Raw genomic sequence first — 72,089 nt, forward strand, 5'->3', positions numbered from 1 at the left:
TGAAAATCATTTGAGGTAAGAGTAGATTCAGATTTTACCTTGTCTTCTTGTGCCATAAAGCACAAGTTGGTTACCTCTTGTAGTTCCTTGGAGCTAATATCATCATTGTTGCTCCTAACTTTTATTTTCTTGCTAGACTCTTTCTTGGTCAAGGCTCTCTTCCTTTTTACCTCTTTCTTCCTTGTCTTTAGGAAGCTGATTTGCCTCGGAGTCGACTCGGACCTTATTGGAGTCGACTCGGTGAACTTGAGAGTCGACTCTGAGATACTTGGAGTCGACTCGACTGAGGGAGATTCAACACCCTTTTCTGCAGTCTCATTGTTAGTATATAATTGAAGCACATGTGAGCTAGTCTGAGATTTATCATAAACATTTTCTAAAGTATTCCAGATCTCCTTAGCAGATAAGCATGCAGAAATTTCATTAAAATTTGTTTCTTTAATAGCACAGTATAATATGTTCATAGCATTAGCATTCAACTGTGCTAAGTCCTTTTCATTAAAAGTTTGAGAGAGTGTGTGAAGGTCATTTATTATGATTTTCCATAAGTAATAGTTTTGTGATTGAATAAAAACGCGCATGCGTATTTTCCAATGTGTATAGTTTATGCCATTAAATAGTGGAGGTGTATCAATTGATTGTCCTTCTCCTAGAAAACTATCTATTTGAGTTGTCATGATCTTTGGCTCTAGTCGGTTAAGACTACAAATAATATTTGAGCACCTGCTCTGATACCACTTGTTGCCCAGTAGATACAACCCAAGAGGGGGGGTGAATTGGGTCTTTTAAAACTTTTATGCTGCTTTTGAAACTTTTTGATTAATTATGCTAAGTTGTACAGATGCACAGTGAAAGTTAAACTTAGCAACAGTTTGATATATAGAACGTGACTTGATTGAATATGCTTGCAACTAAAGGATGCGCGGATAAGAGTTAAGCAAGCAATTTATCTAAGTAATTAAGTGTGTTAGTTAGACAATGACAAGAAGCATTACAAACACAACAAACATATAGTGGTTCGGTGCACCCCAGCACCTACATCCACTCCCCAAGACCTCTTGGGAATTTCACTATAATCCTCCAGATTACAGCCGGTTGTTTTACAAGCTCACAACCCAACTTGTTGTTTTACAAGATCACAACGAACTCGGTCGGTTTTCACAGGCTCACCGACTCGAACCAACCGATTGTTTTCACGGGCTCACAATCCAACCCGGTTGGTTTTCCCAAAGGCTCACCAACCACAACCTTACAACGTTGGTTTTTTCCTTTGGCTCACCAACAAACCTTAACCCTTTGATTCAATCCCTTGATTGAATCAAGTTACAAGATATTAGAATAAAGGTTTAAAACAAATCAAAGCTTCTTAAACAAGCAAATATAACAATATAAACAATAGAACCCGCAAGAACCCTTTTAGCCGTTGGAAGCGTGGGAGATGATGGTTCTTCCGATGTGGATCGCGTTGGCTTGAATGTGAGCTTTGAATGCCAAACGGGAGAGAGTAGTTGAGCACGAAATCTGTTGGAAAACTTGAAGGCGCTTGATTTCTTCACTTGAATGCACTAACTCCCTTGAACCTCTTTTTCTCTCTTCTCTCTTGAATGATCTTGTATTGGGTTGGTAAGAAGATGTTGAGAAGCACTTAAGAGGTCCCTTTTATAGCCCAAAAAGCAAATATAGCCGTTAGACACAAAAAAGAGACGTTTGAAATTCAAATCAAACCTGAAAAAGTTGTTAGTCGCGTCCCAGGCGCTCCGGGGACATCTCCGCGCTTTACGGGGACGTCTCCGCTTGTTTGCGCTTTTTGCATGGGGACGACTCCGCTTCTTCGGGGACGACTCCGCGCTTCGGGGACGTCTCCGCGCTTTACGGGGACGTCTCCGCCGTTATATCTCCGAAAAACAAGTCTTCTGGAATTCTCTGAGAGAGTCGACTCCGCTTTTTCAGGGGACGTCTCCGCGCTCCGGGGACGTCTCCGTGCTTTACGGGGACGTCTCCAGACGTGCCAGTTCTTCCTGTTTGTGCCAGAGACGTCTCGGAGACAACCCGGAGACGTCTCGACTGTCCCTGAACTTTTTCTTTCATCTCAAAAATTCTTCAATAAGTTCTTAAAAATCATGGGAACTTGCCTAGACATTTCTTAACAATATTCTTAATTAACCAACTGAAATCCTCAAATAAGTTGTTAAGATAAAGGGAATTATGCTCTAGTGTTTTGTATTCATCAAAATCCATTAGAGGGTCAACAATTTCAAAATCAAAATAAAATTCTGGATATTTTATATTATGTAATAGGTGTAGGTACCTTTCGGTTTGAATCTTCACTTAGTGACAATTGATTACGTTTGTGGAGCCAAGGTGGTCTTAACCTTGAACCTTGGTCCGTGGCTTAGATTAAATCAACAGCACACATAATATAGTCCGATCTGGGTTCTAAGCGGGTTGCACTAATATAGCCATGCGCAGGTATCTTTCATGTGCCTTTTAGAAAATCACCCATTTCTCATAATCGCGGCCTCACGATTGCACATATAGGTGAGTCCTAATAAGGAAACTTGCAAGGAAGCTCCTGCCTCTTGCTTTTATGAGCACTAGCGCCATAGGGATGAGGAAAACATAAAACAATGCTCCTCTTAGTCACACTCTGGTTTGTTTCTACCCATTGAATCTTTTAAGGTTGGATTCCTACCGTGGTGATCTATCTTTATGGGCTAAGCCCCATCCCCTTCGACGACTCTAGAACTACTATTCTAGACAAAACCTTTTGTAAGCTGATCAGCCAAATTATTTTCTGATTTTACAAAATTCAAAGCAATAACGTTATTTTTCAATTTATATCTTAATGATTTATAACATATTTTTAAATGTCTGTTCATCTTTACATTAGCATTTTCTTGGTTGCACTTATCTATTGCAGATTTACAGTCACAATGTAAAAAGACAGGTGGTAAAGGTGACTCATCTACAGAAAGGTCTATTTATAGATCTCTGAGCCACTCAGCCTCAGTGCTAGTGGTGTCTAAAGCTATCAGCTTATACTCCATGGTACTCCTAGATATCAAGGTTTGTTTGGTGAATTTCCAAGATACAGCAGCACCTTCTAGAAGAAAAATATATTCTGTGGTGGATTTAACATTTAAGGTATCGCTGATTTAGTTGGCATCACTATAACCTTCTAGAACAGCAGAAAATCCACTAAAATGCAAACTATAGGACTTGGTATCCTTAAGATACCTAAAAATTCTCTCTAATGCTGTCTAGTGATCTCTATTTGGATTAACAGTATATCTGCTAAGTCTATTCACAGCATATGCTATATCTGGCCTGGTGTAGTTTACTAGGAATCCTAATGAGCCTATAATTTAAGCGTATAGGTCGTGAAGGATAGGAGTTCCTAAATTCTTCTTAAGGTGTGTAGAGGGATCAAAAGGAGTAGAGACAGGCTGACAATCGGTATAATTAAATTTATTGAGAATCTTGTCAACATAATGACTTTGGAATAACTTAATACTATTTGCATTTCTAATTATTTTGGTATTTAAAATTAAGTCAACTTATCCCAAGTCTTTCATATCAAATTTATGACTTAAGAATTGTTTACTTCATCAACTATCTAAAGATCTGTCCCAAAGATCAGTATATCATCTACATAGAGGCACAAGATCACAAGTTTATTTCCAACTCTCTTATGGTATACACATTCGTCTGTACTATTGATTTCAAATCCAAATGCCAGTATGATTTCATCAAATTTTAAGCGCCATTGTTTGGGTGCTTGTTTAAGACCATAGAGAGATTTGATTAATCTACAAACTTTATTTTCTTGGCTTGGGATTATAAATCTCTCTGGCTGGTCCATATAAATTTCTTCATTTAAGTGTCACTATCTGATGAATTGACACTTAATCACTAATCTATGGATGGAGGCTAATGCTATTAGGACCCTAATAGTAGTAATCCTAGCTACATGTGCATAAACATAAAAAAAATCTACCCCATGTCTCTGAGTAAAATCTTTGGCAACTAATCTAGTCTTAAATTTATCTACAGACCCATCAGGCCTAAGTTTCTTTTTAAAGATCTATTTGCATCCTATAGTTTTACAATCAGAAGGAAGATCAGTCAGTTTCCAAGTATGATTTTGGATAATTGACTGCATCTCATTGTCCACAGCCTCTCTCCAAAAAGTGAATTCAAGGATTTCATTGCATCCTCAAAAGTAGTTGGAGAGTCCTCTATAAGAAAGGTATACAAGTCATCTCCAAATATTTTCTCTACCTTGGATCTCTTACTTCTTCTAGATTCTGCTTCTACTTCTATTTCACTTGTCCTTATTCTACTAGAGCTACTAGCTATACCACTATTTACTCTAGTCCTAAGTGAAAAGGTGTCTTCAAAATATGTTGCATCTCTGGCTTCTATGATAGTATTGTTACTGATATCACTTTCTTCTGAATTAATCACCAGAAATCTATTGGCTGTATATCCTATGAATATGACATCCATTGTTTTAGGCCCTATTTTCTTTCTCTTAAAATCAGGTATTTTCACTTTTGCCAAGCACCCCCATACTTTTAAATAGCTAAGATTAGGTTTTCTATGTTTCCAAACTTTATATGGGTTTTGATCATTATTTTTAGAGAAAATCCTATTGATGATATAACAAGCTGAAACTAGAGCTTCCCTCCACAAATTCTCTGGTACTCCTGAGCTTATAAGTATTGAGTTAACCATATCTATTAAAGTCCTATTCTTTCTTTCTGCTACTCCATTTGATTGGGAAGAATAGGAAGCAGTCACTTCATGAATGATTTCATGATTTTCACAAAATTGAGTTATATCATTAGATGTATATTCACCTCCTCGATCTGATCTAAGGATTTTATTTTTTTTTTTGTTGATTCTCAGCTTCGATATTAAAAATCTTAAATTTACTGAGTACCTCATCCTTGATTTTAATTATGTAGATATAACAAAACTTGGACAGATCATCTATGAAGGTCACAAAGTATCTGTTACCTCCCCTAGAAGTTCTACTAGAGCCACAAACATCACTATGGATCAACTCTAATAGATCTGATTCCCTATTAACAGATTTAAAAGGCTTCCTAGGGAGTTTGGCTTTTACACAAATTTCATATTTCTCATAGTTGTTAAGAATACTTTTTGGTATTAAATTTAGGTTAATTAGTTGCTTAATTGTATTATAATTTACATAACCTAATCTACCATGCCAAATAGAAGGATATTATATATTCATGATCAAAGGATTTTCATTTATTGAAGAAACTATTACATTCAACTTAAATAATCCTTCACTTAGGAATTCTTTTTCAATAAACATTACAACATGAAAAATTACAACTTTATTGGACTCAAAAACAAGACGATAGCATTGCTGGATAAGCAAGGAACCACTAATTAGATTTCTCCTAACGATCGGAATATATTGGACACTGTGCAGGGATAGAACTTTTCCAAAAGTAAACTTTAAGTCTACATGTTCCACTCCTAGCATACGCACCTCTGAGCTATTTGCCATGATCACAGCTCCTCCACTTGAGACCTGGTAAGAAAAAAAATCAGGAGTGATTCGAACAAATGTGAATACCAGCTCTGGTATCAATCCACCAATCAAGTGCTTGTAAAGTTATGCTAACATCAGGAGTGAAGGAAATAGACCTAAAAGCAGTCTCAGAGGAGCCAGCGCCGGAAGTCACCATGTTGACTTGAACATTAATTATGTGTGGACCTTTCTTCTTGGATTGAAAAGGTGCGGTCTTCTTATAGAAGCACTGGGGAGCTGAGGATGATAGTGTTATTTTGATGATTAACACAACCATTGAGAAAATATCTAATTAAGTACTACAAGTTAACGTGATACATCATTACTGAGTTCGACACTCTCGATACATTAGAAGAATGATATCAAGATATCTTTCAATGATTCATAATGAGATAAAATTTGTAATAGAAAAGGAATAGAGAATTCCAAATTCTAATTCAGCAAAGTTTCAAGTGAAATATATTCTTAAGGGCAAAATAGTAATTTTTATTATTAAGAGTATGTAGCACTACCATGGCATACATTCAAAATTGATTGAAATATATTTCATTGATTGTATGGATGAGTCAAACCTTAAGATGCAGCAAAGTGTGGAATGAGTCGACCCCAACACAGGTGGAGTCGACCCTGGCACATCATGGAATCGTCAGGCACACCTATGCAAAAATGGCACGGATGAACAGTAGTGGAGTCGACCCCAGGAGCGGAGCCGACCCCAAAGAAGCTTGAGTCGACCCCAGCTTCAAGTCTCAAGAAAACAAGTTTCTGGAATTTACTGAGAGGGCTGATCCCAACTTTCCTTGAGCCGACCCCAGATGGCGTCGACCCCAGAAATGCTTGAGTCGACCCCAATGGAGTCGACCCCAAGGTTATGACGTTCAAAACTGTCTCTGCATTCACTGAGAGGGTCGACCCCAAAAAGAGTTGAGTCGACCCCAGTGAAAAACAGCTGAAATACAAGGTTCTGTGATTCCTGAGAGGGCCGACCCCGCTGTAGTTGGAGTTGACCCCAGTGAAAGTTGGGTCGACCCTAGTGGAAATTGAGTCGATCCCAAGTATGATGAACAGTGGTTTGAGTCGACTCCAGAAAAGTTTGAGTCGACCCCAGCATGGGCAGAAGTATAACGGCTAGTTCTGCAGAAGTACTTTTTGACCTTCCAACAGCTAGTAACGGCTAGTTTTTGAAATCTAACCAATGGGGGGTAACCAATAGATGAGGGAAAGTATTTAAAGTGATACTATTCATCAGAGAAAGCATCCTTTTGCAAAATATCAAATCTTACTCAAGAAAGAAAAAACCATAAGTTTTTCTTCATCGAGGTGCTTCATTCAAGAGTCAAAAGGAAGTGGTTGAGCAGATCAAAAAGAGGCATTAAGAGCTCCACCAACCCTTGAAGAGTGAAGCATTCCTTGACAAAGAAGAGAAGAGCCTTATCAAAGCGATAACTATATTCAACTCTTCTTTGTAGCTTATAATTGTTATATCTGCTCATCTAGGAGTTTCAATCTTCTTCTTCTTCTTAACAATCTTGTAAGGTTTGTTGGTGAGCCCGTAAAACCAACGGTGTAGGTTTGTTGGTGAACCCGTAAAAGCAACGGTGAAGGTTTGTTGGTGAGCCTGTAAAACCAACATAGGTTTTTGGTGATCCCGGAAAACCAAGTGTAAAGGTTTTTGGATTGTAAGCCCGAAAAATAATCCAACTGTAATCCGCGGGATTATTGTGAATTCCCAAGGGGTCGCTTGGGGAGTGGACGTAGGTGCATAGGAGAGCACCGAACCACTATACTTTTTGTTGTTTATATTGTGTATTGTTCTAACTTTACTATTTGTACTTAATCTATATTAACTAAATTACTCACTCATCAATTAACATAATTAAGGAATCAAAAATCAAGAAAAACCAATTCACCCCCCCTCTTGGCTTGTCACCTTGGGCAACAGGAGCCAAATGGTTGGTCCGACCACACACATAACAGAAATAAACACTACCTTCCTCATTCTTCTTCTTCTGCTCCTGGGATTGGATTGGTTTTCCATTGTGGTGGTTCGGGTTTCTAGGATAGTAGGGTTTTTTTTTTGTAATGCTTATTTTTGAAGGGTCGGTTCTGATTTTTCCTAGGTGGGGCTTCTACATTATAAGCTTTATTCTTGTTCACAGTAGAGGTTTTACTCTAAAGCTGTGCTGCTCTTCAATCCTAATGGAGTTCAAAACTTAGGTTAGGGTGAAACCTCCTTGGGTATGGTTTAGAGTCTTATCAAAATCAGATTAGAAATTGAGTAATTTGTCTATCAGATAGGTTACCTGGAATGATTCATCCAAATTGGTTCCATTAGCCCTAAGCTGGTGGATCAAAATTTCAAAATTATGGATTTGGTTATTCATAGGCTTTGAGTCCACCATCCTAAAGTTATTAACGTCGGAGGCCTTGAACCTCTTTACCCCAGCATCATCAAGACCATATTTGCTATCTAGGCTGTCCCAGAGTTCTTTGGCACTCTTGGCTGTGTAATAAATGTCATACAACCTCTCAGAAAGGGCATGTAGAATTTTATAGATGCAATGATAGCCTATCTCATCCGGTGTGCTAGAGGGTGTGTTGGTGGAGGCAGAAGGTTTAGTGTGGGAGGAGGATGAACCCCAATTTGGGTTTGTGTTTTGGCGAGTAGCAGGTCGCAATGGGTTGGACCCGTTATCAACTTCAGTAGTGCTCTCACCTATGGTTGAGATCAACCCTAATGTGGTGAGTCAGAACCGCATTTGGTTCTGCCACCTCCTAAAGTTATGGCCATCAAATTTTTCAGGTTTGGTACTAAGGTGGTCACTAGTATTAGAAGCCATAGGTTCAAGGTTCTAGAGAAGGGGCAGAAACCTGATTGAAGGCAAAAAAAATTTGTCAAAAGATTGCACTAAAATTTGTATTTTATTTTGAATGTCTAGTTGATATATCCAAAAATAATAGCCAGATGAGCTCCAGATCAGTGGTGGAGCACTAGGCTCACTTAAGTACCAACCTTTCTTAGGCACGTATGCCTTTTTGACAAGCTTTTTTTTGATACTATTAGTTAGTGGATATAATCACGAGAAATCACACAAATTCAATTTTTACAAAAGCCTAAGTGCAAACTTAAATTTGTTAGTATGGATTAATCAATTTCTGAATTTTCTGTTTGAATTTTTTGAATTAATTTTAATTAATTATTAATTTAGTGCTAGCTAGACAATTATTGTAATTGAAATCTAATATGTCAATTCAATAAATTATATATTAGAATTGATTTATTGTCTTATTAGAATAATTAACTATTAATTTTGTGCCAGCAAATTAATTATTGTAATTGAGATCTAAAATGTCAATTCAATGAATTATATATTAGAATTGATTTATTGCCTTATTAGAACAATTGACTACTAATTTTGTGCCAAGAAATCAATTATTGTAATTAAGATCTAAAATGTCAATTCACTGAATTATAAAATTTATTAACTTATTAGAATAATTGATTACTAATTTTGTGGTAGCAAATCAATAATTGTAATTGAGATCTAAAATGTTAATTCAATAAATTATAAGATTTATTACCTTATTAGAATAATTGATTACTAATTTTGTAGTAGCAAATCAATTATTGTAATTGAGATATAAAATATCAATTCAATGAATTATATGATTTATTACCTTATAAGAATAATTGATTGAGATCTAATAAGTCAATTCAATGAATTAATTATTAAGTATTAACTAATTTTCGAATTTTTTATTTGAATGAGATCTGAAAATTACTTCTTGAGGAGTCTAAATGGAGGTATGGTAAACCTCTTGGAGGTTAAATAAATTATTACCCTTTTAGAATGATTTACTAAATTATATATTACTAACAAAAAAATAAACACTTCTTTGGATTGTTAGCAATATATCACCTAAATAAACAAATAATTCTAATGATTGCAATTAATGAAAAATCTTAAAAGAAATAATATGTATATATATTATTCAGTATCAAAATTATTCTATTTTAACACAAAATAAACCTATTTATTTAATATATTTAAATTATAAAATTGCAAATACTATAGATCTACTAATATTAAATTTAAAATAAAAGTTAGAGAAAATAGCCTGATTGAAGGCAGGTCGAAGCGCGTAGACGCTATCCCAAAAAAATGTTTGCCCCCACGTACGGGTCTTCTGGCAATCCTCCTTAGAGATACGATGATCCTAAACTTCTTCTTCGGTACGTCTCAGAAGAAGCCAAATCGAATCCGATCGGACTTGCAGATCCAGCGAAGAACGAAATAAAAAGAAAAAAATAAACTGAATAGAATTGCAAAAATAAAAATCAGAGTGGCTAAGAGGAAGAACTTTTCTCCAGAATTTTTCTGATATTTTTTTCTATTTTTTCGTGTCCTGAAATAGATGAAATCAAGAGGTATTTATGGGGTGTTTAGAGAGGCTGTCTTTTTGCGGACGCGTCCGCGCCTTCTACGGACGTGCCCGCGGTGATTTCGCAGAGGAAAACCGCAGCGGGCGCCACCCGCTGGTTATTGCGCATGCGGCTCGAGAATGTATGCATGCGCATTTAATTTTTTCAACAAAAATGACTTAAAAAAATAAAAAGTGGCAAGATTTATGTTCAACTCAATCCAAAAGAAAATGTATTTTGTTTGGTCTATCGTGACAAGCTCTAGGTCTAAATTAGGAGTTTGAAAATACTAAGTTAAATTCAACGGTACCAAAAGGCAAATTTAATTAAGATGCAACTGTCACTTTGTCCTTGGATAACCCACTTCTATGTCTTATATTTTCCAAAACTCGGAAACAATTGCAAATACAGTAGTCAACAAAATTATGGTACCTTGCAATAGAATATGCCAACTAAGATTAGCTTTAAAATTTGCCGAAATACAATAAAGATCATTACAGAAGAAAAGCCAAACTTTTTATCATAGCTACAACCTATCTAAGGCAATCTAAGCTTTGCATTCCTTTGGATTTTCTTTAGTGTCCTTCGATGCACTTTTCAAATATCAGATAGGTTTATCCAAACCTTAAAAAAAGAGAAAAAAAAACTACAATTCTATGCTCCAAGAATATCTCGAAAATTGAAAAATAAAACATATATTTGGAGCAATATGCATAAGAATGAATGCTAATTTAGGAACAAGATACCAATTTAACCTTTGATTCCCTTAAAAATGTGGTTTATGGTCATTTCTTGGTCTTTCGGGCGACACATTGCAATTTTTGAAAGAAAAATAAAATTCTCCAACTATTCTTAAGTTTAGTCCTAGCACTCCATCATCAATCAAGAGACAGATACGTCAACTTCTACAAGGGATGATCAATTATATTGTGACCTATGCCCTGGTGAGGTTGAGACTATAAATCAGTCAATTTTTTGTTGTCTCAATAATACTGGAATCTTTTGGCAGCCTCCCTCAATGGACTATGCCCTTGTTCTTTGTTGGTTTGGGATGGCATTATGTCTGATACTATGGTAGAAAACAAAATTCATATCATCCTAGCATATGCAGTATGGGTGTTATGGAAGGCTATAAATTATAGATTGTTTCAAGTCACTATTGCATCTCCACAACAATTGGTAAGACAATTAAAATGTTATTTATCAGTTCCAAACTCGAGTTATTCTCAAGTTGATTTTGTAACACAACTGTGGCATTGGGGTATTGCTTCTTCACTATCTTATTCTAATTCTACTTATGTTCATTGGATCCCCCCTCCCTGGTGTTCTAAAAATCAACTTTGATGGCTCGGTAGAGATGACAAAGCCGCTGCGCGCAGGATATATTATTCAGATCATTATCCTTGCTGATTATAGCATAAGGTAAACAACTACCAAAAATTTCAGTCCCGCATGCAGAACTAGTACTGGCATGGACTAGTCTTGCTAAAGCTATTCACAGTTACAAAGCATCACAAGCATGGGTAGAAGGTGATTCATCTACAGCCATATCCTGGATGAACTCTTATCCCACTTGCAGAGTTAATGCAAATCCATTGTTGAAGGATATCTTTTATTGGAAGCCTACTACAATCAGTCTTCAAGCATCCCATGTGTATAGAGAAGCTAATCAAGCTGCTAATTCGATTGCAGCCTAAGCACTTGATAGCTATGAAGTTTCTTATCAGGATCAACTCTCTCTTTCATCGGTTTTCAGTCAAATTTTGTTTGTAGATGTAATAGCTATATAGTATACAAGACACTACTTTTTCTTATTTGGGCCATGCTCTCTTTGAACGCCAAAAAAAAAAAAAAAAAAGGCCGGTTCAGTTAACGGACCGGTCCGGCTTACCCGGACCAACCGACCGGTCCTCTTCCGGCCATCCGTGACCCCCTCCCGCTTCCCGCTACACCGGTACGCGCCAAACCGTTTCATGCTAAACCCCTTGCGCGGGACATCCTACCGCCAACACCAAGGAATCGGGAAGGAAGAACCATCACGCTCCATGCCAAAGGCCGACCTTCTCTTCCGCCCACCCTCCTCCTCCCCTCCCCGCACCCCCCCCTCCCAACGGCAAAAAAACATCCCCCCTTTTCTATTAATTCTCTCCAAAGTTGCCGTTTTTGATTTTTTTCCCATTAATTCTCTTCTCTTTCCTTTGGCATTCCACCGATTCCGAGTGGTGAGCTGCCTTCCTGCTGGATTTCCGCGTCCGGAATGTAACTGATCGGGAAAGCCGTGTGAATCTTTCCCCTTTTGTTCCTCCATCTTAATCCAAAATTTCGGATAAACACCCAAAATTACTTCCAATTTTTGCAAATAATTCGATAAATGCGAGTTCTTTGGGTTTGATGCGCAGTAATTGGTCTGAAGGAGTGGAGTTTTTAGCCGGTGGGCGCATCGGAGGAGGGGAGGGCGGAGTCATGGCGGCGAAGGCAGCGGGGAATCAGATGGTGCCGCTGGCGGTGCTGCTAAAGAGGGAATTAACGAGCGAGAAGATCGAGAAGCCGGAAATCTTGCATGGGCAAGCGAGCCAGAGAAAGAAGGGAGAGGATTTCACCCTGATCAAGTCCGACTGCCAGCGCATTCCCGGTGACGGCGTCACCACCTTCTCGGTCTTCGCTGTATCGACCCCTCTCTCTCCTTTTGCATCCCTCGTTGTCTTTAAGTCATTCTTTTAATTTTTTCTTAATGTTTTTAGATTATCCTGTTCTTTTGATATTTTCGATTGCGTTCGGTTTTTTCAAAATTATTGATTATTTTCCTTGAGTAGTTGGTTTGTGGTGTTGACAATGGAAGATTGTGCTGGAATTTGTAGATGTGATTTTATTGTTGGAAAGGGAAATGTAAATGTCGTGTAATTTTATTAGGTTCTATGAATATTTGGTTGAATGGGAGCTTGTTTAAAGGGATTGAGATTTTTTCACAATAGGTCTCTTTTGGTCGTGAGGGTTCTGATGAGCTTTTGGTAGTCTGTAGCGGTGGTGCTGGAGGACTTAATGGTGGTGCTGGCAGATGCAGAAAATCCTGAGTCATCTACTTGGGGTTGCACAGTTAGAAATGCTTTTGGGTCCTCTTGTTTGTAGGAAAATAATTGTTGGTGGAGTCAGATATTTTGATTGGCTTTGGTTCTTCCCGTTTTGGCTGGATTAAAGGCCATCTCTAATGCTGAATCTTATGGTTAATGTAGGTGATTTTCTGTTAAAGCTTTACTCCGCTGTATCAAACGTATTAGTGATACTATTTTTGCTCTTTCCCCAACCAGATTTGCTCATACTCTGTGCTAAAGAGAGACTAGACCCTGTGGAAAGAAAGGCAACTAACAGAGGTGTTTTATCATCTAATGTGCTAAAATAAGCTAATGGTGCACCTGTTCACAAACTGCACTGTAGTGTAACCTCACAAGACTCTTTGAATTCAGATGACTAATAATAAAGTCAATAAGCACACATAGTAACAAATCATATGCTCAATTCAGCTTTAAAGTGCAATACATCATCCAAAAACATAAATGAGAAATCAAAAGTACTGGAACACTCTGAAGCTTAAATTCTCATGAGTCATGCTATCAAAAATTCCCGTTCTGAACCTAGAAAATAAAGATAATCTCTTTGTGTGTACCAGAAAAACAAAGATGTTCTCTTTGTTTCTGTTTGTATGTCATTTGGTATTTGCTATAATTAAACAAGATATTTTCTGGTCGATTCCTCTATTGATGTGGTTAGCCTCTTACCTGTTCGTTGATTTGCTATTGTCTATTGTATTAAACTCTCATTATGCTCGTAAGGCTTCTGAGTGTTTAGTTCTGGTCTTAATTTTATATATAGCTTATAGGTAATTCATTCTACAAAAAAAACAAGCTTTGCATCGTAGTAATCCTTTATAGACACTTTGACTTTCACTGGCTGCTGCATTGCAATCCTTTTTTGAAAATGATTAGCAAACAATTTCATTCATCATGTGGTACACTTTGTTTACAGGAGTAAACATGCAAGCATGATATGATTCTTTGATCCATTCCTGCTTGAATAAGAGAAGTGAAAAAAATAACTTCTTCAGATTTTCTTGCTCTCTCTCCCACTCTTTCGCGCACACACACAGAACCTGAATGTATTTCTTAGTAATAATGATACAATTAAGCAAGAACAAGTTTAAATGAGAGAATTCTTGATAGTATTTCCATTTTATAGAGTTTGTCTGTAAACATTTGCATATGTATTGAATTTCATTGCACTATTTCTGTTTGCTTTCCTCAGGCTTGTCTTCTGTGAATATATATTGAGGTCTTATGAAGTTGCATGAGCAGTGAGTGACACTTGCATGGCTTCTCAAGTGATGGAAGGATCCTGTATTTCCTGAAGTCACTTACCATTTTAGATGCCAACACACTCTCTTTGTTATTTCTTTTTAGTGTTTTCTTTGCTGTATGCTGTCAATATACATAGTTATGAAATTCTAAATCATTAGCTTTTGCAAATTTATGTAGCAAAATCATATAAAATTAAACTCTTCTTTTCTCCATATTATTCAATTTTGAAACAGTCAAAGATGATTCTCTGTGCAGTTTTCTTCTGCTCCTTAATATATGCTACTTAGAAAAAGTTTTTACTTATGTTCTTTTGGAAATCTCTCAAATGTAGAATTATACCTTTTACGATCTATTAACCAACTGATATTGTATATCTTATGAAACATTTGTATTATAATATGCCAATAACATTGGAATTACTGCAAGCTTTTTCTCTCTAATAATGCTTGCCTTCTTTGAACATGATTCCGATTTTGAACTATGTTAGTAACATGAATTTTGCTTATATCTTATTTTTTACACTGAACCATTGCATTTGTTTTTGCAGCTATTTGATGGGCACAATGGGTCTGCAGCTGCTATATATGCTAAGGAAAATCTCTTAAATAATATTTTATGTGCCATTCCATCAGATCTTAGTAGGGACGAGTGGCTGGCAGCTCTACCGAGAGCTTTGGTTGCAGGGTTTGTTAAAACAGATAAAGATTTTCAAACTAAAGGTATGCCCAAAGTATTAAGTGGACTTTACTTTTTGTCTTGATCTTGCTGGATCTTAAGCGATGTTGGCTTGCAAAATTTCTAAAACACCATTATCTTGGATCAAGTTCTGACTTTGACCATTGTTATATTGATTCAAAGTAATCCAATTTTTGTAAGTAGATGACCTATCAAGGGGCAGTTACTTTGAATAAGTTTTTGTTGTGCTTAATTAATGTGGTACTTGTATATCAGCAGTGCAAGGATGTAGTGTTCACAAAATTTAATTTAATGATCAGCTATATAAACTAGAGTTCATAGAGCTATATACCATGTTTTGGATTATATGTGGATTCAACATAATAAAGATGAACATTCTTAAACTTGAACATCTCATGTTACATATAGATTCAACATAATTGATCTTGACATTTCTGCAACAGAAATTTTATCTTATGGTTTATGTTTCACCTTCCATTGGCTGGTAAAATTGTTCAAACATTCATCTGTTTCTGAAATAGTCAAATTTTTTATTTATTTGTAATATTAAATTATTGATTTGGACCATTGCTGTATATAATTGAGGTGAAGAGTGGTAAATGCCAATCACAAGGTGCCCCTCCAAGGTTCCAACTTGTCCTCAACATAATACCTTGATGTTATATACTGCAACTGCCCTTATACTTTTTGAGTAGCAAAAGAATATATGACATCTAATGAAGTTTGAAAGTTAGTTCATCTTTCTGTCTGCTTTATGTTGACTTCTGCGTTACAATCGCTAGATTTACCTTTTGTACTTTCTGATGCTTGGTAAGCTTTTTTTGTTTCTTCCCCCATTATCATCACACAATTTATCTGCTATGCCTGAACTGTTTACTTGATTTCCGTTTCAGAACATACCTCAGGAACAACTGTGACATTTGTAATTATAGATGGGCGGGTTGTAACTGTGGCATCAGTTGGTGATTCACTTTGCATACTTGAATCTGCTGAAGGTTCAATTTATTATCTGTCTGCAGATCACAGGCTAGAAGTGAATGAAAAGGAGTAAGTTTCTTTCTCCTTTTCCAATAATAAATTCAGAGGATTCTGTTGCTTTCTGAAAATCATTTTTTTATGGTTTACTATTCTGCAGGGTGGAACGTGTAACAGCAAGTGGAGGTGAGGTTGGGAGACTAAATATTGTTGGTGGTGTAGAGGTTGTTTCCTTGTGCACTGTATTGGTTAAAGCAGTAAAGACAACTTACATATTTTAAGCAGTTGATTTTTTGTAATCAGGATAGTATCTTTATACTTCTCCAGCAGCTACTGTTCTCATCTTATCCATTATTATATATTCCAAATTTCAGTTTAACTGGGCTGATTGCTTTCTTGACAATATTCTTTATATGTGAAGGTAGCTGAGAGCCTATTCTGGTTGTAGACACCTGGTTGGCATGCATACAATTTTTATCCTAATGAAATTGAATATAACTGTCAATAATGTTTGGGAAATTTGTTTATACATTGTTTTAATCTTTTAAAAGGTCATATTAAATGAAATTATAGGAGCAATCTCGAGATTATATATATACATACCTCATTTTTCTTTTCTTTGCAAGTCTTGATTGACTTTATTAGGTTGTGAAAATAGTTACCACCAGATATGCTGGCTGTTGAATCCGTTTAAGTTATCTATCCATCAGGTGTTCAGTTTTGTGGAAGTGCAGGCCATTTTTGCCTTTGCCCAAACCAAATTATTTTACACGTCTATCTTCTTTTTCTGTGACATGTATAGTTATATACCTTCCTTATATGTACGTGCAAATAATTTTGTGCTTAAGCTGCTGACTACCTTTTGTTTGAAGTCACATGTAGACATAACAATCATACCTTCTTCAGTACCTTAAATAATATTTTACTACTTATGAGGCTAATTTAAGTTTAGCTGCCTGTAACTCCTTGCTGGCAACATGCTTCTTCACTTACTAGAAATTGATCGGATTCGTACTTTCTATGGTGATATAATCAAGGTTTGCTGCATTTTATTATTGCTTAGGGGTTAAGGTAAAGTCTGATTGCTCCATGAATAAGTTGAACGTTTTGAATCCTAGCAGACATCCCACTGGTTTACAGCTCTTGTCATTTTGTAGGACAGTTTTTTTATGGGAGCCTTTAATGATTATCTTTTTTTGGTGGTCTATGTTCATATTTATTTTTGTTTATTCGAGTCCCTTCTGACCATAGTTTGCTTTTCCTAGGGTTTCATGTAAGCGAATGAAGGGTCAATGTTCATGTATTAAACAAATTTGTGCTCAGATCAATATAGTTTACCCCTTCTGCAATTGTACCAATAGCTTATTCTTTCCTTTCCCCACATTTACTTTTAAGTGTGTTAGTTTATTTATTATGGTACAGTGTGTATATGGATGGGTCGCCAACTTTTGGGAAAATCTTACTAGAAAAGCAGCAGTCTGCTAACCTCAATTAATTAGATTGAGACATTTAATTGTTTGATGGCTTAAGAGAATGTAGTTTTCAAGTATTTAAAAATTGACTTTAAAAGATGAATGTGTTTCTCCCTAAGGATGAGTTACATGAAACTATTGGTTCAAAGGACTAATTTTGCATAATACACTGACTCATATTATCAGTATGATTAAAAGGCAGAAGACAGTGAATGATGCGATTCTCTTAAAATGTTGAAATTTTTGACAAACTTTGTTGGTAAGGTAATTAGCTATACAACTTCGTCATAGTCACCTCAAAAGCTACTCTGCATGTCCGAGGATACTATACTTTTAACATAACTTAATGTTCTATACATGCTTTTAGATACATGAAGGGACATTTTTGTACTCATGGGCAGTTCTGTTTAGACTTTCCTTGTCCTAATTATTCTTTTATGTTTTTATCTATATAGTATTAGTTATTGTTGTGCTATCTGACTTAATAGGAAACATTGGTTTTTTCAGATTGGTCCCCTCAGGTGTTGGCCAGGTGGCTTGTGTTTATCAAGATCAATTGGAGATATGGATGTGGGTGAATTTATTGTTCCTATTCCTCATGTGAAGCAAGTAAAGGTCTGCAAATCAATTCCATCGATAAGAGTGCAATTTGACTTTGCATAAAAAATAAAACTATGATGACCTATTCTTTTGCATGTTTGCCATGATGGACATAAATGCATATCATATTCATTTAATATTATACGCTAGATTGCTAATGTTATAAAACACTCTAAAAATGATTTTTTGAGAAATTTACCAGCATGACACATCTCCAGTGCTAGACAACGTAGTATATTTTGAATCTAATTTATTATTGTTGACATTTTATTTTTCTAAACCAAGGTTTTAAAAATTGTTGTATTGGATTGGTATGAGTGATAATGTACTATTCCAGCAGAAAACTGGCACAGGTACACAGTATGTTGGTACAGGGATGCAATCCCCAACCATGTGCTGGTACCTGGTACTATCCCGTTTTTTCAAAAAACCGGCAAGCCCTCGGGTATTGGATTTTAAAACCTTGTTCTGCTTCATTTTTAATAATTCTTAGTTTTAAGTAATGCTTTTCGAATGTGTTATAATTTTTGATCAAAACATGCCTGAATTAGAGCGAAAACATGTAAAGCTGTAAACAATCATGACCGAAACCCAATTGTTCTGGGTTGAAACTGAAACCAAACTCAAACCTGAGTTTTCAAATCTTGCTTTAGGGAAATTACTTTTCTTATTTAGATTTATTTCATTGAAGGGGTGATATAATTGTGAAGACAACTTAAGTGGATGAAGTGAATGAATACTCTAACATTGCTATATAATGTCATATTATTGGAACTTTAGTTTTGTTTGTTTGCATTCATATGCAATGCAAAGATTATCCTATACATCCATTTTAATTTTTTCTAAAGAGAATAAACTGTTGTTTGTAGTTTTGGTCTAAACAAATATGTTTCAGCCAAAGATTTGAAATTGTATAAATTCTAGTAACCTGTTCATATATGCTACTTTTAGCCTAGAGCAATCCGTTACAGTTACAATCTGGATATTTGTTAGTGATTTTGGCTATTTTTGGCCGAAATGATTGACACTGTATGTAGATGCTATATTTAATGAATGTTTTGGTCATTAAGTATCGTTGAAAAAGCCTTCTTGCTATTGGGCGGGCTTTCATCGGCCTTTGGGATATTTGATTGAATCAGAGAATCGGAAGGTTATCTTTCGACGTGTACTAATAAATCCTTCGGCGGTAAGGAAGAAAATGCTAGAGAATTCATTTCTAATAGATACTGTTATTAAAAAATTCGATACCAGAGTCCCAGTTATTACTCTTATTGGATCATTGTCTAAAGCTAAATTTTGTACCGTATTGTCTAGATCACGTTCTTCGTCTCCTTGAGTACTTCAGACTTGCTAGTTTTATTTTTGGGTCAGCTTTTTATCACTTTGGGAAAATAAAGGGGAAACTTACTCATTGGTGAGAAATCAAGCCTAGGAGAAGCATTTTGTTAAGATTAAACCTGAAATTGCAAATTTTAGGACATAGGATGCATTTTCTTAGCATCTTCCAAACCAATCTCGGTTAAGGAGTCTATTCAAATGTGAAAGAGTCACATGGGGGCATCTTGCCTCCCTTCCCCTCCCACAAAAGGAAAAGGAGAAAAGGAAAGAAAAACTGGGCAAGTGAATAATTGCAAAGATTAGATAGCTTTCTCATATTTGACTTCAAATGTTAAGAAATTCTCGGTTGCCATCAAACACTAATATATATTACACATTGAAATGTTAGAGTAGCTTTTTTATATTGTAATCTTCTGAATGATGTTTTAAAACTTTAGCTTGAAACCACCAAAAGGACATCAAAAGTGTAATATATTTTAAAACAATGTCTATTGTATTTCCTTGAGAAACTGGAGTTGAAATTGTTGAAACTAAATGAAACATGGTTAGCTAAATCTAACCCAAAATCATATCAAAACATCTCCGTCCTCTTGATGGCTGCCATCACTTTTGTCTCTCCGTCAGCCTATACCAATAACCATGGATTCAAAAACCATTGGAACAAGATGGTACCATCAGTAGCATATCATTCAAATGTGAAACCAGCACTAGTAGAGGTACTAGGATGTTGGAATCATCCATACCAGCAGATAAGACATCTTCGTTCATATCAACAATACCTTACTGATTGTAGCTATCTATTCTGATGGTTTTTCATTCATTCAGATGTCTTCAATTTTGATATGCACTATTAGTACTGGCACTGTATCAATACCATACCGTTTCGATGGAAAAACAGTATGCAGTTCAGAATCATATTTAAAAGCTTACCAATAACATGTTTAAGTGTTGGGTGTGGGGTTTTAAGGCTAAATTGAAGGATCTGGGTTACATAGCCATCTGCTGCTCCACTATCACCTTGCGGTAGTCTCCTCTTTTGGACTACTGGACATAATTGCATGGGTTTGAGTTGGATCTGGGCAAGGGGTGAGATCACTTGAGCCTGGTCCATTCCTTAGCCTCATATAGGTCTTCCTATGTATTCATTTTGCTACTATTGAACATGTACACAGTGTGTGGTGAGTTTACATAATGCAAGAATTACATATTCATGCTACAAAAATATAGGGATATGTGTGATTTTTAGTCAGAGATAAGATAGTTTTGTTGATCTATCTTGGATGAAAAGTTCTTATTTATGGCTAAGGAAAGCTATTTGTTCTTGCTCATTAATTCTTATTTATGGCTTAAGTCCTTCAATTCTTTCAGGACTTTCCTTAGTACTTCTGGCCAAATTGGTTTTTTGGTCAACTAGTGCTCTTTACAGCATCAGAAATTGAATTTATGACTCCTCAATAGGTTACATCTAATGTATAGGAAACACATCCATACCATCTTAAATGTAGTAGTCTATTTATTTTACTTTCTAAGCTTCCTTTGGCTTCTCATTTTGAACTTCTCATTTCAGACCCTGTGCTTTATTACTTAGTCATACACTGAGTTCACCATCCTGTAGTGGTCAAATTTATGATTATATTCCTTCTCATTGTATTATACACAAACTATACTTGTGACATTGAATTTTTTCCTTTAAAGTAACATGCCAGATAATTTCTGTGGTTGTCATCATTGCTAAGTAACTCTTGCATGCCCCTGGGAAGACATTGAAAAAATAGTAGATATGCTTTGGATGGGAACATTCTTTTGTTGGGTTAGAATGGTAACATCACTTCGAGGTTTTCCCCCAAAATGTCTATGTTCTTTAGTTCATTTTTTTTCACTGGATTAATTAGTTAGCAGAATTTCAGTTGAACTTGAATTACGTAGCCATAGCACATACTGCAAACTCATGTTCTTACAGTTTCTTCTTACTAAGATGTAATAAGCTGCATTTTCATACATTATAGTGTGATAATATGCCTTTATGATCTCTTCCTTCATGAAGGAACCAAGCACATCAATGCTGAAAACATTGTATTTGGGTCAAGGTTGAATATTAGGAAGTGGTCACTCTATCCATAACTTGAAAGATCAAATCATTGTTGAGTTCATATAGGCCTTTCGTAGGATACATAATTGGTTGTTCTTCCAATGCTTCAGATTGGGAGGAGTTCTGGAGACTCATTTCTCTAATGTAAATTCATTGTTTTCATAAATAACATGGTACCATGCATGTTTTTCTGTTTGTTACATTATTTGGTCAGTTCCAAACTTTTTTATGCAGGTTTGCACATTTATACCTGGTCACCCAAATAATATAATGTGGGCAGGAACTGAGCAAACTGGCATTAAGTCTATACAGTCTTTCTTTTAAACCCCTCTTAAACCAAACCCACCCATCTTCTCCCCTCAACTCTTAATTCACTGTCTCCTTCTTCTGTATTTATTCCTCAATTATTCTTTTGTTGTTTCTTTTTTCTATAATCTGAGGGATTTTTTTAAGCAAATAGTCTTTTGGGTAAAATTTTCTCTCATGTGCTCCTATGAAGTTTTTTCTGGAGCTGGCATAATAGATCTTGAGTATTTTTCCCAGCATATCGAAGATGAGGATTTTTTGAATACTTGGTTTCCCATAAACAAAAAATTGTTTTGTTTTAATTGGTCTCTCAAAAATTAGGTTACACACTAAATCTAAAAGAAAGTATTTTTCCTTGATTTCCTTCAGGGTATATTCTTTCGGGAACCCTTTCTTCTCTAAGTATTAAATCATTTTATACCAGAAGTCGGTAATTTATATTTTGCAGCTGTAATATTCACTTGTATTGCCTTACTGCACTGTGATTTAACCCCATGTTTCATGTTGCCAATTTTACATACTATATCGTGCAATATGCCGTGTGTCTGGACTTGCCAACATGACATAGATCATGATAGTTTCCAGGTTATTGTTTATATGCCAGAACATCATTTCTTATTGCCGTCTCATTAACTGATACTCTACCATGCTGACATATTCACAGGTTTGGTTATTATTTATTTGGCCCCGAACTTTTTTGAAAACTATGTTTGTGTAAAATTTGTTACATACATACTGGGGGGAAATGTTAGAGATCACAGATGCTGCTGATGTCCTCAAATTGTTGGGGCACAACAATTTCATATGGATAATGGTAAACATACACGGATGCAATTAGAAACATTACTCCAATTATATGATTGTATGGCTTCCTGCTCCTTATCATTTCAACATTCCAAGTGTACCTCATGTCCATAAATGAGATTTTCAATGGAGATAACAGCTGAGCCTCCAAGCATCCACACATACAACCTACAAAGCGTCTCAATCAGTATCACTGAGAAAAAAAGTTTCATTGGTATATGTTCATGGACTTTTTATAAGTATCATTTGACAAAATGAAATATCTTTTCCAGATCTATGTATGGAAAATGTCTGCGTTGTTGGCACATAATAAATTCCATGCTGACTCCAACAGACAACAGTACTTAAAATTGTTCACTTAACTGTGGTTTAAGTACGTCAGTAGAGACTGGTGCTAATTATTGTTGTCTCATGATATATTTCACTTCTTTCTTGGATCTGTCTTTTTCCCACTTATTTTCAGATGTAGTTACACTATATGCATGTTAATACCTATTGTTGTAATATCAACCTTTGTGTTCTTTAGTATGATGTATTATTGCCATTCTGAAACATAACCAAGATAATGGATTCTGATGATAACTACAGCTATCAAATGCTGGTGGTCGACTTATCATCTCAAGTGATGGCGTATGGGATGCTTTGACTTTTGAAATGACTCTTAATTGCTCACGTGGCCTGTCAGCAGATGTTGCAGCGAGTCAGATTGTTAAGGTACCGCATCCTAATGGTTTGCCTACATTTTGGCTGAGCCGCATCTAATGGTTTCTGCTAGTTATTTTATATATCTTCATTTGTAGGAAGCTGTACAAGTCAAAGGACTACGAGATGATACTACCTGCATTGTAGTTGATATATTACCTCTAGAAAAGGTAACTCCTACTGTTCCACTACCAAAGAGGCAAGGGATAGGGGTATTCAAACATATGTTTCACAGAAAGTCTTGTGAGTCAACATCTCATTCAGATGGAGACTATTCTGAGCCAGATGTGGTAGAAGAAATATATGAAGAGGGATCAGCAATGCTTGCCAAAAGGTCAGTATTTTGATTTAGAACTTGATAAGTAAATTTGTTTCGTCATTGAATCAATGGTTACTATTGATCAAGGCCCGCAATCTTGGTACTAAGTACCGTATCGGTACCTTATCAATTCGGTTTGGTATGGTACACCTCTGTATTGAAATAGCTTTCTAACAATTTTTTTCAATTTTTATCTCAATATAGGTCGGTATGCCTCGGTACTGGCTTGTATGTACCTCGGTACATCTTGCTATGAGATGGTATGGGGCTTGTACCGACTTGAAGTTTCGTATCAGTTTCTCTTGGTACGGTATGATACGCCTTGTACCGGGCAGTACGGGGCATTGATGCTTTTGCATTCTTTTTTTCTAGTATACTTCATCACCATCATCATAAAGCATCATCACAACAAAGCATTTCTTGGTTGAAATGCACATTGTAAATCATGAAGTTTTTATGAATTTTCAGTAGATTTTCGTGACTAGCAGTCAACCTGTCAAGTTTCTTAGAGTGATGCTGAATTCCTGACCTAGGTAACTTTAGGCAAAAGAGGAGCTTTCCAGGAATCCTGGAAAGCCATTTGGCATGCAAGAAATTTACTTTATTCATTGTAGTATAAGCTCACGCAACCAAGAAGTAACCCCTTGAATTTCCTTGTAACTTAAAAAGTGTCTAGCCAAAGAGGGAAGGTGGTAAGCATGGTTTCAAACCCCAGTGGGATGTCTTGTAGGATGCCAAGATGGGGTACCATTCCAAGTGTCAGGATGGAAAACTGCATTAGTCTCCAGTAAACCAGTTGTAAATTAAGAGTCAAATTGTAACTCAGTCCCATATATTTAATCTAATCTATCACTTTAGAATGAGAAAACAATATTTGGAGTATTAATTAGGGCTGTAAATATGCCCGGGACCAACTACTTTCAAGCTTTCAAGCTTGATCAGGTTGGCCCGGGCCTAAAATTAAGTCCGCAGAGGTCTTCGGTTCAGCTTCTGGCAGCCTTGGTTCACCTTGAGCTTGTTCTGGAGCCTTATTGAATAGTTATAACATGTTAAAGTATGAGCACATTTTATTTTATTTTGTCTTAGCTTTTTGTGAAAAGATCAGGCTGTGTCTAATCACTTTTCGAAGTATATGAAAGTAGAGCAAATACAAATGAGTTAAACGACATTAAGAAATACTATAAAAAGAGAAAAAACGAAAGACTGGAGATCAACTTTATCTCAACTATCAAGTAATTAGATGGATTATGAACAGCAGCAACCCAAAAAGGTCTAACAATCCTCTAGATCCCTAACTAACTAATAGACAGAAATATTTAATTTCAGCAAAACTGAACTTTGCTCTTGCTCAGCCAATCTTCAAGAGGAAAGGTAACTTTATCCCCACCTCAACAACATCATCAGACTGGTTTTCAAACAATCTTTTGTTTCTTTATATGCAAATAGATAAACAGATAGTGGCTGCAAGCATAATACCGGCCAACATCGCAGCTTTCCTGATCTTAGAGAAACAAAATTTGATGTTGAGAAACAGTGGAGTCAGTGAACCCCCTTTTAGATAAGAAATAAACCTAAACCTGACAAGACTAGCCACAATTGGCAAACAAAGGAGGAAGAGATTCTTCTTCTACATTGCACAAATCATATGCCAATGATGTAGGCCAATTATTTCTTCTCAAATTTTCAGCTGAAGCAATTTTCCTTTGCATGATAAGACTAGGAATACCTGAACTTCTCCAGAAAAGGGCGCTTCTTTATAAGGATATTTTATTAAAAACAAAACTTCTCCATTTATTTGTTTGATGGATGGCCCAAATCAAAACCTAATTCCTCTCCTCCTCTTCCATTCCCATCCTCCCCATTTCTTGCTTCTCTCCTCCTTTTATTTCCTTTCCTTCTATCTTCCTGTTCTCCTCCTGATCCCTCTCTTTTCTCCCTCCACTAGCCTCCCTCTCTTCTCTTCCATGGGAGTACCTGATGGTCCTGACCTCAACTGCACCAATTGATGGTCCCACACAACCCCAATGACCTTGTTGACGCACCCTCTAGCAACCTAAAACTTCCCATGCCCTTGGTCGTTGATGCTGACAGCCTTGGCAAGTCAGCACCGATCTCTCTCTCTCTCTCTCTTCTATCTCTAGCATGTTTTTGAAATGTTTCAGCCTGGTCCAAATCTTTGTTTGTGTTTGGGGCTACACCGCGTAGACATTTTTGTGCTGGATTAAGCCTATGCCTTGTGTTTAAAAATTTGGATTGGATCCATGCTTGGCTTGGAATCTGGCCCATTTCCATTCCTATATATAATATGAGTTGATGCATTAATATGCCATCAATAGTAAAGGTGTACGGCATACTGTTATCTTCAAAAAGCTATCTTGTTAGCACTTTCCCAAGTGAGAGACCTTGAGGATACTTGTGGTGCTTCAAGTGCTTCGCTTTTGAAACTAATGCATGTGAGTGAACATTTAAAAACAAAAACGTACAGCAATCTCTTGTATATAACCATAAGATAAAACTAGTTTTATGAACTTGGAGAAAAACAATTTGCAACAAATATCATTTGAGTTTGGGACAAACATTTAATGTGGGATATAAGCATTTCTGTGATAATTAATAATCAATGAACTTCTTGTGGGCTGCAGGTTAGAAGCAGAATATCCAATATGCAACTTGTTCAAGCTTTTCATATGTGCGGTTTGCCAGGTAGAGATGAAACCTGGTGAGGGCATTTCTGTACATGCTGGTTTATCGCAGCCTGGAAAATTGCATCCTTGGGATGGTCCATTCCTTTGCCAAGGCTGCCAAGAAAAAAAGGAAGCAATGGAAGGAAAAGGGCCTTCAAGAGGTATAACACATACAAAATCATTTAGAACTTGTTTATACTGCAGAATATTAATGTCTTATTTCTTTATTTTTTTTAAATATATCTAGATTACGCATCTCGAAGGAGTACTGGAAGTGAGTAGTGGTTGCTGTTGGTAGTTTTAGTGATAGTGCACTTGATCATGGCTCAAGCATTGGTGGCTGAACTGATGAAACAATGACATTTGAAGGTCTCCACTTCTTTTTTCTCCTGTTAAATGGTATGAGCATCAAGTTCTGGACTAACATGCAAATTCTGGAGTAGCAGGAAGCATTTCGTACGGATATTTTTATAGATGTCCAGTTTTGAGGTGAGGGGTCAAAATTAGCACTTGATGTAAAGCTGCTTTATCAGGCAAGCAATGTGTTGATCTTTCCTTTGGATAGATCTTGGCAGTGATACTTTCACCATTGCCCTTCCTGTCTAAAGAAGGGCCTGAATATCTCAATTCTTTTCTAGGTTCATTGCCATGTAAGTGAATCATTTTATAGAGGTAAACTTGATGACAGTCTACACTGTACTGCTGATAGGGATGGTGAAGTTATGATTTTTTCCAAGAAAACACTTGAGGGTCCATGCCTGACTTGCTAATTGGTTCACCTTATACATGAAGTTCCTGATTTACTTGTTACTAGATTTGAAGGATATTTTTTTAGCTTGCTTTTTGAGGGCATTGTACTTCAATTGTTTGCTAAAGTATCACCCAATGATTTGCTAAGAATGTTTTTTGTCCAAAGTTTCAGTTTCTAGCACAGAATTTCTTTTGCTTGTTAAATGACTTACATGGCATTCCTTGTTTTGCCTTCAACATTTTTCATGTTTTTTCGGATTACTAGAAATCATCATAACATATAATCTGCAGGAATCTCTCATATAATTATCATGTTATTGGTTCATGTGGGACATTGTTATCACCTTGCATATCTCTATTTGTTCATGTAATATGGTCCTGTAAATTTTCTTGTAGGATCGGTATGCCCCTTGGACCACTTTCAATGAGACATGGCTCCCTCATCTTAGATTTCTTTCTCTTTTGCAAGAATTAGGGTTTTTGAAAACCTAGGTTTTGGGGAAGAAGGGAAGATTATCCATGTCAAATTCCATCTTCTTAAAAAAAAATCTACATCACATAACCACCTTGATGTCAGCTGACAAGAAGGCACCTCTAGTGAGCCTCTAGTGACAAGAAGGCACCTCTAGGAAGGTGAACTACTTTATATATAACAATGTGCGAAATACAGGGTTGATATTGCAGCAATTTAAAAAGCAGAAGAGTATTTGCAATTCCATCCAAAATATAGGAGGGTATTATTTTTAGCCTATAAATAATGAAGATAAAATTACTATCCAGAGATAATACCAATGTACAAATAAATAAGCCATTTTTGTGGCTAGTGAAGAAATTTTCCTTTTAAAAATAGTTTACCATTTGTCCTTTCTTAGCCTTAGTGACTATGACCATGATTTATTTGCCTCCTAATAAGGCTCAAAAGAGATTAGCTCCTAAACAAGAAAATACCCTCGATCAGTATGTGCCAACAATCAGTCTCGATTGGCAAGGCCTAAAAGAATGCTAGCTCTGACTCATACCAACATGTCAACCATCAGCCTTGACAAGCTTTGCTCGAAAGAAACAACTTCCTCAAAACATAATATCACAGTGATCGATATATGCCAGCTATCAACACCAAAGGCTAGGCTCGTAAGGAGACTAGTTTTGAGTCACATCAACATGCCAAAAATCAACCTTGACCGGTAAGCCCTGAATCATAGTCAGACTAGAGGGTAAATATTATTTATATTCCAAACCAATTTTCCCATTCATATAGTGAAAATAATTCTTTCAATGCATTTCAAAACAAAGTGGACTTCTCTTTTCGAATATTTCCAATGTGCAATCAAATCGTCATGCTTATGATCATGTTCAAGTAATGTATTGCATGAGATATTAATTAACAAATTTCTTGAAGCATATTTTTATAATGAAAATCCACCTAGCATATGCAATGCTGTTTTCTATGCTTGATCTATGACTTTTACACTTATTTCTTTTCATTCATGGTAAATAATTTTTTTAATAATTATGTACTAAATATAGGTACAAAATATCTATATGCAGATCAAGGTATCAAATATAAAATAAATTTTATAAATAAAACATAAATGCATAAGAAAACTTCGAAAGTATAGAGATACATATGGATCAAGTTATAAAGCACAAAAATTCCTCCAACAATACTACGTATGACCTGAATAAAATATATCATCGATTAGGTTTCCCAAAATGATCTAAATTAACTATAGTTTCACTTTAAATCTAGGGCAAATGAAAGGTCTCCTAGTTGCGGGAACCACTCAAGGTCCCATAGCTCAAAAATCTACCAAATTAGGGGTTTTGACCCCAAATCTAATGACTGGTAGCCAAGATATGGGTGCACAAGCTAAATCCAATCCAATTGCTAAGATTTCTATTCCCTAATCTAAGAATAGAGGAGGGGTTTGTGATTACCTCGGGTATGGGTTTTGGACCCTAAGCCAAATGCGCCTCCAAGATCAGGTGTCCCTTGCACCTCTTGTTCTATGAGACTGACAAACTAGATTAGAGAGAAAAAGAGAGAAAGAGAGGGAGGGGGAAAGAGAGAGAGAGCTAGAGAGGAAACATGGGGATCCGTGGGTCATGGGACATGAAGAGAGAGATCAGAGGAGTGGGGGAGCTCAACTCTGACCTACCGACAAGTGGTGTGGGGTAGTTGTTCATGGCAGTAGCCACCAGATGGAGCATCCTAAGATAGGGAGGCATTTTAAGAGGCACAGAGAGGTGGGAGACTGGTGAGCGAGAGATCGCATGAGAAAGAGTGATTGTAAGTCTTGGTCTACCAATCAAGCCAAGCTCAGGTGAGCTCTGACTTTTCACTGATCTATCAAATCTTAGTGATCGAACATGACTGGGGTATGGAACGAAGCAATGATGCTGAGAGGTAGAGAGAGATGAAGTGAAAGAACCCCTTTCCCCAAATAGTGCACCAGGTGGATGGGAGAGGAGAGCCCAATTGCATGGCCTAGATTGATGAGGGGAGATCGGTGGCTGGTGGAGTACTAGTGCAATGAAAAGTTTCTTTGTTTATCGCTCTATTTCATATCGTTTCACATAAATCATGCAATAAAACTATACTCTTTACTTGAGTTGGGTAAAGCTTTGGCCTCTGCCCAATCCATTACACCCAACATTGAGTCAACTTGATAAAATTACAAAATCTAGCCAAACAGGATTAGGCTAGGTTGAGTTTTTGGCATGAAGTCTCTTTACTGTATAAAATCGACTGCAAATGCAAAATGTTAGAAATGTCTACAATTGGTAGTGAAAGCTTTTGAAGCAGAATATCTGGAGTCGTTTTTAGGTCATGCTACATGGAACTAAACAAGGAGGGGAAGAGGGGATCAGGGGGATCATGGACCTTCTGCAGTTCGGGGATTGCACTATAAAGAGCTATATTGAGCTCCATGGCCACCACCAGGAGATAGACAACTATTATATAGGGTGGCTTTACGTGCCATACAGGGCGCATTACTATTGATAGCCATCCATCTTCTGATGATGACCATTGAGCTCGATACAACAGTTTATGGTGCAATCCACGCACCGAGAATCTAAATCTTGGATTGGATCAGGGGATGCTCCATTCCTTTCGAATGGATAATACTATATCCACCGTGGTAGCCATGACAATGCATCGTACCTATAAAAGATGTATATTTTGTTTGTCCCCATAAGAGCGAGGGGCCAATTTGGTTTGCTGAAATCCTCTCTCTCTCTCTCTTTCTTTCTCCCAGCATCCAAAGCCTAGATCTTGTTGCCAGCAACAAGTGGTTTCAACGGAGGGAGGACCATCTCCAACCTTGTGATTGTTATTCATATGCCGCTACCAACGCCAAAAGTGTGGTGGGGTTGGGATCGAAAGTGCCATCCTACCATGTTAGCAAAGTCACGAGGGCCCTCGGAGTCTCTAGACTATTCTAACTTGGCTTCTCTGTCCTCCATATTATTTTGCTTTCTTTTCCTTCCCCTGAACCCCAACTAGCCACCAAATTATGCTCAATCATACTACATGACATGTACCACTGTTCATATCTTTCTGCAATAAAATGTCAAGCTAATCAAATGAATGATCTCCACTCTACGTGGTAGGTGCCATGCCATACATATACATGGGTGACCGTCAAAAACTGTTGAGAATTAGAACAAAGTTCATGTTTTATAGATTGTAAAAAAGAGCTATGTCAGCTCAGAAAAGTTTACCATCATAATTTTCTTCATTGAGCTTGATCAATTAAATTGAGGTAACTACAATTCCATTGCATTATGAGCTTGTAAGCAATATAGGCTGCCAATCATGATATTGACCATCCATTTTGTTTGAAGATGGGCGGGGATTTGATAATGTTGGGGGGGATTCTAATCAGCCTTTCGAATATAGAAAACATCAAGAATTTCTTTCACACAATTTAACCGGACGCAAACGTTAGATAAGCGGATTTCCTTCAAATATGTTTACAACTCCCTTTCAATCTGGTGGGTCCTACTAATCAACAATAGTTGATCGAACCAGGTGCAGTGTGACTCGAGAGGGACCCATCATTTGTTCAATTGCCGATTGTTTTAGGCCCTGTTTGGGGAGCTGTTGGCAGTAGAGCTGTTGGAAGTAGAGCTGTTAGAAGTAGAGCTGTTGGAAGTAGAGCTTTTATAAAAAGCTGTTTGCTGTTTGGTAACTAAATTTCTAAAGTGCTGTGGCACTTTAATATTTGTTTGGTAAACAAACTGAGAAAGTACTTTTGTACGACAAAATGACCATAAAGGACATTACTAGTATTATACAATAGTGCATAATAAAATATAATATATATTAATACATAAATATATGATATAGTATAATATTAATGTAATGTAACATAATATTATTATAATATAGTACTATAACATTGTATACTATAGGATAATAATTTAATATAATATTAAATTATTTAACATAACATAATATTATATTATATTATATTTATAGTATAATACAATAGTAAATGTATAAAATATTATAATTATTAGTATAAATTAATTTTTTACTCTTTTGATGACCATTTATTTCTCTAACAAATTTTCTAACTAGGTGAAAAAATTGGTTAAATAATTACTAATATTTTTATTTATTTATTTATTTATTATTTTATTCATTGAAATATATTTATTTATTATTTTATTTATTTATTTATTCGTTCATTTATATACATATTTATTTATTTATTTATTTTTCTTTTTTTTCTTTTTCTTTCCTTTTCTTTTTTTCTTCTCTTTTTTTTTCTTTCCTTTTCTTCTTTTTTTTTCTTTTCTTTTTTCTTCTCTTCTTCTCCTTCCTCTCTTTCCTTCTTCTCCTTTCTTCTTCTCCCGCGAAGCCGGCAGCGCCGGAAGGGGGGCTGGGATGGCGGGCCGCAGCGGCTGCGGGAGGAGGGGGGCTCGGGAGGGGGCCGGGACAGCGGGCCCCGACGGCCGCGGGGGGGGGGCTCGGGAGGGGGCCGAGACGGCGGGCCCCGACGACCGCGGGGGGAGGGGGACTCGAGAGGAGGCTGGGACGGCGTGCCGCGGCGACCGCGGGAGAGGAGGGGCTCGGAGGGGGCCGGGACGGCATGCCGCGGCGACCGCGGGGGAGGGGGGGCCTCGGGAGGGGGCCGAGACGGCGGGCCGGCCGGGGACGCAGCGGCCATGGCGGCCCCTTCCTCCCCTTCCTTTTTTAGTTTTTTTTTGCTGTGTGGTGGGTCGCAGCGGCGGGGGGGTGGGGGCTGGGGGGCGCGGCCACGGGTGGCCAGCGTGGTGGCTGCCTCCCAAAAAAAAAAAAAAAAGAGGAGGGCCGGCGGCATTGAGGAGAAGGAGATGGAGGGGGAGAGAGAGAGAGGGGGGATGGTGAGAGAGAAAGAGGCGGTGCGATTGAGATTTTTGGAAGGAAAAATAAACTTTTAAATGGGGGTATTTTGGTCAAAAATACAGCTTTCCGACAAAGCTGAAAACAGCGTTTTCGGAAAGCTCCAAAATTGGGCTTCTGCCAAAAAGCTATTTTCAGCTTCTCACAAAAGCTGAAACAGCTTCTTGGAAATTTTATCAAACACATTTTTTTACCTAAAAGTACTTTCGGAGGGCCAGAAAGTGCTTTTTGGCCCTCCAAAAGCTCCCCCAAACAGGACCTTAATCAATGTTATACATCTGAATTGACTAGGACTATTGATTAAAAGATCTTCATGTTCATATCTAATAATGTTTTTATGTGAATAGTCAATTGAACACAGCATAATGTATGACTCAAGGGGGACCCATTATTTTTTTCAATTACAAGCTGTTTTAATCCATGTTATGCATCTGAATTGACTAGGATTATTGATTGCACTAGAGGGCTAAATGAACACCAAATGAAAAGATTCTCATGTTCAAATTAGATGACTATTTTAGATGTGCTAAGTCTATTGCATGATGCTATGCTAGTTCAAATCCACTATCATTTTAGTTATAGCAATTTCTTGCAATTGGCATATGAGCCAGACTTTTTTATTGCCTTCTCAACTCTCAATCATAGTCCATACGCAAATGAGGTTGGTTACAAAGAGCCTTGTTGCTATTCTTTTGCATTCTATCAAGATCTGCCATGTACATAGATTGTGGTGATCTATTACTATTTGCTTTGTATTTAAACAGAAAATTAATAAACAAATAGATTATTAATACTTTATTAGCATTTAAACAGGACCTTAAGGAAAACTATCTACTTGTGTCTCTACCCCACAAATATGAAAACAATAATCATTGAATACTATCCTCTTAAAAAAAAACTACTGAATAGTCAAAGCCCAGCACGGTCAGAGTATCACCATGCCTGTTTCGACATTCTTCGCACTGAGAATATCATTCCAACTGTCCAGAAAATAGAGGCGAAGAAAGAAAGTAGCATTGGACTATCAGCAACCCAGGGGCGGTAAACTATGGTCCACATTTCGACCGCTACTTGGACCGGTAGTTCTAAGAATACTTTCTTGACTTGACTCAACCCCTTGCTTTTTTATCTCCCCACCCCCCGTTCTCTCTTTGCATCTGCATGACTACAAGCTTCTTTGTCTCCTTATCATTGCCCAAATAACTCATTAGACTTATAAATGCTTCACAATTGGATGAAAAAATAAGTCCACCTGCCCTTATACGTAACAACTCAAATTTTATCCAAAAGACTAGCCATAAGATATTATTTAGATTTCTTGACTCTGTATAAATACCTAAGACTAACCTTATATACTCTCTCCGTTTAAGCTCTCAGATTCTCGCCACAAAAAAAATCTAAATCTATTCACGAATATCATAAATCCAATCATAAATATCACGATAAGCTCGTGATCAATCCAAATGGGCCAGTTCTGCAGTATCTGCTAGTTTACATCAGCCATGACCGGATTTGCTCAAATTCCATTTATAGTAATTTAGGATCTTATCCAAAAAATCTAGCTAGAAGGTGTTATTTAAATTTTTTGATTCTATATAAATATTCAAGATTTATCTAATGCATCAACAATGCGGGACTAAACATATGTTTGCAGGTCCGCACACCTTATAAGTTCCTTCATAGCCTCCTTCACGTAGCACATATTGGGGCCATGGACGGGCAGAAGCCTCAAAGAGAAGAGAAAGAAGCCAATCTGGAATCAAATGATGACAACGGGATCATCCCACTGCCTTTACCTCCATCCTGCACCTCTTCCCCTTCCCATGAATTCTCCTTCACAATATCTCTCCACCCTTCTTTCATGCCATCACCAAAACTCATCAAATGCAACGAGGCCACACCATCCATCGCAGTCGACATGGCCCCGGCAGATGACGTCTTCTTCCATGACCACCTCCTTCCCTTCCATTTCCCCTCCCACCCCCCCATCTCACCCCGGGCTTCTGACATCTGCATAGAAAACCTTAGCCTTCCTCTTGAGAACCTCCGCAGCGATGGAAGCCTAAAATACCACAACCTCTATAACCACAACAATCCCGACACCAGCGAGACCAGGGAAAGAACGAAATTCGAGTCCTTCTCTTCCTTTTTCGGTCTTGGAAAGTGGAGGAAGGCGAGTGATATAGGAGAAAAAGAAGAGAACAAGAAGATGAAGAAGAAAGGATTCGACATGAGCCGTTTCCTGAAGAAGTATGCGAGAATGGTGAAACCTTTTTCATTCTTCAAGAGGGAGAGTAGCAAGCGTGACCTTCATCATAAACCTTATTCCTTCTCAGGCCGTCCAAACCCAAAGGAGAAGGTTGGATGGAGAAGAAGAAGAGGTGAATTCTCTGCACCAGACTCCATGAGAACATCTCCCACGAACAGCGGCCTCCTCTCAGCTACCTCGATGCCCTTCAATTCTTCGGATGAGAGCACGATGGAAGAGCTCCAGAGTGCAATCCAGGCAGCCATAGCGCACTGTAAGAATTCTACTGCAACGGAGGAGAAATGTAAGTCATGAGATTACAAGGAAAATAGAAAAAGGAGTTACCTTCTTGCTCCGTTTCATTATGTGTAAAAGCTTGAGTACATGAATTACGAGAGAAGACTTCTAGAAGTTGTAGAGAAAGAAATAGGCTTGAATTTATTAATTTGATAGAGCATCTACATCTAATTGTTTTGGAACTTCTTCATCCACATGAAGCAATGTGTCATATTTAATTTGTCTTCAGTTTCAAAGACCTTCAGGTAGGAACTCATTTCACCTTCTGGGGCAGGATGAAGGAGATATTTTACATTATTAGGAGTAGGATGCACGTTTTAATGGATACCAACGTAGATCCAAGCTATTGTGGTCCCAACCTTATCTAGATTTGGACCCAGCTCATGATTCCAATTACAAACACTTGACCCAAAATTTACGCAAGTAAATCAGGTATTGTTTGACGAGAACTGGAACCCAGTTAGTCTTAATAGCCTCGATATACCTAAGAATTTTCTGGTCCATGCAAATGCAAGACTGACCTTATAGAGCTTTGCAAGTTCAATGATGTACCCATAGTGCATCAAAGAGTTCAAATTCAGTAGCATCTGGAAGCCAAGCTCATGAATGGTAAATTGATTCATTTCTTGTCTCCAAAAGTGGAGGCCATAGGTTTGATTCCTCAAGTTGTGACCAGGGAATTTCCGAGCATCCTTGGCAATGTAGGTGGCATGATTTAACAGCATGGTCAAGCGCTTATACTGTTTAATTAGGCATAGTTCCTGGGCCAAGGTGATTTTAGGAGTTGCTGCCTTGCAATAGTCCAGGGAAGCTCAATTAGGAAAGAGAAAATATACTCTTTTTTATTATTATAGCAGTTCAGTTTTGCTGATTTGAAGTCTCTTTCCCCCTAGTGGTCATCTTCTCTTCTGGTTGATGTTTTTGAAGCTGAAAGGTTTCTTAAATTTGATTTACCTCAGCTTTCTTCTGCAGTAAAACTTGGTAAAAGCCCTCAAGCAAATGCGATTGCATGCATGACCCAAGCGGATAGAACTTTCTTCTTTCCATTCATTTTTTTGTTATGTTTGTTTTATATTTATTTTTGATGACAAAGTCTTGAAGGGGGCGTTTGGTATGGGGTGATCAGCCCAGGATCAAGGGTGATGGGGGTGGAGGTGATGAGATCACCGCGTTTGGTTGCACCACAGTGATCCTACGTGGCCGTGATCCTAAATCACCTCTACTCCTCAAATTACCCCCAACCCGGTGATGGGATACCCATCTTTGAGGTCGGAAATCCAAGATCACCCTATTGGGGTGATCCTAAGTTGAAAATTATAGACCAAAATACCCCTCAACCATTTTTTATCTTGAGTCATTACCTCTTCCTATCTTTGCTCCGATCTCTCCCATCTCTCTGCCCTCCTTTCCAGCGAGTGTCAAGGAGTCCAAAGGCATTCAACGGCGACTTCTGGTGGAGATCCGAGAAGCCTCAAAGATTCAGGTATGTACTCTCTACTCTCCATCGTGTTCTTGTTTCCTGGCCTGCAGAGGGGAGGAGGGGTGCGGAGGAGAGGGAGGCTTTCTAAGCTTGACCAAAAGGAAGCAAAGGCCCCATATAAAACAGGAACAGGAGTTGCCTACGGGTCTTCCCCCTTGATGGAAGGGAGGTGGAGAGTTTCCGGGCCTGCAGAGAGGGGGGGGGGGGGGGGGGAGGGGGGGGGGGGGGGGGGAGGGGGGGGGGGTGTGGAGGAGAGGGAGGCTTTCAAAGTGATGCCGGACTATTGCGGGAAAGGAGGAGAAGAAGGAAGAACAAGAGAGGAAGAAGGAAGAAGAGGTTCTAGGGACGCAGGAAGAAGAGAAGGGGAGGAGGAGGAGGAGGAGGAAGAAGAATAAGATGTGGGTGAAAAAAGAAATTCTTAATCATTCATTCATTAAAATCCTAATCATGAAAATAGTCCCCTATATATAGGGCCAAATAAACACAATTAACATAAAACCCCCTTATACAAAAATAACTCTTAATAAGCCCACAAATAACACAAATAAGCCCTAAAATGCAAACAAGCCAAGAAATAAAATAAATAAAATAAATATGCAAATAAACGGGTCTGACTCAATTCGGGGGCTCAAGATCATCTGGATGAAGGGATCTGATGTCCCCATCAACTCCTTCTGGATGAGAAAAACTCGATCCCGTCGAGTATAGGTCTGACCGGCTGTCGGACTGCTCCAAAAGATCGGAATCAAGGCGCTGCAACTGTGCTCTGAAAATCCACGTCACATCAGACTTTGGTCGACCTTTCCACCGAACAAGATAACGTTGGTAACCACCGTTCCCGGTTGAAATAACCTGCTCATCCAATATATATTCTATTTGTTCTCTGCATGCATGAAATTTGGGAGGTGGTGGCTCAACAACAGATAATAGGTCAGGGTGTCCAACATGGGCAGGTATATCAATAAAGGGGTTAGAAGACATGAATATTATCTTTTTGTATGGGACTAAATCTTCAATATTAAATGTCGCACTAATCCCATAGTCATCAGGAAGATCCACAACATATACATTCGAACTGATTTTCTTTAAAATTTTGAATGGTTCTGCACTACAAGTTTGCAACATCTTAAACGTATCAGAAGAAAATCATTCAAGCCTAATTCTTATCATGACGTAATCTTTTTCACTTAACTCTTTATAACGTCTGTGTAAATCAGCAAGGAATTTATATTTTAAGTTATTTAAGAGACTACAATTGCTGATTTCTTGATGCAATGAATATGGATGTGATGCAATTGATTGTGCAGACTCAACGACTCTATACTGATGAGACATGAAAAATAAGTCTATGGGTTGCCTAGGTTTGTAATCATGCACTACTTCGAATGGACTCATACCTATAGACTTGTTAACCGAACTATGATATGCAAACTCAACTGTCGATAATATTAAATCCTAGATCCTAGCATATGCATTTGGGTTGAGCCTATGATGTGGAAGGTTGGGCAGAAATACTCCGAGAACTAGATCAATTGCGTGTTGGATATCACACATCGGAAAAAGTGCATCCGGAAGATCATCAGGGACTACATCATTAAACTCCTCTAGAAGAGAAACTACTATAGAGAAATGTTCAAGATTGGACTCCATATGGGTATCTTTAGCTACAAGTGCCAATTCAGGTGACTGGTGTTCGTCCGATTCCTGTCCACCTAAAAATATGCTAGACAGATCGTTGTTAGAACCGATGGACAAAAGTTAAATTAAATTTCTACTCTTACCTGTTCTACTCGAAGAATAGCGGTTGTAAGAGGTCGATCCACAGGGAGGCGATTGGAGTTGCATAAAAATTAGAACATTCACTCGGATTCAAAATCGACTTTTGAATGATGAAAGAAAAACATTATTTTGAGGATGTTGATGGATTCTCTAGTCTACCGGAGAATGTTTTTTTTATTGAAATTAACTAAAAGACAGGTATTTAAATTCAAAAAGCATTTATTTAATTAATCAAAGAAGAGTTTTGGCATAAATTAAAATGGATAAAATAAGAAGATTGAAGCGAACACAAATTGCATGAAGGAAGATTTAATTGTATTGCATAACAAAGAAGAAAGATTACAGAATTTGGAGAACGGAAATTAAAAATAATAGAAATTAAAAACTTTAGCATAAATAGATCTCTCTATTAAACTAAAACTAAAAACTCCAAGACAACATGCTCTCAAAATAAAACTCTTACTAAAAACATTGCTCTTCAATCAAAATAAAAATAAATAAATAAGAACAACATGATACCCAAAACAGAACAATTAAACACCAATTAAAAATATAACCTTTAAAAGAAAAACAACTAAAACAATAAAAAAAAAACAAAAGAAATGTAATGCTCTGTTTTTATATCTGAAAATAGAGCACTACTGCCGATCCTTTCTTCTTCCTCTCGCTCGACTTCTCCTCCCTCCTCTGTTCTTTGGAACTGATCCCCAACCGAGCTCCTCTCCTTTGGACCCGCCGGCCACCAGCTTTGGACCCGCCGGCCACCAGCCTTGGATCCGCCGGCCACCACCCCGAGAGCCCTCGCCCTCCTCTACTTCTCCGTCGGCCTCTTCCTCTCCTTAAATAGGTCGCCCACCCCCTGATCTATAGCGACGAATCCCTTGATGGAGGGGTAACGGATGCAGGGGCTCTCGAATCCGGAAGAGGGGGATTTGGTGCGGGATCGTCGGGAAGCCGGAAGAGGAATCAATGGGCGGAAGAAATGGGACCTTGATCGATGGGAGGAAATCACGGAAGGGCTGCTGGGGGCTTGGACATGTGCTGAAACTCGGAAGCGGGATCATGGGAAGGCTGAGAGGTTGATTCGGGAAGGGAGGAGATGCGAAATTCCCATCTGGTTGGCCAAGGAATCGCTGGATTACGGGATGAGAAACGCGGACTTCCTTCTTCGGGCGCTGCTGGGACTGCTGGGAGCGTGATCGACGGGGTGCTGAAGAGGAAGGATGTTGATCGTGGCATGCTTGAAGATGGCGGCCTGATGCAGAAGGAAGGATCAGCTGGGAATCCGGAATGGGCGCACGTCTTGATGCATCGCGGGATCTTGGACACGGAAGGAGGGAGGAGCTGCAGACGGCGTGATTTGCTGGCACGGTGGCTGGCACGGATGAGGGACCGCCGGGGTCACGGAAAGGCAGGAGACGCGGGATCTCACTTGACTGAATATGGGTCATGTGCCAGTTTCTGCAATGGAATTGGATTTGGAAGAAGGTCCGGGTCCTTCTCTTCCCTTCTGAGAGGGGAGCTGGGAGACACCAAGTTCCGTCCAATTAGTCATATAGATAAAAAATAGTGTGATATGAAATTTGGGAAATTCGTCACAGGTCATCTGTTCTGACTGGAGGTCAATTGCAAGTCTTTCAAGTCATGGGTCAGCCAGCACCTCATAGTTATGATATGGTCAAATTAGATTTGTCCAAAATTCTCTCCCAAAAACACAAAGAAATTGGACTCGATTCGGACCCGAACCCGACTCGGACCCGAACCCGACTCGTACCCGAACCCGACTCGGACCCGAACCCGACTCGTACCCGAACCCGATCTTCAACCGGGTCGGATCTGGGAAGGGATCCTTCTTTAGTCAAATTTGTACTTAATGTGCATTTTATCTCTAATTTATTAAAATATGTGCCAAACCCATATATAATATTAATCCAGTGAATTTATCATTATCGGTTAGCAATAATACTAATTTAGGTGACATGTAGGTCGCACTTTTGTGCTCTCATCACACCCCCCAACTAGCTTATTGCTAGTCTCTAGCAATTTAGTGCGAAAATGATAAAATGAGAGTGCAAAAGTGTAATTTATTATTTAAAAATAGTAAGATAAATACTCATTTTCGTAGAGCATTACGATTGCACTTAGCACGTGCAACAAGCCTTTAAACCCCTAGGTTACCCTAGTGGACGAGTGTTGTCTCGTGAGGGTTTGCAGTGAAGTTACCCACAAACTTCAATCCCAAAATAAAATTTGTTTTATGAAATGAAAGTCTAATTTCAAGTACATAACTGATAAGAATTTCAAAAGCACACAAGGTTTTAATTACTAAGTAGCCCAAATTCTAGGTTAGTATGCAATTTAAGTTGAAGTCATTAAGTTTTCCGTTAGGGAGTTGTAAGACTTATTTATACTTGAGTGCTCAGTGAAGTTTGGACCATGCACAAGCTAAGATTTTGGATCTCCAAAATATCGCTAATATTAGTAGTTTCCAAGAATTGGTCGGACAAGACCTATTTGCTGATTCAAAATCATCTTTTCTGCAGGATTTCGAGAGCTGTGGATGTTTACTTTAATACCTCATGGGTTTTATCTGTAATATTCCAGTTTACTCGAATTTTTACAACGACGGCTTTCACACTATTGTCTTTCTTAAGGTCAATATACATTTTTTTTTCATTATTTTTTTTTGTTTTTTTTGTTTTTTGTTTTTTTTCATTAAAGAGAAATGATAGTGTATATATTGTGCACTTTTACTCCTGTGATGATTCCTCCATGTAGCGAGCAATTAGTCGACAATTCTCACACCAGTTGGCATGAGGTGTCGGGCATCAAGACTCCCCTACGGACCTATGTTCGGGTTCCTCATCACAAGCCTGCTGACCTTTGACAATAGGTAGCCCTTTTCGATGTACCTGACTAAATCCACCAAATAGTTTTTTTTTTTTTTTGGGATCAGAAAAAGATGGTTTATTAGGATTCGAGGTTGCTACCATATTCTCAACACAATGTCGAGCCTATACCTTAGAAAATGCAGGCCAGATGTGTTGTGAAATTCAAAGCACTAATTAGCTTACAACTCACTAAAAGGAACTTAATAAAAAGAACTCACTTTGCACTACTTCCAACTAGTCATTGGGCTCTTAGATTTTATATACCTTGTGTGTTGTAATTTTTTTTAAATTTCCAAAAATTTAAATTTTTATTTATTTATTTTTATAAAATTTCAAATGCTTAAAAATACCCCCAAACCTAAATCTAACATTGTCCTCAATGTTAAAGAAAAATTAAAGCAGTAAGAGGACAGAGGAGAAGTTACCTGATATGGGTAGGTAAATTGAAAATTGGGGCAAAATCTCCCAAACCTGTATGTTAGTAGTTTTTTTTTTTATAGGAGATATTTATATGTTGGGTTGCCTCCCAAGAGCGCTAAGTTTTATGTCTTCAGCCAGACAAAATGTAAATCTCCTTTTTTTTTTTCAACCATTATCTAAGAATGGTTTTGGAAAAGTCCGATGAAGAACAGTCGGCTGATGACGATCTATGCTCATAAGGGGAACAGAACTAAGAGGCGCATGCTTGATCCCTTCCTCGGAATGGGCAAGGTAAGCTTCTAAAGGGTCCTTATTATAAGTTTGTAAGAAAGTCTCCTGAATCAGACTTTCAATCATGTCAACTTCATTGATTTCTTTGTCGTCTGGTGGTTGTTTACTTATGTTGAAGACATTAAGCTCGACTTTCATGTTGCCAAAAGATAACTTCAGCATCCCATTTCGATAGTTGATCACAGCATTTGCTGTGGCTAAGAAAGGTCTACCTAAAATTATAGGTGTGTGACTGTCTGGATGTATTGCAGGTTCAGTCTCAAGGATAACGAAGTCCACAGGATAGTAAAACTCATTTACTTTCACTATTACATCCTCTACAATCTCCTTGGGGTACTTCACTGTCCTATCTGCTAAGGAAAGGATAATATTTGTAGGCTTTAATTCTCCCAATCCTAATTTTTGGTACACATAGTAGGGAAGTAGGTTTACACTGGCTCCTAAATCTAATAGAGCTCTCTGGATGATCGTCTCTCCTATTTTTATTTCAATAGTTGGGCAACCAGGGTCTTTGAATTTTGGGGCAATTTGAATGAGAGATGAGGCTTGTGCAGCCATAACAGCTTGCCTAGGAATACTGGTTTTTCTTTTGACCGTGGTGAGGTCTTTCAAGAATTTTGTATAGGAGGGAATTTGTCTTATGGCATCGAGAAAAGGTATATTTATTTGAACAGTTTTAAAGACTTCCATGATTTCATCAAAGTTAGATTGTTTCTTGGAGTCCCGAAGTCTACTGGGAAAGGGAACCTTGGGTTTGTATATTTTTATGGGTTCTTCCCTTTTTTCCGGTTTGTCCTGTTCTTGACCCCTCTTCTGAATAGGGTTCTTATCGGATTCAGTTTTATTTTCCTTTTCGTGTTCAGGAAGTTGGACTTTATTGTCCACTTGCTTGCCAGACCTTAAAGTGGTAATTGTCTGGACTTCATAGGTCGGATTTCCATTAGAATTGATTTGATGCTGACCTATCTGACCTTGATTTTATTGTCTACTAGGGTTAGGCACTGGTTGACTAGGTAGTTCACCTTTCTTCCTATCCCCTAGAGAGTTAGCTATTTGGCTCAGACTAACCTCAAGTTTTGCAATTGCTTGCGCATGGAATTGGTTAGTCTGGGCTTGGGCTGTATTGGTCTGTTATTGTTGCTTGATAAAATCTTGTTGTTGTTTCATCATATTAGCCATCATGGTTTCTAATTGTGAAGGTTGCTGTGGGATAGGGGCATTATAAGGAGGTATAGATGGAACCAAAGGTTGGTTCATTTGTGGTGGACCTATCCTGGGGAAGTTGTTTTGAAAACCTGGTGGACCACTTTGATGCTGAATAGGTTCATTTTGCTTGTATGAGAAATTTGGGTGGAACCTATTATCAGGGTGGTAAACTGGGCTGAACGAGTTGGGAGTGGGCTTCTTAAAGGCACTATATGAATTTAGAGCATTTGCTTGCTCGGCCTTTATGATGGGCAGATTAGGGCAGCACTCCACTAGATGCTCCGGACTATTACACAAAACACACAAACTATATGACTCGTGATCCACTTTCATGACGGGATTTGACTCTTTGTATGAACTCGAACTAGTGGAAACAGTGAAAGCATCAAACTTTTTACTCAAGTTGTTCATTCCAGCCACCAGATTGGACATGACATTTTTGAGTTCTGGGTCTGCTTTCATTTCATAATTACCTGGTTTTCTAGACCCAAACTCATCTCTAATTACTTCCTCACCATAGCTCCTCCAATTTTGGGCATTTTCAGCTAAGTTAACAAGAAATTTATAGGCTTGATTCGGAGTTTGGTTTATGAACCTACCCTTGTGCATGGACTCAATCATGTTTCTATGTGCTGGAGGTAGTCCTTTATAAAAGAAGTGGACCAGATCAGCCTTATCAAGCCCATGGTGCGGGCACTTGACCAAAAGATCATGGAATCTTTCCCAAAGTTGGAAAAATTCCTCCTCAGATTTTTTTCTAAAAGTTCTGATTGCATCCTTAATTTTTTCAGTTTTTACCATGGGATAGAACTTAGCCATGAACTTCCTAGATAGTTGTTCCTATGATGTGATGGAATTTGAAGCTAGGGAATACAGCCATGCAGCAGCATGATCCTCTAAAGTCATGGGAAATAACCTTAATTTAATACCCTCTTCATCTAAATTTTGATTTCTAAACGTTTGACAAATTGTCAAAAATTTGTTTAGATGAATGTAGGGTTGTTCACTCTCGAACCCATGAAACTTGGGTAACATGTTTATTGTTGCAGCCCGAATCTCGAATTGGGCTGCATTATTTATTGGCAATACTATACATGTAGGTGGACTAGCGGATGCAGGAGCGAAAAATTCATTCAGGGTTCTAATATGTTCACCCATTGTAGAGAGCGACGGTTGGTTTACAGTTCGCAGGTTATGATGAAAAGTTCTGTCAATCTCAGGATCAAATGGGGTTAACTTATCTCTTAATGACCTTCTACCATGCATACATTTTCCACAACTTAATTAGACTCAATTTTTTTAAACGAAATCCTAAAAGATAAGAAGAAGGGCTAGACCAAGATGACCACAATCAACACCACACAACAATTTGATCTATTAGTCTTAGAACTAAGTGAGGTTTAGTAGCTTCTTAAATCTAGTTGCACAGAGACTTATCAGGTTAAAAAAGTTCCTGAAATTCTCTCTAGATTAGACAGCTCCTAGTCTTCCTTTCAGATTAAGCTTGAGCTTACCAGTTAAGTGATCCAGTAACCAGTGACCAGGAAAGTCCCGGGGTGTGTGGTAGTACCAGAAGGGATACACCAATACCACAATACCCGTAACAGTTCTCACTGTTGTAAAACTTTTCTAGACATCACCAATTACTAAATACTCACTGGAGTGGCTTTCAGCCGCTTCTTTCCAAGAGCCTAATTGAGCTCGAAAACCCTAAGGCCAATGTCTAATTTGATTTTAATTTAATTTGGCTTAGGATAAGTATGCAAGGTGGTGATTTTTGGGCTAAGGACAGGTAATGACTTTCCGACCTTATCTTTTTAATGGGTTTTGCCCTTAAATTATTTTATACAAATGCTTAATACTAAATGCAACAAATAATCAATGTTTTTTTTCAAAGTTTATGCAATGTCATTAGGTTGTATTGATTAAATGAGCAAGCAAAATTTTTTTTTTTTTTACTTTTACTTTTTTTTTAAGCAATAACTTGAATGTAAACTAAACACAATCCTTATGCGTCAGTCAATCTCCGAATGCCCGTTGAATAAGCTCTGGAGATTACTCCGTGAGGAGCCCCAATAGAGGTATGATAACCTCGGGGGATTGCACCTTATCAATTACTAGCAAAAATAATATTTTTTGAATTTAATTAATTTTTTTAACTTTTTTTTTGAATTTCCAATTTCGAATCACAGAATTCAAATTTTGAATTTAAATTTTTGAATTTTTGAATTTTTTTTAAATTTTTTTTTTCAAATTTTTTTTACTTTTTTTTAGAAAACTTTAATTTCGAATTTCAAATTTCAGAATTTAATAACTACGAAATTACTAACTGAAAATAATCAAAATAAGAAAATTAATAAAAATAAAAACTTACTACCGGAGTGCGTTCACTCCGGGCATCCAAAATCCGATTTGATCTTCGTGATCGTTCTTGCTTCTCGATTTGCCTCCCCGGCAACGGCGCCAAAATTCTGTTCGTCCGATTTCTGTCCACCTAAAAATATGCTAGACAGATCATTGTTAGAACCGACGGACAAAAGTTAAATTAAATTTCTACTTTTACTTGTTCTACTCGAAGAATAGCGGTTGTAAGAGGTCGATCCACAGGGAGGCGATTGGAGTTGCATAAAAATTAGAACATTCACTCGGATTCAAAATCGACTTTTGAATGATGGAAGAAAAACATTATTTTGAGGATGTTGATGGATTCTCTAGTCTACCGGAGAATGTTTTTTTTATTGAAATTAACTAAAAGACAGGTATTTAAATTCAAAAAGCATTTATTTAATTAATCAAAGAAGAGTTTTGGCATAAATTAAAATGGATAAAATAAGAAGATTGAAGCGAACACAAATTGCATGAAGGAAGATTTAATTGTATTGCATAACAAAGAAGAAAGATTACAGAATTTGGAGAACGGAAATTAAAAGTAATATAAATTAAAAACTTTAGCATAAATAGATCTCTCTATTAAACTAAAACTAAAAACTCCAAGACAACATGCTCTCAAAATAAAACTCTTACTAAAAACATTGCTCTTCAATCAAAATAAAAATAAATAAATAAGAACAATATGATACCCAAAACAGAATAATTAAACACCAATTAAAAATATAACCTTTAAAAGAAAAACAACTAAAACAATAAAAAAAAATAAAAGAAATGTAATGCTCTGTTTTCATATCTGAAAATAGAGCACTACTACCGATCCTTTCTTCTTCCTCTCGCTCGACTTCTCCTCCCTCCTCTGTTCTTTGGAACTGATCCCCAACCGAGCTCCTCTCCTTTGGACCCGCCGGCCACCAGCTTTGGACCCGCCGGCCACCAGCCTTGGATCCGCCGGCCACCACCCCGAGAGCCCTCGCCCTCCTCTACTTCTCCGTCGGCCTCTTCCTCTCCTTAAATAGGTCGCCCACCCCCTGATCTATAGCGACGAATCCCTTGATGGAGGGGTAACGGATGCAGGGGCTCTCGAATCCGGAAGAGGGGGATTTGGTGCGGGATCGTCGGGAAGCCGGAAGAGGAATCAATGGGCGGAAGAAATGGGACCTTGATCGATGGGAGGAAATCACGGAAGGGCTGCTGGGGGCTTGGACATGTGCTGAAACTCGGAAGCGGGATCATGGGAAGGCTGAGAGGTTGATTCGGGAAGGGAGGAGATGCGAAATTCCCATCTGGTTGGCCAAGGAATCGCTGGATTACGGGATGAGAAACGCGGACTTCCTTCTTCGGGCGCTGCTGGGACTGCTGGGAGCGTGATCGACGGGGTGCTGAAGAGGAAGGATGTTGATCGTGGCATGCTTGAAGATGGCGGCCTGATGCGGAAGGAAGGATCAGCTGGGAATCCGGAATGGGCGCACGTCTTGATGCATCGCGGGATCTTGGACACGGAAGGAGGGAGGAGCTGCAGACGGCGTGATTTGCTGGCACGGTGGCTGGCACGGATGAGGGACCGCCGGGGTCACGGAAAGGCAGGAGACGCGGGATCTCACTTGACTGAATATGGGTCATGTGCCAGTTTCTGCAATGGAATTGGATTTGGAAGAAGGTCCGGGTCCTTCTCTTCCCTTCTGAGAGGGGAGCTGGGAGACACCAAGTTCCGTCCAATTAGTCATATAGATAAAAAAATAGTGTGATATGAAATTTGGGAAATTCGTCACAGGTCATCTGTTCTGACTGGAGGTCAATTGCAAGTCTTTCAAGTCATGGGTCAGCCAGCACCTCATAGTTATGATATGGTCAAATTAGATTTGTCCAAAATTCTCTCCCAAAAACACAAAGAAATTGGACTCGATTCGGACCCGAACCCGACTCGGACCCGAACCCGACTCGTACCCGAACCCGACTCGGACCCGAACCCGACTCGTACCCGAACCCGATCTTCAACCGGGTCGGATCTGGGAAGGGATCCTTCTTTAGTCAAATTTGTACTTAATGTGCATTTTATCTCTAATTTATTAAAATATGTGCCAAACCCATATATAATATTAATCCAGTGAATTTATCATTATCGGTTAGCAATAATACTAATTTAGGTGACATGTAGGTCGCACTTTGGTGCTCTTATCAACTGGCTCTCAATATCTGTCACTACCTCTTCCACAGTAGTGATGTGAAGTGGCTTGGTTGTACTTAGATCAATAGTCTTCCTTTGGAAATCATTTTGAACAAAATCTAATTCTATAGGTTCGTCTTCAAAGTCTTCTTCATAGTCTTCTATATTTGATTCATAGACTTCTTCGACATATTCGACCTCTTGGCTCCTAGCTTCTGGTTCAGTAATCAGGTAGGTCTTAATGGAATATTGGGATGCTATGTGGTCGAATTGTTGACATCTTGAGCATTGGGTTTGGTGCCCAAGAAAATGGGGAAGGATTACAGGTGGTGCAACCAAACCGTTCTTAGGTTGGGCTGCAACAGGGGTTGGCGGTGTAGGGGTCCTAGAATTTTGCATGAGCTCACGGATCTCTTGTGTGAATTCCTTGTATTCAGCCCGCATGGCAACGATCTGTTCCTTGATAGACCTCAAAATGTCGGAATTCATGGTAGCTACAGGGGTTTTAGGTTGACTGAGATAGTACTCCATATCACTACAGGTTGGCATGCAATGATGACACTGGGTGATGATGTGAAATGCAGTGTCACTAATGAAACCCTTATAAGTATGATGCAAGACCAGATTTGATGCAGGACAACCTACTAATGCAATCTATTATGATTTCAGAAATCAACAAGTTTTCACAAGAATAACTTAAAATTTAAATGATGCTGATTTTTACTACGGTTATTCAGAATTAAGGATTAAGATTATTCAATTTAAGAAATTAGATTGCAATCCAGTAGTGCAGTTGTTCTGATCCTAAAGTAATCTGATCGAATAATGTTGAGAAACGTGCTGTTACTAGAGTGTGCTAATTTAATGTCAAGATTTAAAGGGGAATAGGACGGGTTCGAAAGTGAAAGGTTTAATATTCTGAATTTTGACAACAATATAAATTTTCAAGAATATGGCTATCATGCAAGAGAACTAGAATATAATTAAATGAACAAGCCCAAGAAAAGTAGAAACCTTATTACCTGTCGTGAAGTAGGCGACCAGAATGTGTGCTCGTGGGCTGGGACGACGATCGGTGCGCGGTTGCAGCTGATGGACCTTTTTAATTGGCTTCAATTGGCTTCTATTTGGGTCTGATCACACCTTGGCTAGTCTGCTGGGCTTGTAAAATGGAGGAGAGTGGACCTGCTGAGTTTGTGAGATGGGATCAGGCCTACGTAGTGAGGGCCTGTTGGCTTGGGCCTGTAAGGAGGCAATGGGTGGCCTGGCCCAAAAGGGGCCTGTCTGGGGGTCGATGGAGAGGTGCTCGGGTGAGTTGCAGTGGGCGAAGAAGAAAAGGGATGAGGGGAAAGGGAGGGCGGCGAGCTGTGGGTGAGGAGGCGGTGGTGAGTGGTGGAGGGGTGCAGCAGCGGTGCAAAAGATGGAGAAAGGTACACGGCGGGGCAGTCGGACTGTGAGGAGGAGAGGGCGGCGGAAGGAGGGCGGTGTGCGGCATGCGGCCTGTGGAGTCGGCCGGTGGTGAGGAAAATGGGAGGGGATGTACGAGGAGGCCGTCGGCATCGGCTTGGGCCCCGGCGGGATGGTGGCGTCGGCTCGGGCACCGGCGGCTCAGGCGGTGGACGACGGAGGAGGAGGGGCTCGGAGGCAACGGTTCTCGGCGACGGGGAAGCACCATGAGGGAGCGGCGGCACCTCGGCGGTTCGGCGAGGACGGCGGCGGAGGAGCCACGACGACGGCAGCGGCGGCGGGCGACGACAATAGTGGCGGGCAGACGATCGGGGAAGATGAACAGGTACCCTTTTTTTTTTTGGCAAGCACGTGAGACTCACGTGCAAGGGAAGCACGCGCAGATCACGTGCGACTCTCTCTCTCTCTCTCTTTTTTTTTTTTTGAAGCGGAGCCAGGCTAGCGGATTAACGGGTTTGGTTCTTACCCGTTAATGAAGTCTGTCTTCAACCGCCAACGGACTCGGTGTTACGCTGCGGTGGTTGCGGGACGGAGGCAGAGGCCCGATTGCGGCTCCGTGGACGGTGGCACCGGGGTAGTCGACCATGGGTTTCCGGCGGGCGGCAACTTCTTTCGACGATCGGTCACGGGACCGACGGTGGCAGAACCATGGAACTCGTGGCACGGTGGGTGTTCGTGGGGTGCGATGACCACCGGCGGTGAACCAGCGGCACGGAGGCGTCGTGAAGGGAGACGGCGGTGGGTGTGGGCACAGAGATAGGGAAGGGCCAACCACGAAGGGGCTGTTCTTTTTTTTTTTACTTTTTTTTTTTCTGTTTTGAAACCGAGGGTTTGTTCCCCTCTATTCCTTCCTATGAAAACCGAGAGAACGAGGATATATATATATATATATATATATATTGCTCTCGGTTTGGAAGAAATAGCCGGGAGATGGAAGTGCTAACACAGTTTTCACCTGACGGCAGCCCATGGAAACTAAGGCCCTTATGGATCGGGGCTTTGGCAGCAGGGGCAAAACTGATAAGTGCTAAATAATGAATAAATTTATCTAATTTATATAGCACTTATCATTATTTTAATTCGCATATTTCATAAATTTAACCATAAAATATGTGTTACCATCATCATTGCATTTTAATAATTATCAGAGGTAATTCGAGTTGATTTAATTATTTAATGGTTGAGTCTAATGGATGCAGGTCAAGTCGAATTGATTTAGGATGATCTCTGAACCCAAATCCCATGCACCCCGCAAATCAAGACCCTCTGACTCAGTCACCTAATTTTCTTTCCACTCGTTCCAACTCTTTCTCCACATGATCCAATTTTAATCTCAAAAATAATAAAATCCCTTCAATTAATTGTCCCCCAGATCTCAAAGCATCCCATCTTAATTGCACGGATCCCAAAACCTCATCCCATCTCAGCCATTCATCTTGCATCCAAGTTACCACGGGTCATTTCCTCCCAACAGCTTATCTCTCCTTCAACTTCTTCCACATCCACCCAAGCCAGTCTTCCCGAGCATCACGGGAGAGCTCTTTCTCCTTATCCCCTGCTCCCAGCGAATCTATCATCCTCATCCCGTAGCATCCCAAATCTCCCAACCAACTCCTCCCAGCTTCCGATCTCTTCTTCCTTGGGACAGAGCATCAGCCGTTCACAATAACCACGGTTTTCCCCTCTGTTGAAATAGATCCCATCTCTTCCCATATCCCATGAACAAAAACCAAGCCTTGCATCCTTATCCAGCCAACGGCAGCACTTCCAAACTCCCCAGCATCCGCATCATCTTCCTAGATCTTATCCCATTCAGAACGGAATTCCATCACCCGTGGATCAAACCAGTGAACCTTCCCAGATTTCCCTCGCGCCCGTGTTCACCTTCCACGTCCACAAACCAAGCCAACAGCCGCTTGTATTCAGCCTCATCCACGTATTCACCCCATATCCTAGCTCCGAACCAGTCAGTGTTCCGGATTGAGCTTATCCACAACCGCAAATCAAAGATTCATCCTCTTCCCCTGTTTCGGAACAGAGACGGGATCTTCTGCATCCTAGGATCAATCGGGATTCCTCCCAACATTTCCTGCTTTCCACGATGCACTCCACGCGTCTCAAGGATTTTTCCGCCCCAGTTCCAACCTCTCTTGCATCCGGATATCTCGTGTCCAGCCGGGATGAGCATCACGAACGGATCTCAGCCTTTCAGCCGAAGCATTTCAGTTCATCCAACGCTCTCCACATCTTCCCCTGCTTCGGAACAAACTCCCAGTTCACCTTATCTTCACCCATGGATAAACTCTCCCTCTCAGCTTCATCCAGCTTCTCCTCCACGTTCCGGATTAGATCACATCTCCCAGCTTGCGATCATCCTTATCCCAGCAGCTTCTTCTCTCCCACTACATCCACGTCACCAGCAAATCCAAACATTCCCTGCTTCAAAATAGAGTATGGATAAGCTCTAAACTCAACGCCCGAATCCGCTCATGCCTTATCTGCCCATTCGGAAGAGCCACGAAAACAGAGGAGAGAGGGCTGGTGAAGCTATAAAAGGGGAGGAGACGGACCCCATGAAGCATTCCAGGGGGAGTCCAAATCCCACGGGAAGAAGAAAATAAGAGGGAGAGATAGTAGTTTGGGTATTTCGGGAATGATTTTCCAAAGAAAAAAATAATGAAGTTCAAGAGGGAGGGGAAGCCGACGGGAGAAAAGAAGGAGAACCCAGTCGTGATGAAGGCCTTCTACATCGCTGCTGCTGTCGTCCCCCACTCCATGGAAGGCTAATCTCCTCACTAGGGCTGGATGCAGCCCTAACAAAGGGACATGGGTTTTATATTTTATTTTATATTCTTGGGGTTGTATTAACTTATTGTTTTTAATGGATATCTTCTTTTGAATCATATTTAATTTCTGTGATTTTAAGTATGATGTTTATACAACTGTTCTTCATGATCACTACGTAAATATAAGATAGTCCATGCTTAGGAAAGATGCGATGTGCTGCCACCTCAGATTAGGGTAGACATTTCATGCCAACCAAAGATGGATTATGCCTAAATTACTTTTGTGAAATTTTATTCGGATGCTTATTAGGCTTGTAGCCAATTTGCATGTTAATCCAAGAATAAATTAAAATACAAATAACCCTTGTTCCAATGTTAGTGGTGAATTCCTTGCCTTAGGTTCCCTCAAACTGATATCACTTCAATTGCATTTCTCTTAAATTTTCTTTTTCAAATATTTTTTTTAAAGAAAAGCAACTGTACCCCAATCCCTGTGGATCGATACCCGTAATCACTATCCTACTAGATACGTGCTATTGCGTGGTCTTTAAAGTTGACTATCAATTTTTGGCGCCGTTGCCGGGGATTGCTAGTATAGTGTTTTTCTTTTCATATATATATAATTTTTTTTAAAAAAATATATATATATATATAAAATAAAATAAAAATATTTTTTATTTTTGTTACTTTTCTTATATCCTTTCTCTCTCTTACTAATTTTTGATTTTTATTTGATCAGGAATCGAAGAGGAAGTCTGGGACAATCAAAAAAGGAACTGCTGGAGAAGGAATGCTATAGAGGTTTGCCTAAAAATAAAGAAAAATTGTTTGGAAAATTCTCTTTGGTAACATCTAAACCTTTCTTATTTAAATTGATTCCCAACTAGCCTGAAATTTTGTGATGATTGTTTGATTTTAATTTCAGCAAAAGTGTGAATGCATGCTTGATACACATCCACCAATTAATCCGCACATAGTAAGGACAATCACCTTAACAAGATAAGAACTGGATTTTATTACCAGATTCTTGCCCAAATTAGGTGAATCAATTCTCACATAACTATCACGTTAATTAAAATTAATTGGACGTTGGCTCTTAGGGACATTCGAGCTCAATAGGACGAAGATCACCGAAAGTTGCACCAATTTCGCTCTGTGGCTTAGTTGATGTCTAGGCAAGCTTTGTCCCTTTAAGGGAGACAGTTCATCTGTTCGAGACAAGTGGTTTTTAAGTGGAACGTTTGCAACGCATCGTGACCCCCCCACTTATCTGGGAGCTTACCTGGTCAACTCAGTTCATTAGACCGGATTGGAGGCTTAGGTGCCCTCTTCAAACCAGTTAGGAGTTGTCTAGTGATTTTAGGATAAACATAAGAAATTGATGTATTTTTCCTTTAGTGCATGCTTGACTGTACTTGACTGATCCAACAAGTTTTAGTGTATGCTAGGGTGTCATTCCAGATCTCCTGAATTAGTACCTTTTGATTCTGAAATAGAGCGTTCTATTAGGGCCCTTCGAGCCGAAATCCGCACTTATAAAATCCTAGGATCTGCTTCACCTATCAAGATGGCTGAAGAACAACCCAAGCTGTTAAAGGAGTACTTCACTCCTTCCATTTATACCTCTCCATCTTGTATTCGACTACCTGATACCACTGCTGCTGTACAGTTTGAAATTAAGTCTAGTGTCATCCAAATGCTTCCCTCTTTTTATGGACTTAACAATGAAGACCCATATAAACATTTGGATGAGTTCCTTGAGATCTGCACTACTGTCAAAATTCAGAACTTCACTGATGATGCTCTGAAACTTAGGCTGTTTTCTTTTTCCCTTAAGGATAGAGCTAAACAATGGCTCCATTCATTAGAAGCCAATTCTATTCTCTCTTGGGCTCAAATGCAACATGAATTTCTAAAGAAATATTTTCCCATAGGAAGAACGAACCAATTTAGGCGTGCTATCACGAGCTTCTCCCAATCTGACGGGGAAGAATTTCATGAAACATGGGAAAAATTTAGAGACTTACTCCGAAAATGCCTGCATCATCAAATGCCCAAATGGCAATTAGTGCAATGCTTTTATGACGGATTGTCTGAACGAAACCGTCAGATGGTTGATGCTTCGTGTGGGAGAACTTTCATGCTTAAGAGTGAGCATGAGGCATGGCAGATGTTTGAAAACCTTAATAAAAATTCTCTCCACCATGCCTCCTCCGCTGGTCAAGCACCCCCGAGTTCTCAAAGAAAAGGAACCATATATGAAGTTAGCCAGTCCATAGGTCTATCTGACAAAGTAGATGCACTATCCCCAAAGTTGGACCAGCTAATGTCTAGAGAACAGCTCCCAAACTTTCTCCAAGCACAAGTGTGTGCTCTCTGTTCTAGTCCGTCTCATACTATTTTTGAGTGCCCTTCGGCAGCACAATTCCCTGAATTTGTGCAAGAACAAGTAAATGCTGCCCAAGCACAGTCCCAACCGGGTAATGATCCGTATTCTAACACTTATAACCCGGGGTGGCGCAACCATCCAAATTTCCCTTGGAAGCAGCAGACTTCCAATACCTCCCAGCCTTATTTCCAAAACTTTCAACCATTCCAGAATGTTAATCCCTACCGTCTTTCAATTCAATTTCAACACACTCCTCCTCCACCCCATAGAAACACAGCCTTTGAGGAGAAAGTGTTAACCTCCCTTCAAGGTTTGGAAACCATTACACAATTAGTGCACTCTCACACGCAATCCATCGCCAAGCTAGAATCCCAAATGGGGCAACTAGCTAATGCACTGAACAAGCGAGAGGAAGGAAAGCTTCCAAGCCAACCAGTGAGTAATCCTAGGGGACAATATATGGCTCAAGAAAATCAGCTAAATACAATTCATCATGAACAAGCCAATGCTCTGACTACCCTAAGGAGTGGACGTGTAGTAAACAATAAGATTGAGGAGGGTAACAATAAGGAAGGTAAAGAGGAGGAGCAAAATGTATCACATGAAAATCCAAAACCTTCTTCTTCTTCAGCTCTTCCAGCTTTTGCCCAAACTCATATTCCAAAAGTCCCATTTCCTGAAGCTCTTAATTCACCCTCTCCCTTTGGCAAGAAAGGAACTTCACTAGAGGAGATGATGGAGGTTTTCAAACAAGTCAAAATCAACCTCCCGCTTCTTGATGCTATTAGACAAGTTCCTTCATATGCCAAATTTCTCAAAGACCTTTGTACCCAAAAGCGAAAATCTAGGACACATGTGCCTAAAAAGGTCTTCCTAACTGAGCAAGTGAGTTCTATTCTCCAACACAACACCCCACCAAAATTCAAAGATCCTGGTGCTCCCACCATCTCTTGTGTCTTAGGAAATAATTTCATTGATCGAGCACTCTTAGATCTAGGGGCAAGTGTCAATCTTTTACCTTACTCAGTTTACGAGAAACTTGGGTTAGGTGAGTTAAAACCATCCTCGGTATCCCTTCAATTGGCTGATCGATCTGTAAAAACACCACGTGGGATAATTGAAGATGTTCTTGTCAAGATAGACAAATTCTATTTTCCTGTAGATTTTATCGTCCTGGATATGGAACATGAGCCTAATCCTAAGAAACAAATCCCCGTGATCCTTGGGCGCCCCTTTTTAACTACAGCCAATGCGAGTATAAATTGTAGAACTGGGGTGATGAATATATCCTTTGGGAATATGAAGGTCAAGCTAAATATATTTCGTGCCTCTGACCAACCCGCGAGAACAGTTGAGTGCTTTCTAATAGACAAAATGGATGATCTTGTAGAAGAAGCTCTTCCCTATATTTTGGCAGATAACCCTCTGAAAATATGCTTGGCCCATTTTGACTTTGATATAGACAAGGCCATAGAAGCAGTCAACTCCTTGCCTGATAATTAGTTTCCCACAAATTTTCTTCCTTGGAGAACTCGACATGAACCCGGTATGATTTGATAAGGATGCGCTGCGTCTAGCTGAAGACGTTAAACTTAGCGCTTGTTGGGAGGCAACCCAATTTTCATAGGTTATTTTTGCACATTTTCTTGTCACATTTTTTCAAGTGTCCTCATATTACTGATGCAACTAAGGTACAATGCTTCTATCCTCCATATGCATCATATTTTTGTCCAAAATAAAAATAATAAAAAAAATAAAAATAATAAAAAATAATAATAATTAAAAAAAACATTGAGGACAATGTCTGGTCTAGGTTGGGGGGTATAGAAAATTCGAATTTCCTAAAGAACTTTTTACATTTTCGTATTTTTAAATAAGTTTATCTAAAAAAAAAACCTAATTTCTATGCTTTAGTGCTGAAATAATAAACACACAAAGTATATAAAATCTAAAAAAGCCCAATGACTAGTCAGGAGTAAGACAATTTGAGTTCTTTTTATTAAAAGTTCTTTTAGCGAGTTGTAAGATAATTTTTACTTTGGAATTTCACAACACACATGGCCTGCACTTCTAAGAGTTAGGTTCAACATTATGTTGTTAAGTCTGGTAGCAACCTTGAGTCCTGATGAATCATTCCTATCTAATTCACTATTATCCCATGTTAAAAAAAAGAAAAGAAAAAAAAAAGAAGAAGAAGTGAATTTAGTCAGGTACATCGAAAAGGGCTACCTATTGTCAAAGGTCAGCGGGCTTGTATAAGGAACCCGAGCATAGGTCCGTAGGGGAGTCTTGATACCCAACATCTTACGCCATCTGGTGTGGGAGTGTTGACTGAATGCTCGCTACACGGAGGAATCATTACAAGAGTAAAAGTGCGTAATTTATTTATAAATTAAAAAAAAAAAAATAATATTGACCTTGAAAAAACGATAGGGTGAAAGCCGTCGTTGTAAAAATTCGAGTAAACTGGAATATTACAGATAAAGCCCATGAAGTATTAAAGTAAATATCCACAACTCTCGAAATCCTGCAAGATAGGATGATTTTGAATCAGTGATTAGGTCTTATATGATCAATTCTTGGAAACTACTAGTTTTAGCAATATTTGGAGAATCTACAGCCTTAGCTTGTGTATGGTCCAGATATCACCGAGCACCCAAGTATAAATTAGCCTTACAACTCTCTAATAGAAACTTAATAACTTCAACTTAAATTGCATACTGACATAGGATTTGGGCTGACTTAGTAATTAAAACTCTGTGTGCTTTTGAAATTCTTGGCACTTATGCATTTGAAGTTAGATTTTATAAAACAATAAACTCTTTGGATAGAGACAACAGTTTGTGGGTATCTGAGCCGAAAATTCTCACGAGACAAAACTCGTCCACTAGGGCCACCTAGGGGTTTAAAGCCTTATTGCATGCGGTAAATGCAATCGCGATTCCTGCGAAAGTGAGTTAGTTTTTTCTATTTTGCTCGAGGACTAGCAAAATGTAAGTTGGGGGGTGTGATAAGTGCTAAATAATGAATAAATTTATCTAATTTACATAGCACTTATCATTATTTTAATTCGCATATTTCGTAAATTTAACCATAAAATATGTGTTACCATCATCATTGCATTTTAATAATTATCAGAGGTAATTCGAGTTGATTTAATTATTTAATGGTTGAGTCTAATGGATGCAGGTCAAGTCGAATTGATTTAGGATGATCTCTGAACCCAAATCCCATGCACCCCGCAAATCAAGAACCTCTAATTCAGTCACCTAATTTTCTTTCCACTCGTTCCAACTCTTTCTCCACATGATCCAATTTTAATCTCAAAAACAATAAAGTCCCTTCAATTATTTGTCTCTCAGATCTCAAAGCATCCCATCTTAATTGCACGGATCCCAAAGCCTCATCCCATCTCAGCCATTCATCTTGCATCCAAGTTACCACGGGTCATTTCCTCCCAACAGCTTATCTCTCCTTCAACTTCTTCCACATACACCCAAGCCAGTCTTCCCGAGCATCACGGGAGAGCTCTTTCTCCTTATCCCCTGCTCCCAGCGAATCTATCATCCTCATCCCGTAGCATCCCAAATCTCCCAACCAACTCCTCCCAGCTTCCGATCTCTTCTTCCTTGGGACAGAGCATCAGCCGTTCACAATAACCACGGTTTTCCCCTCTGTTGAAATAGATCCCATCTCTTCCCATATCCCATGAACAAAAACCAAGCCTTGCATCCTTATCCAGCCAACGGCAGCACTTCCAAACTCCCCAGCATCCGCATCATCTTCCTAGATCTTATCCCATTCAGAACGGAATTCCATCACCCGTGGATCAAACCAGTGAACCTTCCCAGATTTCCCTCGCGCCCGTGTTCACCTTCCACGTCCACAAACCAAGCCAACAGCCGCTTGTATTCAGCCTCATCCACGTATTCACCCCATATCCTAGCTCCGAACCAGTCAGTGTTCCGGATTGAGCTTATCCACAACCGCAAATCAAAGATTCATCCTCTTCCCCTGTTTCGGAACAGAGACGGGATCTTCTGCATCCTAGGATCAATCGGGATTCCTCCCAACATTTCCTGCTTTCCACGATGCACTCCACGCGTCTCAAGGATTTTTCCGCCCCAGTTCCAACCTCTCTCGCATCCGGATATCTCGTGTCCAGCCGGGATGAGCATCACGAACGGATCTCAGCCTTTCAGCCGAAGCATTTTAGTTCATCCAACGCTCTCCACATCTTCCCCTGCTTCGGAACAAACTCCCAGTTCACCTTATCTTCACCCACGGATAAACTCTCCCTCTCAGCTTCATCCAGCTTCTCCTCCACGTTCCGGATTAGATCACATCTCCCAGCTTGCGATCATCCTTATCCCAGCAGCTTCTTCTCTCCCACTACATCCACGTCACTAGCAAATCCAAACATTCCTTGCTTCAAAATAGAGTATGGATAAGCTCTAAACTCAACGCCCGGATCAGCTCATGCCTTATCTGCCCATTCGGAAGAGCCACGAAAACAGAGGAGAGAGGGCTGGTGAAGCTATAAAAGGGGAGGAGACGGACCCCATGAAGCATTCCAGGGGGAGTCCAAATCCCACGGGAAGAAGAAAATAAGAGGGAGAGATAGTAGTTTGGGTATTTCGGAATGATTTTCCAAAGAAAAAAATAATGAAGTTCAAGAGGGAGAGGAAGCCGACAGGAGAAAAGAAGGAGAACCCAGTCGTGATGAAGGCCTTCTACATCGCTGCTGCTGTCGTCCCCCACTCCATGGAAGGCTAATCTCCTCACTAGGGCTGGATGCAGTCCTAACAAAGGGACATGGGTTTTATATTTTATTTTATATTCTTGGGGTTGTATGAACTTATTGTTTTTAACGGATATCTTCTTTTGAATCATATTTAATTTCTATGATTTTAGGTATGATGTTTATACAACTGTTCTTCATGATCACTAAGTAAATATAAGATAGTCCATCCTTAGGAAAGATGCGATGTGCTGCCACCTTAGATTAGGGTAGACATTTCATGCCAACCAAAGATGGATTATGCCTAAATTACTTTTGTAAAATTTTATTCGAATGCTTATTAGGCTTGTAGCCAATTTGCATGTTAATCCAAGAATAAATTAAAATACAAATAACCCTTATTTCAATGTTAGTGGTGAATTCTTTGCCTTAGGTTCCCTCAAACTGATATCACTTCAATTGCATTTCTCTTAAATTTTCTTTTTCAAATATTTTTTTTAAAGAAAAGCAATTGTACCCCAATCCCTGTGGATCGATACCCATAATCACTATCCTACTAGATACGTGCTATTGCGTGGTCTTTATAGTTGACTATCAAAAACCCACCAAGGCTCTGATACCAAGTTGATGCCGGACTATTGCGGGAAAAGAGGAGAAGAAGGAAGAACAAGAGAGGGAGAAGGAAGAAGAGGTTCTAGGGACGCAGGAAGAAGAGAAGGAGAGGAGGAGGAGGAGGAAGAAGAATAAGATGTGGGAAAAAAGAAATTCTTAATCATTCATTCATTAAAACCCTAATCATGAAAATAGTCCCCTATATATAGAGCCAAATAAACACAATTAACATAAAACCTCCTTACACAAAAATAACTCCTAATAAGCCCACAAATAACACAAATAAGCCCTAAAATGCAAACAAGCCCAGAAATAAAATAAATAAAATAAATATGCAAATAAACGGGTCTGACTCAATCTGGGGGCTCAGGATCATCTGGATGAAGGGCTCTGATGTCCCCATCACAAAGCCTGACCAAAAGGAAGCAAAGGCTCCTTATAAAACGGGAACAGGAGTTGCCTATGAGTCTTCCCCCTTGATGGAAGGGAGGTGGAGAGTTTCCCAGCCTGCAGGGGGAAAGGAGAGGGAGAGTACATACCTGATCCAGTGTGAAGCAAAGGACCCATATAAAACGGGAATAGGAGCTGGCTACGAGTCTTCCCCCTTGATGGAAGGGAGGTGGAGAGTTTCCTGGCCTGTAGAGGGGTTGATAGTTGTTGTGCTGTGATGTTGCAGTTGCTGCTTCGAGTACAGGAGATGGTGGGATGAGATTTTTATTAGTTAGATGGAGTGAATTTCTCATAATGCCCTTGCTAGTGAATAGTTGCTAAGCTAGGATGATATGCTAACCTTTGATTCATAAGATTTTTGTAAGGGATCTACTTAATTCCCAGCCTTGTCTTGACTGTGATCACTATAGGAAATATGGGTTTTAACGACGCTTTTTTGTCAACGCTTGTTCCAAGCGTCGGCAATTTTCCAACTACCGCCAAAAATAGCCGACGCTTGTAAAAAGCGTCGGCTAATTACGACGCTTATTAGCGTCGTCGTAGAGTTGGGATAAGACGACGCTTATATGCGTCGTTGAAAACCAAATCTCATCAAATCCTGGTGCCGCCCCCCTTCTCCCTCTATCCTCGATCGATCAAGCCCTAATAGAGCTAGCCGACCCTTGTCCCCTCCTCCTCCCTCGTCTCTGGCGCCGACCCTTGTCTCGTCCTCCCTCCTCCCTCCTTTTCCTCCCCCCAAAAGCTCGGGTCCGAGTCTTGGCCATGGCCGGCGATCGAAGAGCTCTTCCAGTTCGTTGCCTCTTCTTCTTCTGAATCTCGTCTCTGCTCTCGATCTCGCTCGCTTACAGGCTGGGAGACATCGTGCTAATGAGCAAGGCGGGCCAGTGCCACGGGGTAAAAACTCGAACTGAAACCCTCGTTTTATCTGGATCCGTTCTTGATCCACTTCGATCTGATGTACTTTGGGAAATCTCAGTCAAGAACTGTCTGGAATGATGTTATTGGCCGCCACTGCCCTATTTTTGCTGTTAATCGGGAGGGTAAGATCTTTGGTTTTGTTCTAGGGTTTTCCGCCCTCATGATTTGTTCTTTATTTGTTTGTTTTTCTTTTGACTTTGTGCACAGGTTTTTATTCCGATACCAAAACCTACTGGTTTCACTGGTGCCGATCCTTACAAGATGTAAGTCTAATTGAATTTTCGTGTTTTTCTTAATTTGTCTAACATGTCATTTGAATATGCTTCTCTTTAGTCAATTTACGGTATCTGTGCAATTTCCCTGCTATATATATCAATGCAAACATCAAGAGTATAATGTTTATAAACACATTAGAAACTAGTTGACAGATGTAAGTCTAAATGGAGAATGATGCACATATTATAGCAATCCTAGTATAGGGTAAGATGTGTGTGTGCACCTCTCCTTGGAAAATTCAAATCTCTTCCATAATGCATTTTGATATTTATATTTGGAGATCAATGTATCTCAGAATTTCTCCTCTGCTTTGTGCACTGTTTTGAGTAAGGGAAAAATCTTGATCTTACCTCAATCTGGAAATTCATATGCCTTTTGTCTTACACTCTCTTATTGCATATGTAGAGCTACTTGATCTTCACTCTTTGAGGAGTTGACTAAAATGGCTGCGGGAAGAGCCATCCACCAGCTTTTGAGGAAGAGACCTCAATTTCAATCAACTGTAAGCATCCCATCTGCCTCCCCATTCCCTTCCTCCACCCAGGTACTTAATCTTCATTACGCAAATAGATGAAACTTGTTCTCTGAGCAGTAGGCGAAGAACAAAAATTACTGATAGCCTTTCCAGTTATTATATTCCTCTGGTTGAAGGGAGTTCCATTTTCTAGTTTTGGTGGTGGTTTCTAGTCAAGTTGCATTAATTTTATTGTTTCCATTCTTTGTGCATTTAACTATCTATCATTTACATGCAGGCCCTGTTTTTGCTTCGATCTTATGTGTGCAAGCAAGATCAAGAAAGTGTTGGATCTACTGCTGTGAAATCACTAAGAGCATTGGCATTCCTTGGAGCAGGTGTTTCTGGTATATTGAGCCTGGCTACTTTGGCATCTGCTGATGAAGCTGAGCATGGCCTACCATGTCCAATCTATCCTTGGCCTCACAAAGGCATTCTTAGTTCCTATGACCACGCATCGTAAGTGGAGTACCATCTCTATATTTACTAATTTTTTTCTCATTTCTGTAAGATTCTTATATTCGCTATACTGATTTAATTATATATTACATGAATTTGAATGAATTTATGCTTTGAGATCTGCTGCATCAACTTTGAAGAGATCTCTTATCATTTAATGGCTAACCTGAGTAGCTTAGTAGCTTGGCTGCAAAAAAAGGTTGTCCGTTTTAGATAACTAACATTTTGTTCATCTACACAACGAAATAAGCAAAGCTGTATACTAGTTTTAATGTGGATGTACAATGATTGAAATACTAATTATAATGAACTTGAGCAGAATTCGGCGCGGTCACCAAGTTTACCAACAAGTTTGTGCTTCTTGCCATTCAATGTCTCTGATTTCATATCGAGATCTTGTTGGTGTAGCATACACTGAAGAGGAGACAAAGGCTATGGCAGCTGTGGTTGAGGTGGTTGATGGGCCAAATGATGAAGGTGAAATGTTCACACGTCCTGGTAAATTAAGCGATCGTTTCCCTCAGCCATATCCAAATGAACAAGCAGCAATATTTGCCAATGGAGGAGCATATCCTCCAGACTTGAGCATTATCACTAAGGTAGTATCACTGAAAATTTGGACTCAGATTTGCATCAATGTCTGTCTGGTTCTTTTACTAATGTTCTTCTGCATATTCCTCCAGGCACGACACAATGGCCAAAACTATGTTTTTGCCCTACTCACAGGATATCGTGATCCTCCTGTAGGTGTTTTGGTAATGTTTTTCTCTGTTCTTTAAGTATTTATTGCGACATTTTTTCCATGTCCATCACAGTTCTTGTCTCACTTTGTTTGGATGATCATTCTTGGCATATCTGATAAATTAAATGGAGCTATGGCTGAATAAAAATTTACATATTATCAATTATGATGTATAAGTTAATGTATCCCATTTTTACAAATATCTAAGGTTTCTTTTTTTTTTTTTGTAGATTCTTGATACTTCAAATGCTCGTAGAGATGATGATGATGGAGCTGAATCCCGTCCCTGATACTTTGTAGATTGTTTTTTATGGAGTTTGATATGTAAAAGTACATTGTAATTCATAACTTTTTATGTAAATTTATATTTCGAATGATCTAAATATTTGTGTTAATATCAATGTAATTTGAATGTTTGGTTCATATTGTATAATGTGTGTTTTATGATATATGTAAATTTATGGAGTTTGATAGTTTTAATTTTTTTTTAAAATAATTACATTGCCCGACGCTTTAAAGCATCGGTAAAAACCGTCGGCCTAGGCGTAACCCGCGTGCCACGACAGTTTTTTCTGACGCTTTATAGCGTCGGTAAACAGTATTTGCTGACGCTTTAAAGCGTCGGCAAATTCCGATTTTTGCCGACGCTTTAATGTAGCGTTGGTAAAAAGTTTTCGCACTCCGGTATCGCCGACGCTTCTGTGACGCTTTGATTGGCGTCGCCGAAGCTTTAGCCGACGCTTATAAGCGTCGCTAAAGGCCCTCAAAAGCGTCGGAAAAGGTAAGTTCTCCTGTAGTGGATGATGTCCATTTATAAAATATGAACTGATTTATTATTCCATCTAATAGTTGAACATGTCAAAAAATTATATAAATAGTTAAAGGCATGAATTAAGCTGACAAAAATATAAACTTGTAGGTATATATGCTTTACTACATAGCCGCATTTTTTTTAAGTGGTCAATGTTTCATTATAGTTCTGTATTATTAGAGAATTTGTGTCTGGGTCCTTTTTTTCCTCCTCTCTATGGCTACTTGTTGGTTATTGTACCATGCCTGTGAATTTGTCCCTTTCTGGACAAATTCTTTCCTTCACCTTGACCATGAAGTGCCATGGGATAACCTATTCCTATTCTGGTCTTGCTTGACATGGTAAAGATAAGTTCATAGATAAGTTCCTTATGTGGTTTTCTTTTGAGATTAAAAGAACGCTTGCCATGTAAAATTAAATTGTTTGCATTATTGTTTGCAGTAATGGCTCGATTTCCAAGGTCAAGGCATTTGCAGTTACTTGGTATCTTAATTTTTTGAATGAAAATGATGGAGCACATATACTTCAGCATACAATTGCTTACTACTCTCATATTTAGGAATCAATCTAATTTGAGATTAAGATAGAAAATGGATTTAGTTAGTAGGCAGTACATAAGGTCTATGAATTTGGGTAAAATTGTGTTTGATAGTGACTTAGCCTCTGTTGAAAATATACAGATGGATAGGAGAGCCTTTCACAAATTATGTTATTTACTAAAAATACAAGGAAGACTCAAATTCTCTAAAAACATGGATATAGAGGAAATGGTTGCCATATTTTTACATATAATTTCACATGATGTGAAGAATAGGATAATTAAGAGACAAGTCGCCCGTTCTAGCGAGACAATAAGTAGACAATTTTATGCTATTCTCAACTCTGTGCTACGTCTCCATTCCATGTTGTTATGGAAACTTGAAGCTGTGACAGAGAATTGTACAGATGAGAGGTGGAAGTGGTTCAAGGTACTCTTTACCACTACTTTTAGTTGTATCAATTAAATTATTCTACTAAACTAAATAAACTATCTTATAAATGTAGAACTGTCTTGAAGCACTTGATGGAACATACATAAAGGTCGATGTAGAGGAAGCCGACAAGCCTAGGTATCGAAGCCGCAAGGGTGAGATTGCTACTAATGTCCTTGGTGTTTGTACTCGAGACATGCAATTCATTTATGTATTACCTGGGTGGCAGGGATCAGCTATTGATTCTCGAGTGCTTCGATATGCCATTTTGAGGAGAAATGGCTTAAAGGTGCCCCAAGGTAAGTAAAAAAATGATAAATAGAATGGCCAAATTCTCATACCAAGTGATGCATTATTTATTTTGAAAGTAATTATCGTATTTTACAATATACAGGTTACTATTATCTGTGTGATGCTGGATACGCAAATGCTGAAGGCTTTTTGGCTCCTTATGGAGGACAAAGATACCATTTGAATGAGTGGTGACAGAGTCAACAACCCACAATGCTCATGAGTTCTTTAACATGAAGCACTCTTGGGCTAGGAAGGTTATAGAGAGGTGCTTTGGGTTGCTAAAAGGAAGATAGGCAATTCTAAGGTCTAAATCATTTTACTCTGTAAAAACCCAATGTAGAATCATTAGTGCTTGTTGTCTTCTTCACAACTTTATTAGAGAAGAAATGCCTATTGACCCAATGGACATCGAGGTTGTTGAGGATGTCACTAGCTCACAAGAGGAAGAAGTTAGTGATAGGATAACCTATGTAGAGACAAGTGATGCTTGGGCTCTTTTCAGAGAGAATTTGGCGAATGATATGTTCGAGCAATGGATGAATAGTCGAAATACATAGGCTAATATGTTTAATGAAATTTCTATTTGTACTTGAACAATTTTTTTCTATTATTTTTGTAATGTCATCATCTATTTCGCTGTTGTTTTATCTATTATGTATAATTACTTGTGTCCAATGTGTGCAATATTATTCTTTCTGTCTAATTTTTAGGATGGAAGAACAACTTTTTCAAGGGAATAAAAAAGCAAATATAAGAGCAGACAGAACTACTTCCTCGAAAAGAATTTGGACAAAGACTGAAGATGCAAAGCTGGTTGAGTGCCTTATTGAGGTAGTGAATGCTGGTGGTTGGAAGGGTGATAATGGCACATTTAGGCCAGGATTTCACCAGCATTTGGAGAGAATGATGGAAAAAAAGCTTTCTGATTGTGGACTGAGAGTAAATCCACACATTGAAAATCATGTGAAGTTACTAAAAAAGCAATACAATGCAATTGCAGAAATGTTAGGGCCAAACTGCTCGAGATTTGGATGGAATGATAGAGAGAAATGTGTGGTAGCAGACAAAGATGTTTATGACTTGTGGGTGAAGGTATTACATAAATATATGCTTTCTAAGTTTGTTTTCAACTTATGCCTTTTCAATATAATTCTTCACTTGTTTGTATCTCTAAAATTGTTTAATAATTTTTGTTTTGTGTTGACAGAGTCATCCCCATGCAACTGGCCTGAGAAACAAGCCTTTCCCTTATTATGAAGACTTGTCAATTGTGTTTGGTAAGGATAGAGCAAATGGGGAGGGTGCAGAGGATCCAACTGATGCTTGTGAACAAATTGAGAAAGAGGAGGAAGCTTTAGGTGATACTATGAGTTTGGAAGATAATATGGATGCAGAGGGAGGTTCTCCGAATGCAATAGATTCACCACCATCTATTTGCCAACCTACAGGCGTTGGTACTAGTACTGCAACAATTGGCAAGAAAAAAGGAAGCTTAGTAAGTAAAAAGAGAAAGCACAATGATACTATCATAGAGAACTTGGTCACTGAGATGGGAAAGATAAGCAATGCGTGTGAAGGGAGTAAGGAAGACTTCAAAAAAATTGCAAACTTTTTTGAGAAGAAGGGGCAAAGTGATGAGAGGCATATGGCTTTGTTTGAGGAGATTATGAAGATTGAAGATTTGAGTGAGGATGATATGTTGATTGCTGGCGAGGTTATTAGCAAAGATAAGTCCAAAATTGACTTCTTTTTTACCCCGCCTCAACAATTCAAGAGAAGATATGTGCTAAAATAGTTAGAGGGCAGTCCATATAGACCCTCATTTGACTTTGATCCAGTATGATGCTACCTAAACCTCCTCACAGTTATACTTTAGATGTTTATGGATTGGTGGAGTTTTGATATATGTTTATGGCTTTTTATTGATTTGGGTGTTACAATTTTTAGTGTTACAAGTATATATGCTGCTGTTTTGCCTTTTCTATCTAAATTATATTCAGGACATTGAACCACTCCCCTTTCTTTTCTCATGATCAAATGGAAATTATGTGCTGCAATAGCTCATCTTGTAATTTTGCAGTACCAAAATTGGCGGCATATTGCATTAAGGATAATTGGTGACATTGAAAATATGTGGCATTTCGCTAGATCGCTTGGATATTGCTGATTGTCCATAAGTAATTTGTCTCTTTTGGTCATTGCCGATTCTGCATTCTTAGTGTTAGTAGTATATATGCTGTTGTTTTGCCTTTTCTATCTAAATTATATCCAGGACATTCAACCATTCCCCTCTCTTTTCTCATGATCAAATGGAAATTATGTGCTGCAACAGCTCATCTTGGAATTTTGCAGTACCCAAATTGGCAGCATATTGCATTAAGGATAATTGGTCACATTGGAAATATGTGGCATTTCGCTAGATCACTTGGTCATTGTCTCTATAGTAAATTTTATTAGCATGAATGGTCATCAAAGAATTAAAAAGAAATTTCTTATAGGGGAATAAGCAAAAGAAACTTGTTAAGGGCTACTAAAAGTAGAATATGTGACAAAATTACGGAGCTATTATAGAAATTAGCATATTGACTTACATTTTTAATTTATGAGAATTAAAAATACATAAAAAATCTAACTAAGATATATCAGAAGTATTTGTGGTATTATGTGGTCGGTGATCTTGGATCCCTGTACCATACCAAACAAGTTACTCACGGATACCCAGGGATTATTAATCATTGGACCATGGCCAACCAAACACTGTGATGTTAGATCACTGGGGATCAAATCATCCCAGTATTCGGATTACTAGGGATCTTAGATCACCGTGGTGTTCCTGTTGGGGTTACCAAACGCCCCCAAAAGACTTCCTGGACTAACCACAATCATATTTAACCTTCATCACTTGTACCCTGGCACAACGTTTCGGTTGTTGAACCAGGTAACCAAAGACTAAAGACAACAAAAACTCCATCAACCAGACAAAGTTAAAAAAAGAAGACCAAAACTCAAAGACCGTCTTCTGGCTAGAAGTTGTCTCAATCCAAAGAACCACCAAGATCCATCTAAAACAACCTTCTCCTTTCTGACCCTAGCAGAAAACTAATATCTCTCACTGCCTTAAAGGAGAATGTAGTGTGTGTTTGAGAATATAGAATTAATATTACAAAAATTCTGACTAATCTATTTGCACTAAGCCTGTCTTTCTTTTTGCAGGATAAAATGGATTGCAAAGTACAAAGATAGGTATCATCTGGCTGAAGTTACCAAAGTTTGCAAAGACTTATGGCCGAATTCAATGGTCCAGAAGGCAATTTGAATTTTCAATAGTGGTATAGTCCAAATAGTCTAGATTGATATTCAACGAACTAAAGGTTGATTTAGGCTTGACCTGCATTTGATCGCTTTAGGTGAAGCCTTGCCTAGATCTAATGTTTATGAGCTGATTAAGTTGAGCTGATGGTGCTTTTTTTTTTTTTGGTACAACAGCAGCTCACACCCTGCGGTATGAATGCGGCCAAAAAAGTCAAAAAATAAAAGGCTACCCAGGGGCTCCAGCATCGCCCTTTGGGCCATCCAAATGAAACCACCAGAATGCTGAGCTGTATAGGAGGCAACCCAGTCAGCGGCCCCATTTACCTCCTTGTAGACGTGCATGACCTGGTGGGATGCACACTCCCCTATTAGGTTGCGGATATCATGGAGCAGTAGCCTTTCCTTGTTCATGCTCCTTCGACCCCGGACCCACTCAATCACTGTAGTCGAGTCTCCCTCAAGGAGGATGCTATCCGCGCCCAACACCTGCCTCGCATAAATGACACCCTCCCATGCAGTTTTGAGCTCAACACCCGCGACCGACGTGTCAAAAATATGCCATCCCCCTGCTGCCATTAGCTTGGCACCATGGTCTCTAATAACAAAAACCACACCTTCGTGAGTCTCTCCATCGCCAATACTGCTATCGAAGTTCACCTTGAGGTAGCCAGAGGGTGGGGACACCCAAAAAACAAGCATAATCCTGGATGTTGTAATAGCAGAATGGGTGCCCTAGGTTTTTCTAGCTAACTCAGTAGGCGAAGCAACACTAATGCCAAGAAACTCTGCCACGTGCAGAAGAGCTCTGTCCTCCACCACCCTTGGGTGTGAGCCACTGTCCTCGAAGATCCAGGCATTTCTATCCAACCAGTTATGGTAGGCCAGGTAGGCCACCTCGTCTTCTTCTCCTCATCTCCCGGACCACACATCGAGGACTTGAGGAAGTCTAGAAAGTCCCCAATAGATTCCCACATATGTCGATGGTTGGGGAAGGTCGAGACGCTCCCCCAAATCCATCTAGCCTGTGGGCACTCGATGAGGGCATGGTAAATAGTCTCCTCCACCTCCGGGCATACCGCACATGCTGATGGGATCTGCACCCTCCTCACTAGCACACCTCTGGTAGGCAAGCACCCCCACGCCACCTTTTAGAGAAACAGTGCTACACGAGGGTGGATGTTAAGCCTCCAAATCCAGGCGCCCTCCAGTTGTCGTGCCGGAGCCCTCCCGACCAAGCCATACAAATCTCGGGCTCGAACCTCTGCTCTCCTAGTCAAGCTCCACACCCTCCTGTCCGATGTCTCCCCAACCGGTATAATTGGATAGTGCTTGAATAGACAAGAACTAAGCCTAATTTTACTACAGGTATAACTGGATCACAAATCAAAACTTTTAATTAAATCATATGAGGTTTGAGTTGATTAGAAAATACAAAGGTATAGGTTTTTTTACCTATTATCACAAGTGAAACACTGGGTCATGCAAGTTCATGGTCAATAGAGGGCCACAACATTCAAAAACATGCATGTGGAATCAGATATTCTGCACTTAATGCCATCGTCCTATTTAGACCGCCACTGTTGGTGTTCGTGTATTACTAAGTCTCAATATTGTTTGATGTGGCTCAGTCAGCTCATCTGTGATGAATCAGCCTATTAGATAGAGGCTTTCTTCTGAGAGTAACTATGGGGAAATTACCCATCTTTTAACATTCTTGTAATTGAGACAAATAGGCAAAAAGATATATATGGAACAAGAGAAACTCGAACTTGCAACTACCTGTAGCTAGAGAAGGAAGATGGCCATGGAACTACTGCCTGTTTTGCTACAAAAGATTATAAATAGCATAGAAGACCACTGAATGCCTGCTTGGATGTATTATCTCTCACTTGTCCTATGAGCAAGAGGCCAAGGATTCAATTATGAGTCACAGTAGCTGTAATAACCCAGGATTTCACCAAAATGATTAATCAAAAGATATTTAGGTTTCTTGGCTTTGTATAATTATACAAGAACTCTAATAGCCAACCCTAAAGGATCAATGTTGTGATGTCCTTTACTCGCATAAGGGCTATAGGGGGGTCCTCTCTGATCCTCTCTAATACTATTTGGAATGACTTTGTACCTCACTCCAAAAGTCTAGATAGATGTTATTGTTTGAATTTTCTGCTCTCATATATATATCTAAGATCTACCTAGCACATAACCGATATGGGACTAAATACATACCTCCACGGGTTTTCACAAACTCTTATCATTTAAGTCCTCCCTTTCCATCAAGCTGACGGTTCAAATCCAATCACAAATATTAAGATTAACCCAACTAGTTTTAGAAGGGCTCATGTTTGCAGTGTTCCCTAACTTATATGGACTATGAGATGGGTATGCTCTAATATCACTAGAAAAAGACTAGATATAAAGTATATTTTAGGTTTCTTAATCTCCTGTAATATTCAAGATCTCTCTAATGCACAAACAATGTAGGACTAAACACATACATGTACGAGTCCTCACATCATTTGCATTTAGTCCCATATCAGTTGTGTGATGGGAAGATTTTGGTATTTATGAGGTTCAAAAATTCAAATAATACATTCTAGCTAGCCTTGTTGGGTGAGGCCTTGAGTCATTACAAATGAATCAAAGTGGACCCAAATTATGGCCACATGAACTAGGGGCACTATAGCATAGACCTTTTTGGGGTTGACTATGGACTCGAAGATCATGGAGTTTGTGATTGGATTTGATTGTATCTGGATCCTTAAACTGGCAAGGATACTAGAATTTGAATTTGAGATTATATAAGGATACTCATAGACATGTTTAGTCCTATATTGATTGTGCACTGGGAAGATCCTGAGTATTTATACATAACCAAAAAAACATAAATTAACACCTTCCACCTAATTTGTTGAGTGAAGTCCTATATTATTACAAATGATATCAAAAATAGACCTAACTCATGACCCATTTCAACTAGGAATATGACAGCATGTCCCTTTTAGGATTGACCATAGGTCGTGGTGTCTATAATTGGATTTAATTAGCTTTTTACTCGTAACCTAGCTAGGATGCCTAAGAATGGGATATATGAGAGCTCGAATGGGGGTGTATTTAGTTTCACATTTACTATGCACTAAAGATATCTTGGATACTTATATAAGACTATGGAATCTAAGTAATACATTTTGGCTAGTATTTTTTTTAGATCTTGGATTGTTACATTAGATCTTGCCTTCTGTTAATCCGACGATTTTAATAGTTTATTATTTGATTTTGATCATAACAAACAAATGAATTTAGTTTATTATTATGATTATAGCAAACAAATGAAAATTAGAAATTTAGATTTCTTTTGAAGGCAGATGCTGAAATTCTAAACATGTGTTAGTATTTTTGACATAACATTTTATTAGAATATAATATTAATGCAAATCTTAATGATCTAAAAAGAAGACTTATCTAAAACTTTTATATTCAATATATTTTTAAATTTGAACGTTAGCAATGAGTAATAGGGTTTGTAATCCATCCATAGCTGTAATTCAGGCTGACATATATTTACTCTTTTAGTTGTAACTTTTCAACCAAATATCCTTTTTAGATGATTCTTATCAGGTTGGAAAAAACATAAAGGGATACAATGTTGTCTAGCCACTAAGTCAAATTCGGCCTTTTGATTTGTCAAAAAGGTGTTGCAAAGTAGGAA

The 72,089-nt window shown here is 38.9% G+C and overlaps 3 protein-coding genes and 1 long non-coding RNA gene across 9 annotated transcripts; 3 read left to right on the forward strand and 1 right to left on the reverse strand.

The window, feature by feature from the left end:
• The first annotated feature begins 12,064 nt into the window (after positions 1 to 12,064).
• Positions 12,065 to 27,109, forward strand: LOC103718665 (probable protein phosphatase 2C 12). 3 transcript variants are annotated; one of them, XM_017845601.3, is made up of 10 exons: positions 12,065 to 12,270; positions 12,392 to 12,656; positions 14,889 to 15,060; positions 15,931 to 16,084; positions 16,173 to 16,236; positions 17,992 to 18,099; positions 23,210 to 23,335; positions 23,422 to 23,657; positions 26,285 to 26,487; positions 26,574 to 27,109. In XM_017845601.3, exons 2-10 carry the CDS (start codon positions 12,456 to 12,458, stop codon positions 26,606 to 26,608), a joined length of 1,299 nt encoding a protein of 432 aa, XP_017701090.2. In that variant the 5' UTR covers positions 12,065 to 12,270; positions 12,392 to 12,455; the 3' UTR covers positions 26,609 to 27,109. The 3 variants fall into 3 exon arrangements, with proteins under 3 accessions (XP_017701090.2, XP_017701091.2, XP_008805807.3); XM_017845602.3 differs by having other exon boundaries at positions 12,065 to 12,214; XM_008807585.4 differs by having other exon boundaries at positions 12,065 to 12,656.
• Positions 18,279 to 30,039, reverse strand: LOC120105751. Its single transcript, XR_005508066.1, has 2 exons — positions 29,015 to 30,039; positions 18,279 to 22,789 (listed from the first exon to the last, which is right to left on the reverse strand). It is a non-coding gene; the product is annotated as an uncharacterized LOC120105751 (long non-coding RNA).
• Positions 30,040 to 33,950: 3,911 nt separating this feature from the next.
• LOC120105752 (BRI1 kinase inhibitor 1-like) lies at positions 33,951 to 35,183 on the forward strand. The gene has a single exon (XM_039118484.1). The coding sequence runs from the start codon at positions 34,183 to 34,185 to the stop codon at positions 35,032 to 35,034; it is 852 nt and encodes a 283-aa protein (XP_038974412.1). The 5' UTR covers positions 33,951 to 34,182; the 3' UTR covers positions 35,035 to 35,183.
• A 17,402-nt stretch (positions 35,184 to 52,585) lies between these two features.
• LOC113461592 (cytochrome c1 1, heme protein, mitochondrial-like) lies at positions 52,586 to 63,434 on the forward strand. 4 transcript variants are annotated; one of them, XM_039118486.1, is made up of 7 exons: positions 52,586 to 52,692; positions 61,209 to 61,264; positions 61,683 to 61,821; positions 62,030 to 62,250; positions 62,570 to 62,849; positions 62,934 to 63,005; positions 63,223 to 63,434. In XM_039118486.1, exons 3-7 carry the CDS (start codon positions 61,720 to 61,722, stop codon positions 63,280 to 63,282), a joined length of 735 nt encoding a protein of 244 aa, XP_038974414.1. In that variant the 5' UTR covers positions 52,586 to 52,692; positions 61,209 to 61,264; positions 61,683 to 61,719; the 3' UTR covers positions 63,283 to 63,434. The 4 variants fall into 4 exon arrangements, with proteins under 4 accessions (XP_038974414.1, XP_038974415.1, XP_038974413.1 ...); XM_039118487.1 differs by lacking the exon at positions 61,209 to 61,264; XM_039118485.1 differs by lacking the exon at positions 52,586 to 52,692 and having other exon boundaries at positions 60,011 to 61,264.
• Positions 63,435 to 72,089: the final 8,655 nt, after the last annotated feature.

Source organism: Phoenix dactylifera, unplaced genomic scaffold (genome assembly GCF_009389715.1).
Source record: "Phoenix dactylifera cultivar Barhee BC4 unplaced genomic scaffold, palm_55x_up_171113_PBpolish2nd_filt_p 000357F, whole genome shotgun sequence".
NCBI classification, from domain to species: Eukaryota; Viridiplantae; Streptophyta; class Magnoliopsida; order Arecales; family Arecaceae; genus Phoenix; species Phoenix dactylifera.

Coding starts and splice junctions, on each gene's coding strand:
- LOC113461592 (XM_039118486.1), top strand. CDS start 61,720: ATGGCTGCGGGAAGAGCCATCCACCAGCTTTTGAGGAAGAGACCTCAA. Junction 62,251..62,569: donor AGTTCCTATGACCACGCATC/GTAAGTGGAGTA, acceptor GAACTTGAGCAG/AATTCGGCGCGGTCACCAAG. Junction 62,850..62,933: donor ACTTGAGCATTATCACTAAG/GTAGTATCACTG, acceptor ATATTCCTCCAG/GCACGACACAATGGCCAAAA.
- LOC120105752 (XM_039118484.1), top strand. CDS start 34,183: ATGGACGGGCAGAAGCCTCAAAGAGAAGAGAAAGAAGCCAATCTGGAA.
- LOC103718665 (XM_008807585.4), top strand. CDS start 12,384: ATGCGCAGTAATTGGTCTGAAGGAGTGGAGTTTTTAGCCGGTGGGCGC. Junction 23,336..23,421: donor CAGCGAGTCAGATTGTTAAG/GTACCGCATCCT, acceptor CTTCATTTGTAG/GAAGCTGTACAAGTCAAAGG. Junction 23,658..26,284: donor TCAGCAATGCTTGCCAAAAG/GTCAGTATTTTG, acceptor TGTGGGCTGCAG/GTTAGAAGCAGAATATCCAA.